The sequence below is a fragment of the Glycine max genome, chromosome 17, assembly GCF_000004515.6.
Source record: "Glycine max cultivar Williams 82 chromosome 17, Glycine_max_v4.0, whole genome shotgun sequence".
NCBI classification, from domain to species: Eukaryota; Viridiplantae; Streptophyta; class Magnoliopsida; order Fabales; family Fabaceae; genus Glycine; species Glycine max.
In genome coordinates this window covers 30,794,962-30,867,050 of record NC_038253.2, presented here as the reverse complement: position 1 = coordinate 30,867,050, position 72,089 = coordinate 30,794,962, and the positions used below count along the sequence as shown (strand labels likewise).

Genomic DNA, 72,089 nt, shown 5'->3' with positions numbered 1-72,089 from the left:
AAAGGGGGAAAGGTAACAAGGAGATGTACACAGCATGGCAATATCCTCAAATAATCACACAGCGAAGGCATACATGACATTTTAGGTTATATGCATGGCAGTGTTTAAAAGGCACGCAACGTGTTTTCTTTGTGCTCCTTTTTTAGGGACCTAAACGGGAGGAACTAAAGGGCTTTTAGTGATAATTTCCAAGGTGGTCATATCTCTCTTGATGGTTTCTAGAGGTATCATCCCCTTCGAAAAACATATTGCGGCAGTAGGGACTACCAGCAACAATATGTTATCAAAGAGAAAAACTCTAGATGAAGGTTCACTGTTATCAAGCAAGTCAGAGACCCAACATGATCACAGATTCACCTCCACTCCTTATGTTCCCACGGACCCGGGTATAGGGCCCCTTTTCAACTCACCGTGTGTACAAAAAGGTGTTGGTGTTTGTGTGCATCAAATGAATAAACATCTATCTCATGCATACATTTTAAAAAAACATACTAAAAGCATAAAAGAGTTATATACAAGGACATAAGGAAATAAAGGAAAACTAACAAAGGAGAAGTCATGGTAAGGAATGCACACTGATCGATTGGCCTAACTCTCTAAAAAAAGTCCCCAGTGGAGTCGCCAACTATTGCAACCTACCCTTCGGCGGGAAGGCGACGCCAGACTCACGGGTGCATCTTCCATGGGAGGAAAATGCACGGAGTCGCCACCAACGTTTATTCGAGGAAAATGTCGGAAAAACTGGAAAGGTGTGGTCTACGAACTTTAATCGTGAAAGGTTCAGGAGTTGTTTTTACGCACGAGGAAGGTATTAGCACCCCACGCATCTGTCACAAGGGACGACAGCCTTTAATCAAGTGTGCAAATATGACTTCAAAATGTTTTATTTTCCTTTTTTATGTCTTTTTTGTGTTTTTTTGTATTTTTTATCTTTTTTGTGGTCGACAAGGGTGTTTCCCTTGCTCCTACGTATTCCTCAATTGCGATGAGGAAATCAGACCTACATAGTTCTTTGAGAACTAAACGTTGGTTAAGTTGTTTTTATCCTTTTTAGCAAGATATATTTTAACCGAACAGAAGGTCATTTAAGGTGTTGGACCATTAAACGATCTTTTGATTTTTGAAAGGAGAGAAACGTTAAGGCATTGGACCATTAACGATCTCTTTGGTTTTTGACAAAAGCGGCAAAGTTACATATTGATTTTATGATTTTGAATGGTCCATGTTAACCAATAAAAGCAAAGAGGACTGTTTTAAGGCGTTGGACCTTTAATGGTATTTAGTGATTTTTGTGGACAAAGCTTAATTTGTGAGTTGATTTTAGCTTTAGTTTCACTTTGGTTATTAGTCAATTCATTCAAGGAAACTTTCAAAGAAAAATGTCCGATTGATTTTTTTTTATTATTTTATTCGAAGATATTTTGATTATTTCATTATTATTTTGCCTTTTTTCGGTTTAAACGAGATTACTGCGTTAACGATCGGTTGGATTTTATTTTAACAGTAATTAAACGATATTACAATTCAAATGATCGGTTAAAATTCATTTTATTTTTTATTAGGTGAGAAAACGGCTTAAATAAATGGTTAAAGCACGTCAAAAGGGGGTACCGAAACCAAACGAAATGAAAATAAAAGTACGCGAAACAAGTGGGGACCACTAAGGGTGCATAGAATGAATTGAAAGATTCGATTTCGAGAACTTACCAGTTGAAGACCGAAGAACGACGAAAAATGAACGAAGAATGATGAAGAATGGTGAAGAATCTTCATGAAATCGCTCACGGAAACGTATTGGAAGCGTTACAGAAGCGCCTCGGCTTTGATTTTTTTCACGAAAACAATTTTCATAACTAATTTCGAGAGAATCCTAAATACCAGAAGGGCTGAACATTTTTGCTCTGCCCTTTTCCCCTATTTATAGGAGAAAAGAGGGAGGTGGTTGCCGCCAAGTTCGCCCAGGCCAGCTGAGTTGCTTCCACCAGAAGGCACCGCCTTTTGTTGGAATCCCTTGGAAGGCCTAAGTGGGTCTGGTTTCTATTTGTACCCCCCTTTTTACTAAATACACCCCCTTTAGTGTTTTTTTGTTGATTCCTTTCCAAAACGTTATGGAACTTCACGGATTACGTAACGACACCTATTTTCTTTCTGGAATGTTGTGAAACTTTACGGATTACGCAACAATGCCCCTTTTTGACTTCCAGAATGTTACGGAACTTTACGGATTGTGCAACAATGCTTCTTTTCGACTTCCAGAATGCCGCGAAACTTTATGGATTATCTAACAATGGATGTTAAGTACCTTGAGGCGGTCAAGCGAAGGTTGCATGCCACCAAATAATGGTCCCCGGACGAAATTAGGGTATGACACCACGTCAATGTGAGTTTTTGGGTTACTCCTTTACTGGAACCAATCCAATAAGATTTGGCATTCCTTCAGGATGTGGCATGGAGAAAGTCAAGGATTTAATCAAGCAAGTTGCACCTATAGGGGTTCCCCCTAATGGAATTCATGGATCACAATTGGTTAGACGATTGTTCTTTCGACAACCAGGTCATTCTAAGTATTCCGAAAATTTGATTGAATATGAGATAACAGAATTGAAAAATGATGAAGACGTGCTAAAGGTGTTAGCGCAATTCAACTATTGAAAACGATTCTGCACAATAGAAATTTTGGCTATTTTTAGCAAACCAGTAATCCAAATAGAAGAAGATATGTATTATGCACAACATATTTCAGATCCTCAATAGTTTTGTTATGTTTGCGTTGTAATTGTAATTTTTAATATGTTTCATTATTGCCGAGTATCATTTTAGTTACTGTAATTTGAGTATTTTGTCTACTTTATAAGACAGATGTGTCATATATTTTTTCGTGGTATTTTTTTTTTACTGAATTTTAATACTACTAACTAATTTTATTATTTGTTAATTATAAGAATATACAAAAATTAACAAAACATAAATTTAACTACACAATTACATATAACATAAATAAAAAATTATACTCTAATTTTATCCAATTTTTATATTTTTCTTTATATGTATATTTTTGTTAATAAAAAATTAATTTTATCAATATTAAAAAATAATTTAGTAATTAAATAATTTTAGAAGTAATTAAAAATATTTTTATATAATATAATATTTAATTTAAATAAAAAAAAGCATACGAACGGAAGTTGGGATGCCCAAACCCGACTCCCCTAAAAGAAACAAAACAGGTACGGGGAAAAATTCTCAAAGTGATTTACTTGAAAATTTGGTGGAGAGAGAAAGTATATATTGATAAAAAAAAAAACACTTCAAATACATTGGTACACAACAACACCACACCTCAACTCAAGGTGTCAACATCTTAGAACTCCACCCAAGTCCTAGAACAACAGCTCAAGCCTTAATCAATGACAATCTCATTAACTTAAGGCATACACAGTTGCTCCCTCACCACAACACCAACACTTCGTCTTGGATTGGAGACTTTTCTATGTTTACAACAAAAGAGATTTTCTATGAAGGTATTGCACAAACACAAATTCTTCCTAGAATGAGGTTTCCACTCATGAATACAAATCTCACTTCTCACAGATTTACAATGTAAGTTCAAGACAAAAGTAAGTCACTCTCAGCAGCAGAGAGGTAGAAACAAATTTTCTCACTTAGAGAAGGCGTTTATCGTTCTTGCTTTAATGAAGTTGCTTTTTTTTTTTTTTTGAACGACAGCTTAAACCTCTTTAAGAAGGCTTTCAACAAACTATCTGTTGGAAGTAGAGACCACCTTGTAGCTTTTTTGCAGAAGTTCAAACTTTGTGCCAGACTGCCAGTTGTGTCATGTTCTGTCAGATCTTAAAAGCCATTATAAACTTTTCATTCTAAAGTACAACTTAGTGAAGCAAATATTAAGAGTTTCTGATATGTTTGTTGAGTGGTAGATCTTTTATCTGTAGCAGTTGCTCTTTAATGAAGATTGATGATGTGACTTTGTAGATGGTTTAGCTTCTTTCTTCTTCACTTCAAAACACAAGTTTCTTTCGCTGCTGGAGCTTCTATGTCATCAAAGTCACGCTAAGGGATGAAAAGCGGGGAAGAAAGATAAAAGGTCATAATGGGAGATTATAGAAGTAAAAAAGTAAGACCTTGGAACTGTAAGAAGAAATGGATCTGGATCCTCTCCATCAGCTTTTTCTCTCCAGCCCTCTCCAACACTAATATTGTCTTTGGATTAATATGATGGTTCAGAGATTAAAAGCGAAAAATTTAAAATTTGCAGATTTGACGCCGTGAAACTGAACCTCTGTGCCTGCATTTAATGCCTAATGACTATGTAAAGAAGCACAAGACTGTTCAAGAAGATAAACAGTCACTGCCAAACAAAGTAAAAACAACATTGTCACCATGTTGTACAACCTCCACCCTCAACTTATATTGAAAAAAATCCAAAAATAAATATTATGATTATTAAGTAAAACAAACTCTATAAAAATAATTCACAATATTAATAAATAATAAGCATATAATTTAATTAATTAATTAATTAATTAATTAATATATAATTTAAAATATGCTAAACACCATGAGCACAACAACAATAAATCTAAAAAAAAAAAAACTTGGAACAACCTCTTTAACTTTAGCCTGACAAGAAGAACAATAGTAGACACCTTTTTTTTTTTTAACTAACTGTCATGATACTTACATGCTTCATAAAACCAGAAATCATCACCGAAGATGGAGTTAATAGTCCCAAGAACAATAAAAATACCTTCCTGTTAAATAATAAATAAGCAAATACAAAAACAAAATATTAAATAGAAAATAAAATGTAGTTACTTTAATTATAATTCTAAAATGTCAAAATAAAATATAACAATTAACCTCTTCAGCTAAATGGAGTTGAAGGATGGTCTTCCTAGGAAACAATTCGAAAAAGTCTTCCTTTGGTGAAACAAATCTCTGGTTGTGTTGGAAAGGAACAGATACCTCAAATCCAAGAGCAACCATCCTATCATAATAATGATTAAAAATCAAATAATTAAATTAAATAAATGTTATATCAGGCATTAAAAACTTCAAAATAAACATTAAAATGAACTATATATATAAATTACCTATTCTTAAAATCAATAACATCACGGGTATGTGGATTCCAAATAAGCCTAGATGTTTTCATGACATTTTGAAGGACATTCTCGCCTATATAAGTTAAGATGAAAAAAAAAAAGATTGATAAAAACAAATATTACAAAAAAATATATAATTCAGTCTATAAAATTACCCTTATAATTCTTCACTTTCATAAACTGGAGCTCAACAGTAGGAAGTTCATTGTCACCAGAAGCAAAAGATCGTTCATCTCATCAACATACACACCAAATAGAGCACGACGTAATTCACCCTTGCATTCAATTTATAATTTTTTTTTAAAAATTAAAAATATAACAAAACAAAAAAAATTATGATAATAAAAAAACACAAACAAAAAAAAAGTAATAATTCTTGTACTGGATCCACAAAATACATGTGGCACCTTACACGACACTCCGAGATAAGTGTCAACCCTCCACATCAGCCATGGAACAAGAATACGGACACTCAATCCTGAGCAGGGCTTCCTAACTGTCACGTTATCTCCAACCTATTAATATTTGAATATATTTGAATTTCTTTATCTTTTGGCAGATAATTAATTATTTACAAAGTCACACATTATCTACAAGATATAATTATCTACTAAGTTTTATCTCTAAGCTACATTTTATCTCTAACATTATCTATAAGCTACCAGCTATTATCTACAAGTCGGTAATTATTTGTAAAGGTTATAACAGTCCCTACAAACAAGGACTCGCATATCCACTACACTCCTATAGATACCAGGTTCTATCAAACCCTCAACACACCACGTATTTGCTCATGCCTTGAGCTTACGCATACTTGCTCTCATACCCATATACTTGCTTTATTCTTCTAACTCATATACTTACTTGACCGTTGAAGTCATTTGTTTTGCAGGTCCCCCTTCTATTCTCCTAACAAAGGCACCTCTCAAAGTCGACATGTAAAGTCTAGGAGCCCACCTTAGCCACGTCTACCCTGACGTGTGCAAGCTACGAATTTTGGTAAGTACAGTTGGCGCCCACCGTGAGGCCACAGTAAAACATACCTCGCAGTCTCTCGTCATATCTCCGGTTTATCCATGGTTAGCACTCGGTCTAGCCTCAAACATGAGACCCTTTTTGAAGGCTCCAACCTACCACCAACAGCTATGACAAGCACGAATACTCTTCAGGAACTCCAAAATCGCATTGCGGAAATGGAGTGATGCCATGAGGAGGAGCTGAGAAAGCTAAAGGCTGACCATGATTAGCTGGAGGCTCGTATCAGATGCCCCTAGGGCGACAAGCACTCTGCTCCCACATTGCATGAGCGCACCCAAGGGGAGTCACAACCCCAACGCACAGTCAACACTCTAGATGACTTAAGTATCTCCCACATGCACCATCTAGTAGGGTGGACTACTCGCTAACATCCTTTTGTCGACCGCATTATGGAAATTGACATACCCTTAGGGTGGAAACCACTCAACTTGGAGCGGTATGATAGGACCACCAATCCAGATGAGCATCTGAATGCCTTCCTGACTCAAGCGAATCTATACACCAATGACGATGTGATCCTATGTCGTGTCTTCCCAACGTCCTTCAAGGGGGCGACATTGACCTAGTACGATAAACTTCCACCAAGATCCATAGATAGCTTCGACACCCTTGTCAAACACCTCTGTGTGTAGTACACAACCATCAGGTCTCATCGCATAACCTCTGCCACCTTGGCCAGTCTGCGATAAGCAGACGACGAGTCTCTCAAAAAATTCATGGACAGATTTGAGCGCATCTCCGGCTAGATATGAAATCTTAACCTAGAGGTAGCATTGCATTCCATGCTCCTTACCCTACTGCCCGACAAGTTCGCAAACAGTCTGTGCAAAAAACCTTGGTATCATGGACAAGTTGTGCGAACGAGCCAAGGGTTACATCTAGATGAAAGAAACGTCCATATTTAGGAACAAAGTCAGATAAGCCAGATAAAGCACGACAAGCGAGCAGGAAGCACTAAGATTGGCTCACACAAGTCGGACAAGAGGCACAAGTCAGACAGGCGTCAGTTTCTCCCAAAAATGTCCAGGTACGAGCGTTACAGACTCCTGACGGCTAATCATACAACCATTCTAGAGGAAGCTTTCAACTTGGAGGTACCCATCAGGCTACCCCCGATAAAACCTCCCAGCCTGGGGTTAAATGCGACTACATACTACATGTACCATCGTGGTATTAGTCATAACATAAAAGATGGTTGAGCCCTAAAAGATAAAGTAGAAGAACTTATACAAGTTGGGTACTTAGCCCAGTTTGTTAAAAGATCGGACAACCACCAAGCAGGAGCAAGACCTGGAGGACACTGAGAGGAGTAGTAGAGGAATCACGATGCAAACAGAAGAAGAGATAGAGCGAAATATCGAGGTAGACAAAGACAGCAATAACGACACGAGCAACAACCTACACAAAAATAGAAACCTGCCCAACAAATCAGAGGTGTAGTCAACACCATTGAGAACAGATTTTCCTATGGGGGACAGTCCAGCATGTCCCAAAAATGCCATCTTCACGCCATTCGAGACATCAACATCAATTTTGTCGATTCACCATTAGAACGAAGTCTCCCTCCTATCACTTTCACGGATAGGGACTTCAAGGTTATCAATCCCATTAACCAGGACAACCTCATAGTTGTCTCCATCGTCATCGCAAACTTCATGGTGCCCAAGGTCCTCATCGACCAGGGAAACTCCATTGATATCCTATATTGGAGAACTTTCCAGAGGCTTGAGGTCTCCCCAGACACTGTCCACCTTCACGTCAGTCCACTCCTTGGCTTTGCAGGCAAGAGAGTAGAGGCTACGTGGACTTAATGACCACTTTCGGTTAAGACCAGCTCTCCAGGAGCTTCACAATAAGATATTTGCTTGTTGATGCAGATACATCATATTTTCCTTTGATTGGCAGGAAGACACTTAACGAGCTTGGAGCCATAGTCTCCACACCGCATCTAAAAATGAAATTCCCCACCTTGACCGAGGAGACTGTAACCGTCAAGGCAAATCAAAAGTAAGCACGACAATGCTATGCAGAGAGTCTGGACATCTACCAAGCAAGCTTGGACAATGAATTTGATATAGATCCACGCGACAACACTTCTAACAAGGGCCCAAAACCCATCAAAGAGCTCGTCAAGCTACAACTCGGACCTAAACCCAAGCAATGTATACAACTCAGTAGGGACCTCACTAGTCATGAGCATCGGTGCATCGTCGACGTGCTATATAGAAACACAGATTTGTTTGCTTGGCAACCATCTGACATAACAAGAATCCATCCCAGCATTATCTGCCGCCACAAGCTTGCCATCTGTCCCCAAGCCAAGCCAGTATCATAGAAAAAAGGAAGATGGGAGAAGAACAATGCAAAGCTGGCAAAGAAGAAGTGGATAAACTCCTCAATGCTAACTTCATAAGAGAAGTCAAGTATTCCACTTGGCTTGGCAACATCGTCATGGTAAAAAAGGCTAGTGACAAATGGGGAATGTGCATCGACTACACAAATCTAAACAAGACATGCCCCAAAGACGCATGCCTTCTACCCAGCATCGACAAGCTAGTCAATGGAGTGTTCGGGTTCCAAGTGCTAAGCTTCCTGGATGTCTATTCTGGGTACAACCAGATTCAAATGTACACTCTAGAAGAGGAGAAAACGACATTCATCATTAAAGATGCCAATTTCTACTACAAGGTCATGCCCTTCAGCCTTAAAAATGCAAGCGCTACATACCAACGATTGATGAACCAAGTCTTTAAACAACAAATCGGATGAAACATTGAGGTATATGCGGACGACATGGTCGTCAAGTCTCAAAGCATAACCCAACATGTGGTGGACCCGAAAGAAGTCTTTGGTGAACTCCACAAATATGACATGCACCTCAACCCTAAAAAATATACTTTTGGGGTAGGCGGAGGCAAGTTCCTCAGCTTCATGATAACTCATTGGGGGATTGAAGCCAACCTCAACAATTAATGCATTGCCATACTAGAGATGTGCAACCCGACCAACCTCCAAGAAGTTCAGAAACTAAATGGTAGGCCAACATCCTTGTCCAGGTTCCTCCCAAAGCTCGTCGAAAAGGCAAAGCTGTTTTATAGACTGCTCAAGAAAACTGAGCCCTTCCTATGGGACAAGACGTGCAAACAAGCCTTCCTGGCTTTCACTAAGACCATAGCCACACTGCTAGTTTTTAGCCAACCTAGGCAGGAGTACCCTTACTCTCGTATCTCTCAATAGCTGATGAAGTCATTAACTTAACCCTCGTACAAGAGGAAGGGAAGCACCAACTCTTTATCTATTTCACCAAACACATACTCCATGACACTGAGAAGCGCTACCAAATGACAGAAAAGGTGGCACTAGCACTCATTACCTCGCCCCTTTGACTTAGGCCTTACTTCCAGAGTCATTAAGTAGTAGTCCAAATGAACTACCCCATCAAATAGGTTTCGCGAAAGCCTGAACTCGCAGGAAGGATGGTGGCCTGGTCTGTAGAACTTTCAGAGTTCGATATCCAGTGTGAACCTCACAGCCCCATGAAGACACAGTTCATGGCAGACTTCCTGGTAGAATTTGTTGGGAATGACAAAACCACCTCAGACTAGTGAAGCCTCAATGCTGACGGTGCGTCCAACATAAAGGGAAGTGGGGCAAGAATCATTCTCGAAGGCCCTAAAAATGTCACTCTAGAGCAAGCTCTCAAGCTCAACTTCAAAGCCTCAAATAACCACACAAAGTATGAGGCACTCATTGCAGGTCTAAAACTAGAAACAAAAGTTAAGGCCAAGAAGCTACGATGCTACACAAACTTACAGCTTGTCCAAGGACATCTTGCTAATAGATTCTAGACCAAGGAAACAGTGTTGTTCAAGTACTACTACATTACCAAAACTCTTATCGACAATTTCGAATACTTCAAAATATAGTACATACCCAAGGAGAACAACACCAAAGCAAACCTGCTCTCCAAGCTAGCTAGCACCAAAAAGGTCGAGCACCTCAATACTATCATCCAAGAGACGCTCCAAACTCCCACCATAGACGCTGAAGAAGTTATGGCCGAAAAAAAGGAGAAACCAGACTAGATGACCCTCTATAGGAATTTCCTAATCTGGGGGGTGTCGTCATCAGACGAGAATGAAGCCCGATTCCTAAAATGGAAGGCCAACTACTACGTCATCCTCGATGGAGAGATATCCAAAAGAGGGTTGATAGCACCCTCGTTAAAATGCCTGAACAACCAACAGGCAGATTATGTCATGAGAGAACTCCTTGAAAGAATTTTCCCTAGACTTTACAAAGAAGTGCAGACGATGCCAAAAGTTTGCAAACATTCCACACACCCCTCCTGACAATCTCCACAGTCTGAGCTCCCCTTGACCTTTTGTCATGTGTGGAATGCACATATTGAGACCACTGCCAAAGGCCCCAGGAGCAATCAAATACTTACTGGTTGCCATCGACTACTTCACCAAGTGGATATAAGCAAGACCAAAAAACGAGAAATTACGGCTAGTGAGGTGAAGAAATTCACCTGGAAACACCTCATATGCAGGTATGGCCTCCCATACACCATTGTCATGGACAACGACACTCAAGTCAAAGCTCATATGCAAGTACGAAGGCTTCCTGACAAGGGTAGGTGTCAAGCACCTTGTCACACTTATCGAACATCCTCAGACCAATGATCAGGCAAAGGCATCTAATAGAGTTATGCTCAAGGTCCTATGCACTAGACTCGACAAGTCTAAGGGTCTATGGAAAGAGGAGCTCCCCAGTATACTCTGGGCCTACCACTGTTCACCTCAGGCAGCAACCAACAAAACTTCTTACCGACTCACATATGGCATAGAGGCCATGATCCCCATTGAAGTCGAGGAACCATCGAAAAGAAGATTGTTGTTCTAGCAACAAAAAAATGAAGAAAATATGAGGGTAGAACTTAAAACCATAGACGAAGTCTCAAAAATGGCAACGATCAAGGAAGAAGTTACCAAACTCCGAGTAGCGAGGAGATACAATAAAAAGTTTCAACCATGAGCCTTTCAACCTGGTGACCTCGTATGGTGAGTCCGAGGAGAAGCCAAAAAAGGTCCCTAAGCAAGAAAGCTTGGTCCCAACTATGAAGGCTCATTCAAGGTTGTTTGGCTTCCGAAAAGTGCATCGGATCACACAAGTAGTATAAAATGGTAAGAACTGAGTATCGAACACTCGGGGAAGTTGTGTTATTTGGTAAGCTATTTCGGCAAATAGGTGTCTGGTGTGTAAAGGTAAGTGTGAATATGAACAGGTGTATAAACTATCTGTGCAAAAAGAAAGAAAATCACGCGAGAGAAATGATGTGTAAAAACAAGTAGAGAACACGTTGGTCTTCCTAATAGGTGCCTGATGCTAAAAAGATATTCTATATCTAACAATGCTCATGTGTTCTTATGGTGTCTCCTGAGATACTAAACACCGATTCCTCATGATAGTTTAGCCTAATCCTGATCAAGCATCATCCGCAGATTCCTCTTGTAAGACTAAACTCAACCAGGACCGCATTAAGACACACATACTCAACTAAATTATCGCACCCCGATTCCTCGTGAAAGCATGACAACTCAGCCCTGCACTATCAAGGACTTTAGAGTCAGACCAGTTTCCACTGTTGAATGACCCTAACAAATCATGCATCTACGTGATCAAGGTAAAAGCATACTGGAATGAAAAGCAGATAGCACAGAGAACACACAAAACATCATTAAATAGATAGAAATATATTTACATCAGGTACCTATAGGGAAGATCCAACAGAGGATTTAGCCTTCCATACTAGGAATACCAGGAAGCCTTCTTAACAACAAAGAGAAGAACAAGATGAAAGATTGCAAAAATACAAGTGGTGAGGATGTCTCCTTCACCTGTAGGATCTCACAATCACTCACAAACTCATCTCAAGCTCTCAAACCGGCTCCTGCTTCAAGCTCTGGTCTCTGCAGATCTTCACACAGCAAAATCTCTCAAAACTCTCTAGAACTTGGACCTTTCTCTCTCTAGAAACCCTAGACATGCAAAGCTCTGAATCCCAATCCAAACTCACTTTTCAAAATCTGATTTCAGGCTTAAATAGGTGGCCTTGTTCATGCTCGTGCACTTAGCGCACTTATGGACCACTTAGCGCACGTTAGTGATTTTTGGCTTAGCGCGCCTTTCTCGCTTAGCGGATGAACTGAAGTGGTTCACTTAGCGAACCTATATAGCTCATCTTCTTCTGGATTCTTCCTCGCACTTAGCCATTGAGTGTTGCGCTTAGCGGATGCTCGCTAAGCCAGCAGATTGGCTTAGCGAGGAGGTGAAAAACAACACTTTGCCAAATTGCCTAATTAACCTGAAATTGAGAGAATTTGATTATTAAACACACAAAATAGATGTATTAAGTATCTATAGTCTATACTTAACAAAAAGTACTTATAATACTACAAAACAACCATAAATTGGGAAAGTTTGATACAATTTACACAAGCTTTATACACAAAATTTAGTCGTTTCCATCGACTAACCAAGGTCACAATAAGCCTAGACAATTGAGCATACATACTACAAGAACTGGATGGTAATGCAATTCCAAGAATATGGAACGCCACGCACTTGAAGTTCCACTTTAGTTGACCAAATGCAGGTACATTCATAGTCGTCGCTCCAAGGATCATCCTTGGAGAACTCGCATTCTAGCATCAAGTCTCTAGTATGTGTCACCCACAACAGGTGACATGTATACAAGAGCACACCACTATGTGTCCAGTACGTGCCACCCACAGCGAGTGACATGTATGCAAGAACACGCCATTAAGTCTCTAGTACGTGTCACCCACAATAAGTGACATGTATGCAAGAGCACACCACTACACCACTAAATCTCCAGTATGTGTCACCCACAATGAGTGACATGTATGCAAGAGCATGCCACTAAGTCTCCTATACTTGTCACCTACAATGGGTGACATGTATGCAAGATCACGCCACTAAGTCTCGAGTATGTGCCACCCACAATGAGTGACACTTATGCAAGAGCACACCACCATGTCTCTAGTACATGTCACTTCATAAGTGTTAGGTATGCAAGATCACGACACCATGTCTCGAGTATGTGCCACTTCATAAGTGTCATGTATGCAAGAGCACGACACCATGTCTCCAGTACGTACCACTCCACTAGTGACACATATGCAATAACATGACACTATGACTCCATTACATGTCACTCCCTGAACGACATGTATGCAAGAGCATGACACACACGCGACACATACAAGGCTCGTCAAACCCAAGCTCCGCGCTTAGTGAGTCTCACAGGTTCATCAAACCCGAGGTCCGTCCTTGGTAAGCCTCTACTAAGCTCTACATGGTTGTCAAAACCCAGGGCAAACACGTCCCCGGTCCAAGGCTCGATAAACCCAAGGTTCACCCTTGGTGAGCCCTTTTTTTTTTGCTAAGTTCCATCCCCACAAGAATGTAAGGTACGCAAGGTCTATCCTTGACCATCATTTTTATTCCTAACTTTTATCTGTGCAGGAATACAAGTCTATCAAAAACCCAAGGTCTGCCCTTGGTATGCACATTTACAAAACCCAAGGTCCACCCTTGGTAAGAACGCCTACAAAACCCAAGGTCCGCTCACTCGCAACAACTACAACGATTGAAGTCCAAGGCCTAGGCTCCATGAAGTCCAAGGTCTAGACTAGTTAGCAAGACCTTCAACCAAGGGCAAACTAAACATGTTACTCATAACCATCAGAGGAGAAACTCCACGAGTTAAGATGACTTACCCCCAAACTAGTTGGTTAGACCTTTAACTAGGTGGAAGTCATACTTACTCCTTATAACCATCAGAGGAGGAACTTTCCAGGTCAAAACAACCTACCACCGGATTGGGTGACAAGATCTTCAATTAGGTGCAACTCAAATTCACTCCTCACAAGCATCAGAGGAGAAGCTCTACAAAGTAAAAGGAAGCACCACCACATGGGTGTCAAGACCTTTAACCAGGTTGAAATCAAACCTGAGATGATTTCATGTCATCTACTTTTTACAAGACCACCAGGATTCTACCTCTACATCAAAAAGGTCTTGCTTCCTGCGCTGTCAAAGATTCCACACTTATCATCATGATGGCCTATTCATACTACCATAAGTACAGAACATTGCATAGACAAAGGTAAACACACAAGATATTCATAAATAATAAAAAATTCATCATCGAAGGCAAGCTTATCCATTGAAGAAAAATTGTCATAATTACAAGGCCCATGTGACCAAATTCCAACAATGAAAAAAAAAGAAAATAAACAAAAGGCAACCTAAACAGTGGCATCATCACCTTGCTCCTCAGCACCCTGCTCCTCCTTTTCGACCTCCTCCTCCGCAACAATCTCTTCTTCATCAAGCAGAACATCATCCTTCACGTCCTTGAAAGGGTCAAAAAGACCCAAGTCAAGGTCCTTGGCGAAGAATCTGGCTTGCCTTATGGCCTTGTTAAAACCCTTTTCATGTTGCTCCATGACCTCCTTATTGTAAACAAGCAGCTCCTCCTCAAGCTCCTTGCTAGCCTCCCTCTCCCTAGCAGCCTGTAGCTGGGACTCCTCAAGCATGGACTTTGACTCCTTCAGTCGGGCCTCAAGATCCACCACCTTTTTGGCAAGCTTGTCTTTCTCTGTCACAATGTCCTCTACCCTGCCAGCCAAGTTTTTTTTCCTTCCTGCAAGTTCTTGCATTGTTTGAATAGCTCATCACCGTCCAACCTGGTTCGTAATAACTTGGCCAACACACGGCCAACTTATAGTTGGTGGTTCGATCTCATAGCCTCAACAAGAGCAATGATGGCACTAGCTACCTTAGAGCGTTCCACTCTCCAGATAGTGCAAGCAGTCACCTTCTATTGGCAACTTCAGCCTCCAAGGATGCCACTTTTTTTAACGCCTCTTAGTGTTGCTGCCCATTTTCTTTAAGAATTGCTAGACTTCACTAAAAAAAGACCTTGGCAGAATCCATAGCATGTTGGAACTTGACTGACCTAATAAGATTTTTATCAAAGGCCGATACAAAGCTAACGGGGGTCCTCTGTTCGGGTTTGTACCCTATGCCCCACAAGGAATCAACATCATTGGCAGTGTAGATGTGATCCAGGGAAACATAGGGTGGGAAGAGGTGGAAGTCGAAGCCAATGCAGTGGAACGAGGGACCCTTGGACCCGAAAAGGAAGGAGGAGGCAGCACATTGGCACTAGTGGTCGCCACATCGACACTCAGTAAAGGTGCAACAACAGTGGATGAGGGCACCATAGCAGAACCAGCCAAACCAACTGGCACACTCACTTCAACAGCAACAAGAGCGACCTCATGAACAAACACAACAGAAGGAAGTGGAGGGGCAAGAGTAACACCAACAATAGCATCAGCAGCATGAGCCTTGATGGCTGATGGAGCCAAAGGCACATCTTGCACACTTGAAGGGCGACCTGAACCGAGCGACAACCCTACAGCCTGCCTCAGGGCATGAAGGCTCAAAGAGGCCCTTGACTTCTTGTGGCCTGACAGCCTAACACCATCATCTCGCTTCCTCTTAGCCAATACAAAGGAAAGGCTTTGGGAGCAATCTCATCACTAACAGGGCCAACCTCAGTAGCAGGTTGACCCCCTTATCCAACAACAGAAGCAGTAATAGATGGTGGCACAACACCACTGCTAGGTCCGACCTTCTTCACGAGAGGCCTCCAAGCAAAGTCACCTATAATACCTGTAAAACAAGCAACAACAACACAACAAGTTTTAGTTCAAGCCTCAATGCAGTACAAATGTAAGAAAGCAAGACACAACAAAACATTTATCGTCCAACGCAGAGAGGGGATCGATCACCGAGGGAAGAGACAAAATGGCCCATGCGTCCAGCGAGGCTGATAGTGGCTCCAAGATGGCCTTGGCCTCCCTCTCCACGAGGGTCAACAGGTCTTCATCAAAAGACTTAAACCTGGTGGGATAAGCCTGCTAGCAGAATGAGAAGCAGAGCTCCCCATCCTTGTTGAGCATCAGTGGCAAACCATCAACCACGACACCCGTGTCGAGGACCTTGAAGAAACGGTCCTTGAAACAGCAAAAAACGTTCGAGTCAAACTCGAACTACTTCTTGGACACGCTGTTCAAGGAGACCCAACCAATTTTTCCCATCAATTTCATCTGGAAGACATACAAAAAGACTAACACATTGGGTTGGATGTTGAAGAAGGGGCACAAAATTTCAAAAGCTCCCACCATTGCCCAACTGTTTGGGTGAAACTAAGAAGGAACCACATTCAAGTGCTTAAGCAGAGCATATTGGGAGATGATCAAGGGAGAACAAGTCTGAAGACCTCAAACAAGCACCTATACATAGAGAAGAAGGGGGAACTACCCGACGTCGCTCGCAAGAAAGGGAAGTCATCACTCCCACAAGCTTGAACGACTATCTTGCAGGAGTCCTCAGGCTTGCCAGCTTTACTTGGCATTGCAGAGCAGTGACACTCACCCCAGAGGTGAGAGATGACTTATACGTTAGAACATCGTCCCCCACCCACTCATAGCCAACAACAGCAAGTGGGGACGATGGCGACCTAGCGCTATGGCTTCGTCACACACAGGGAAATGCCCTAACATCCCCACCACTACCTTTCCTCACTCCCTTAGAAGTAGAAGAGGGAGAATCACATTAACCGGGATAGGCTCCTCGGAAGCAATGGAAATCCACGCCCTCCCACGAAGGTGAGAAGTGCCTCCACCAATACAGCGTGAAGCCTTCACCCTCTTTGAAGAGGATGACTCGCCAACGGAATTGACCTCTCGGTCCATCATGGGTTGCTCAATCGAGCCCCAGAATCGCTGTTACCCATGTTGATGGTGGAATCAGACAAGAATGAATACATTATTTGAGAAAATGAATACCTTAAAGAAGCAAAGAAAATGAACAGAGAAAAATCGCAAGAAGCAAGCAAGGAAGCAAGGAAGTTTCGAGAAAGAAGGCAAAAATTCAAAGTAACGGTGACCCGAAATCAAACGTTCGCTCCATTTAAAAGGGAAACAGACTCTTCGGTAACTAGCGGGAGTGGAAGTGGTGCCCTAAATTTTTGCACACGCCTACAGCAGCAAACAAAACATAATGTTTGTCTTCAATGCACCCTCCAATGGTCAGAAAAGGGAAAAGTTGACAAATCTATAGACTTCCTTTACCTGACACGTCAAACTTACCTTGTAAGATCAAAGACATGTCCATCCCAGACAACTTGACAGAAGCAACCCAAATAGCACTTGGCTTGGGGATTTGACAAGCCAGGTAGACCTACAGTTCTCACACTTGTTGAGGTTACCACACCTGACACCGAACAACATTCTTCCATACTCGGGGGCTTGATAAACTCGTCTCCCTCCTACTTGTCAAGGCTACTACCGCGGACATTAGATAATCTTCAACACTGGACAACCTCTTTTGTCTGCAAGCCAACTCAGAGCTTGGGGGGCTTATGTACTGTCCAGGGTCTAAAAAATACATGTGGCACCTTACACGACACTTCGAGACACATGTCAACCCTCCACGTCAGTCTTGGAACAGGAGCACGAACACTCGACCCTTAGCAGCCAGGCTCCCTAATTGCTAGGTTATCTCCAACCTATTAATATTTGAATATATTTGAATCTCTTTATCTCTTGGAAGGTAGTTAATTATCTACAAAGCCACACATTATCTACAAGGTACATTTATCTACTAGTTTTTATCTCTAAGCTACTTTTTATCTCTAACATCATCTATAAGCTACCATCTATTATTTACAAGTCGGTAATTATTTGCAAAGGCTATAACAGTCCCTACAAACAAGGACTCACATCTCCACTCCACTCCTATAAATGTCAGGTTCCATCGAACCCTCAACACACCACATATTCGCTCACACCTTGAGCTTACACATACTTGCTCTCATACGCATATACTTGCTTTATTCTCCTAACTCATATACTTACTTGAGCGTCAGAGTCCTTTGTTTTGTAGGTCCCCCCTCCTGTCCTCCTAACAAAGGCACCTCTCAAAGCTGATGTGTGAAGTCCGAGAGCCCACCTTAGCCATATCCATCCTAATGTGTGCCAACTCCAGATTTTGGTAAGTACACTTCTCATCAGACAACTTCAACTTAATAAGTCTCGTGGTGACTCCATCTTTGATAGAAACCTTATATTAAGAAATTATAGTCTAAATACCCATAACATCTAAAATACAAATAAAGCTATAAGAAAATTTGATATACGAAGATTAAAACAAATGAAAATTTTTATTAAGCACATTACCATGAAAATAGTTAGGTTCACCATTGGTGTTTTCAATCACATGAGAATTAGAAAAGTGTCAACCCATTCAATGGAGTGCTAACATCATCACAATGGTGAATCACAGTCTTAAGATGAAAAAGCAATTTATACTCATGTCTGGTTGCTCTATAAGAACCATTGTTTTCAACAACTTCAAAGGAGTTGATAGCATTAAACTTCGCTTTCCTTAAAGGATGTTGAAAATTTCCTGAGCATGGACTTCCTAATAGTGGCCTAAATTTTAAAGCCTTGCATGGACTTCCTAATCATGTACAACAAAAGAAAGAATTACAAAATTAACAACCAAAAAAAAAGATTTAAAAAATAGTCAAAAGAAATAATAAGTATAGGAAAAAAAAACCTCACAAAAGAATCAATAAGGACCATTTCCATAGCTAGAGCTTTGTCAGGATGACTCACACGAACCATCTTCCACAAACGAATAACCCTTACTTTAAGCTTACAAATTTGTTTTGCTGGAGAAACATCCCTAACGTTGTCAAACATCTTCCTAAAGTAAGGGAAAAGAAGAAGGAAATGACTGGAAGGTGTGAAAAAATACCAACCTAAACTACCATTTTATAAGTATCTTGTTCATACTCACAACAGGTGCAAAAACGAATACTCGTTCACACTGATCATGCCCCTTCCCCCCCAAAAAAACGTATACGTCAAAATGAAAAGGGAATTATGTCAACTCTATTTACGATTGACTTATGAGTGAATGAAAGCTTGTTGAATGAATGTTGCCAACGTTGAATACTGATTGAATACAGTACGTACATGCTCAGTAAAGCATATGCTGAGGAAGAAAAATGGGAGTGCACAGAGCCAAAAAGAATAAAATCCAAATGTTAGTAGTCAAACCATCTTGTACACAACAAGAAAAGAATCAAAGAACTAGAACTGCAACTGGTTAAAGCCATCTCCAAAAGCAGAAAGAATCTTTTTCATGGAATCTTTGAAAATTGATAATCTGTTTTTATAAAAAATCTAAAAAATGAACAACTACTATACTATTAAAAACATTACGTATTGAACAAAAAAAGAGGGTAGAACCGGATTGTTCCTGTAGATTGAACAATAATAAAGCTCTTGATAGAAAGTTGGGAACTTGGGGTGATGCTAGGTGCACCCAGCATTTTTTGGTAATTCCAGAATTACCCCTGCGTCTTCTTCTTCCTTTTTTAAGTTGTTTTTACTGGTTTGTGGCATTTGCGCTTCACTTTCTGCTCTGTTGGTTTTTGTCGTTGAGTGAGGTGCCGCTTGGGTGGAGGTGAAAGTGTTACCGGTGGGTGGTGGTTGTTGTGGTCGTTGGAGGCACACCAGGCACACGAGTTGGTGTTGTTGGTTTCCCTGAGTGAGTTGATTTGTATGCTTAATTTCAACATACGGATCAAATTGATCCGTAAGGTTTATATGGATCAACTTGATCTGTATGGTTTATATGGATCAAGTTGATCCGTATGGTATATAGATTTTGAAATTTGTAAAAAAAATTATTTGTTTATATGTGTATTTGAAATAATTCGTATATAGATTGATATATGGTTTTTGGTTTTTAATATATATGGTTATGAATTGTAGTGTTTATAAAATGGTATGCAGTAAAAAATCATGTTGAGTTTTATATGATATTATATGTATAGTGCAGTTAGGTGTTGTATGTTTGTCATGTGGAAATTTTTAATTTGTTGTTAAGATGGATGAAGATCAATGAATGTATAACAGTATAATGTCTGAAGAAGTTGATATGGATGATTAAAATGAACAAAAATGTGGTGTGAATGAACAACATGTTGATTGTTTGGATGCGTTCAATACTTCTTAGGTAATAATTTTCATTATTGTTATCAAATTGATAAAATGAATGTCCCTTTGAAGACTAAAATTGTGTGGGTTGCGTTGTAGGTGTTTGCTACCCGAGATGATGTTTTGCAGTGGGCTCGATCAGTTGCTCATGAAAACAGATTTGTGGCGATGATTATGAGGTTAGATATAAACACTGGTATTAAAGGAAGGACATTATTTGTGTTAATTGGTTGTGAAAGGAGTGGTCAGTATAGGTCTAGGAAGAAAGATTTTGTTAGAAGAGATACTGAAAGTATGAAATGTGGGTGTCTCTTCAAGCTTCATGGAAAACTAGTGGTTGGAGGGCAAGGTTGGATGGCGAAGTTGATGTGTGAGAGTCATAATCATGAATTGGCGAAGTCATTAGTTGGACATTTATACGTTGGACGATTGACTAAGGATGAAAAGACAATTATTGCTGATATGACAAAGTCAATGGTCAAACCAAGAAACATTTTGCTAACGTTGAAGGAGCTCAATGTCAATAGTTGTACAATAATCAAACAAATATACAATGCAAGAAGTACATACCGTTCTTCCATTAGAGGAAGTGATACTGAAATGCAACATCTAACGAAGCTTCTTGAACGGGATCAATATATTTAGTGGCATAGATTAAAGGATGAAGATATGGTACGTGATATCTTTTGGTGTCACCCTGATGCAGTGAAGTTATGCAATGCATGTAATTTGGTGTTTTTGATAGATAGTACCTACAAAACAAACAAGTACAAACTCCCACTACTTGACTTTGTTGGAGTGACACCAACGGGGATGACATTCTTTGCTGGTTTTGCATATCTGGAGGGTGAACGTGTTAATAATGTGGTATGGACTTTAGAATGGTTTCGAGGTTTTTTTTTCTAAGACGTGATGCCCTCCCTGGAGTTATTGTGACTGATAGAGACCTAGCATTGATGAATGCAGTGAAAATTGTATTCCCTGAGTGTACAAACTTGTTGTGCAGGTTTCACATCGACAAGAATGTCAAGGCAAAATGTAAATCCCTAATTGGTCAAAAAAATGCTTGGGAGTATGTGATGGATGCCTGGGGAAGTTTGGTTGATTGTCCTTCGGAACATCAGTTCAATGATTGTCTTAAGAAGTTTGAAATTGTTTGTTCACCCGCCAATGTTTGTTGACTATGTTAACGAAACATGGATAATCCCCCATAAGGAAAAATTCAGCCTGGACGAATAAGGTGATGCACTTAGGAAACACAACAACAAACATGTATGAAAAAGTTAAAGTTTTTCTATTAGGGTTGATGAATTTTAATTATTGTATTTGTTTATTGTTTTTTGTGTATTTCAAATGTAGGGTTGAATATGCTTATTAGGCTTTAAAAATAGTATTACAGAATAGCCTTGGAGACTTATGTAGTTTTTGGGATGCCATGAACAACATGATCACGTTGCAACACACTGAAATTAAAGCATCCTTTGAAACAAGTACACATGTGGTTGGACATGTTTTTAAAGTTACCTTATACAAGAGGCTTCTTGGCATGGTTTCAAGGTATGCTTTAAATCAGATTGCTGCTGAGTATGATCGTGTACATTATGCTGACAAGAATCCTTCTCATTATGGTTGTGTCATGAGAACTACACATGGTTTTCCTTGTGCATGTGAGCTATCTAAATATATTCTTGGTAGCATCCCACTAGATTCAATCCATATGTTTTGGAGGAGACTAAGTTTTTCAGACCAAGGGTTATCTGAGCCCCAAGTGACCATAAAGGAAGAGATGGAAACCATATCTAAGCGATTTGAGGAACTTGATGTTTATGGTAAAGTAACTCTAAAGAGTAAACTTCGGGAAATTGCATACCCTAATCAAAACTCTATGTGTCCTCCTCCAGAAAATATCAACACTAAAGGTGCACAGAAGAAACCCATGAACAGAAACCAATGATCAACAAAGTGTGATCCGTCTTATTAGGAGTATATTGATGCTTTACATTCTGTGCAAAATAGTAATTCTTTAGTGAAGCGTAGTGCATCATCTTCTGACTAGCCCATTCCAAGAAGGACCATGCTGATGTTGGATTAATTTCATCCATTTATACATGATTTCATTGACAACATTGTGGATGTCAAAGCTGACGATAACTGTGGATATCGTGCGATTGCTGCTTTATAAGGTATGGGTGAAGATTCTTGGTCCTTGGTGCATAACCATTTGCTTAAGGAACTTGGCAAATGGTAAGATGATTATATCAAGCTCTTTAGTGGCACAGACAGATTCGAAGAATTAAGGAGGTCCCTACTTGTTGATGGGTTATCCATGGTATGCAATTTATGTTTTGCTTTTTAAGAATTAACTTTAAATAAATGTGATGTGTATATTTATTTGATTCAGGTTACTATGGATAAGTGGATGGATATAACCGAGATGAGATATGTCATTACATCAAGATATAATGTAATCCTTGTATCGTTGTCGCTACAACAAAGTATGACGTTCTTTCCTTTTAGAAGTCAACCACCAACAGATTCTTTTGTGCATCGCAAATATGTATCGGTCACGTTTATGATAATTATTTTGTTTACGTAAATTCAAGATAGTCCTATTTTTAAATTTATGCAATCATTTGTGTTATAATAACGTAAAATTGTTTGTGTGTGTACAACAAGTTTATTTAAAAGACCATTGTCCTTTACCGCCTCTAGCATTGTTATGGTCTAGGAATTGTCATCCTCAGGCAAAGTAGTGGTCAACTCCATATATTAGTATAATGCATAAGTACAAAAACTTGGTGATGCTGAAAAGAGACTATGTTGACATAACTGAAGACTGAACATCTAGCTTCTAATGACTTTGTAATGTCCTACATTAATATATAATTATTAGGCTGCATATTCACATAATTGTCAGTAGCTTTGTTACATTAAACTTAATTGTTTAAGGTGTAGAACTTATGAATTTACTGTTACGCCATTAATAGGGTTACCTGATACGTTTAACGGTTACGTAATTTAAAATAATTTGTTAATGTTAACCCTAATATTTAGAGACATAAACATAGACTAAAAATTATAAACCAAAATAAGTTAACATTTACAAAATGTTTGGGAAAACCAAAATGTTGTCAAATACAAGAAAATTATAAACATAGTCCAAATATTAAAATATAAAATGGATGACGTCTATGGCTGATCCGTGCGCTGCCTTCATCACGACCTGACATAAACATTGCCCTCTGCTGTGACACCCCTAACGATCATTAAGCAGTCTTTCATGACCTCGTGTATTTCTGTGCCTGCAGTGACTATCCTTAGGTTAAGCAAACACTCAAACCTTTCTTTGATTGCTTGGCAAGCCTCTTATGACATTGAAAACAACCGATAAAGTATTACATTATTTCAAAATTAAACTAAATGACATTTAATAGAACATTAATGCAACATTATTTACCACTGCATGTCTAGGCTGCTCCACATCAGAAGGGGCATGTGCTGGTGCTGCTGCTGGTGCCACTAGGACCTCAAGGATACGTGGCTCCATATATGTGTCATCCTGCGTCACAGGTGGATGTTTGGCCGGATCAGTAGGCTATGCCGGTGTCATGAATGGATGAGAAATCATGAATAACCACTGCATGTAATCTGATGCACATTGTCCTGACACAACACAAATCTGCCCCACTGCTGCAAGATAGTTAAAGAAATGCATCCACTTGTCAATATCTTCAAATGATAACATTGAACCCGTGGAGGAATGGTCTGAACATATCCAAATTGCCACACCACCCTCTCTGGTCAGTGTCTGACGACAACGGGATCCCATCATATATAACCTGAAAAACATGAAATTAAATCAAAATCTCGCACTACACAGTGATCACCGTAAGGCATCCAGCAAACATCAACAATCGTCAGTCCATCTAGATGTTTCCGATACACCGATGTTGGTAATGACTTTGAAGAAGCCTTTGTAGAAATCCACCGACAGACATGTGGTGACATCTCATCATAGTCTGGATCACTCAAAGACTCAGCAACAGAGGGAAAATGCTCATATATCCAACACTACAAAGATTAGATCAAAATAAAACAAATGTCAAATTAACATATTAAAAACATATTAATAACATTTTCAAAACAATTAAATTATAATAATTGACAATAATTACCTGTAATAGGGTGATGTAACCAGCAAGCTATTGGTTGCCACTCTTACAAGCATTATTCAAATGATCATACATATGAACTAGGGTGGCAGCTCCCCATGCGTAGCTTCCACTCTGACTCAAGTCTTGAAAAGCGTATAAAAAAACAACATGAACATATGTTGCACTAACAAATGCAACAGATAGGCACGAGCTGCAACAATCCAATGTCCAGCTTCACATTTACTCTGATAAATATTTTGTAGCCACGATAGGCATATGTATGCCCCATGACATTGTGCTGTCTCAGCTCTAGCTTCCTCTCCGGAGACTTCAAGTAACTCCACCAACATCAAGACTGCTTCGTCGACATGTAGAGTCTCAAAGTTGTGGAATGCGTCTTTAATAGGAAGATATAAGTTCTCGATCGCCAGTGTCCACTGAACATGCGATCAAATGACTTAATCATGTGGCAACGACTAGCCCTTCAATTTCAGGAGCAGGCCTCCCAAATTTTTGAACTTTCCTTCCACGGGAGGATAACTTCAATTCAGGACGTTCCTACAAAAAAAACTAAATGATTAGACAACTTATAAAAATAATAATTAAAATTGTGACAAATTTAAATAATAACAAATACTTAACAAATAAATTTAATTAAAAATTTTAAATACCTCTCCATTCCTTACGATGACTGCAACATGGTCACCATAGTCAGTCAGCACTAATGGGTCACACGACCCACCTGGAAATCCCTCAGCATCATCAATAGCTTCTTCAGCATGTGTATGTACGTCTTTAGTCACGACAGTATCATCCTCAGTAACAGGGGCAACTTCTTGTTGCCTATGTGCGGATGCTGTAGGCCTTCGTCGCTGGGGAACATCATTTGAATGATGATGATCCTCTCTGCTCAGGGCTCTACCTATAACCCTGCCTAAGGCACGACCTAACCCTCTAGTTCTAACCATAATCTACAAATTTTGACACACATGCATTTTTTGGTCAAATTCAATATTTACTATTAAAATAAACATAAACAACTACAAAATTTATAACTTCAAGTAATATATGACTATTTTTTATTGAAATAAAATAACACCATTTAAAACTATTTCATATCAGCATATATGACTACATAATTAAAACACAAAATTCATAAATAAAATAACAACTACATAATTAAATAATATATGACTATTTTTCATTGAAATAAAATAACATCATTTAAAACTATTTCATAACAGCATATATGACTACATAATTAAAACACAAAATTCATAAATAAAATAACAACTACATAATTAAATAATATATGACTATTTTTCATTGAAATAAAATAAACATAAACAACTACAAAATTCATATATTTACTATTAAAATTTATAACTATTTCATAACACCATGCAATCATACATATTATTTTTTAAAACACAAACAATATCTATTTTTCAAACAAAACTAACAAATAAACTACCTATTTAAAAACATTTTCAAAACATAAATACCTATTTTTAATTTGTTTATTTGAATTAAAAAAGGTCTTTCGGATCAAGTTGATCCGTATGACTCATACAGATCATATAATACTTACGGATCATGTTGATCTGTATGAATATACAAAAAGAAAAATGAAAATGCAGCCATTAACGGAGACGCGAAGCTTACCTCGATGACAACAAAACAGAGTTGCAGGTCCTCAATGCCGACAATGAACCACCCAATGCGCGGCAAACGAACCTCCAAGGAAAGCAAACGACATTGGGAGGAGAAAAAGCTCGAACGTCGTCGTGAAAACAACCAAACGACGCAGGGAAGAGGAACGTACAGAACGCGTGAACAATGTTGGGTGTACAGGTTTTGTATTGTAAGTGAAGAGCATTTTCGCCCATTCACTTAAAATGCTGAGTGTACCTAACAATACCCGGAAACTTGTCTTGTTATAGATAGCCCAACATCACTTCAACTTTTTTTTTTTTTACAAGAACACTTCTACTTTCAAGTTGACCAAATATATGTCAGTTGAATAATAGTATTTTATTCTTTTTTATAAACATGCATAAAAGCATGAATTTTATTTACATTATTATTTAATAGTAAATTTTATCAATTTTTATAATAATTAAAAATTATATTTTGGATAATTTTTAATTATTTTATAGTGTAAAAATAAAACTGTTTGATAAGTTGTTTATGAAAAAGATTAATTTTTATTTAATATGAGTGTAAACCTTTTTAAATTATTAATCAATAAAAACCATTTGACTATTTAAATAATTGAAGTTTAACAAATTTATTATAGATAATGATTTATGATAGAATAAAATATAAAATAAAATATTTTTATAAAATTATAATGAAACTCTTTAAAAATATTAATTCAATTAAAGTGTCATAAATAAATGAAAAAATAATTCATATACTCGTATATATAATATAATATAATAAATTTGTTTACTTATTTCAAAAGTCACATTTACCCTAATTTTTCAATTAATTAGTAATATAAGTTTTTTACACTCACGATCTATAAAAACTAAATTAAATTCTAGATAAATACAATATTCAAAAGCAGCATCATGATGCTTTTGTTGCTTAAGAATATTTTGAAATGTTGATTTTAATCTTTATAATTTAATTTTTATAAAAATTTAATACATGTTCCTATACTTATTAAAAATAATACATAATTTTAGTCTTTTTTTTTATAAAAAATTAAAACATATATTTCTAAATATATAAAACACTTTTTGGGATCTAGACTACGTATTTTTTTATTAGAAACAATTTAATTCAAATTAAATAAGATAATTATAAGTAACAAAATTTTTCCTCTAAGAATATAAATATAAATACACGGTAAAGCATATTGATTTTTTTATAAGAATTAAACAACATTTTGAAATATTATGTGAGAGAAGAGTATACTTCACCCCACAGCATATAAAGTTTTTCACACTCGAAAATTGCAGATGCTGCTCCCTTAAGAAACCGACACCAAACCATAACCGTCACTGGTCCAAACCCCAAACCTAACAATCATTTTTTTATTTATTGATTTATTTATTTAGTCTCTTTTTCGGGTCATAAAAATAAAATCCCACTTCTTTATTATTTTTATTTTTCTCTAAAAAACGAAAAATCGATATGGCTTGATTCGACACTTAAACCAGCGGAGAAAATAACGCTAGCGTTGCGTTTAGATCTGAGAAACGCTGCTACCAACAAAACCACCACCATTCCCCTTTCTCCTTCTTTCTCACACAAAAACAAAGAAACAGAAGAAGAACGATTCGATTTGAATAGCCATAGCCACCGCTCACCTCACCTCAAATGACACACGCTACGACGTCGTTTCAACAACCCTCAACCAAGGTTCTTCTTCTTTCTTCTTTCTTCTCTCCATAAGCTTTCGCTGTATATTTTTTTTATGTATTCATTTATCCAGTTTTTTAATTCATTATTTTCTGCGTTTCGAATCAGAAGGTTAGGTTATGCCTAGTTTGGCCGGTGCGGAAATGGAAATGATTTTTCAACACCTTCACACACAACACAAACACATTTCGTGTGTTTGTGTCTGTTTTTTTTTTTTTTTAATTTAATTTTGGGAGGATATATGCTATAAATCTTTTGATTTTTCTATTTTGTTTTGGATTGCGAAGGAGAGCGTATGATTGTGACTGTGTTGAATTTGATTCTATTCGGTGGTTTTGTTTGGGTTGTTGTGCAGTGTAAGAGGAGGATCTGAGCGATGACCATGACTCGTTTTTGGTGACTGCGGCGGTTACCGTGGGGAGCAAGAACGGGGTGGATCGGAAAATGGACCGGAACAAGAGCCGTACCGATCTGCTCGCTGCTGGCAAGAAAAAGGTATGTGATCTTTGCAATATTAATTTCAATTCTTGCTTTGTTAAGTGCGTGTGTGTTTTTGGAGGAAAATGAAGTGTAGCTGTTGTCTTTCAAGAGCGAGTTTTTTCTTGGATTTTGGTTAGTTCCTATTAGAGAGATAGGGAGTTATTGTCTAGGAATTAGTAAATTGTTGCACATAGAAAGGGTTTATGGATCTAAGTGTGTGGTGTACAGTATACACTGTGCTATAGAGAGGAAAATGTAGATTTGAAAACCAGTGATGAGACTATTAAGTATCAATGGCTTAGAGTTTAATTAAACTGAGACCTATATAATGAATCATGTATGCGTGTGAAGGCTAATTCCTTGATTTACTTGTGAGCATACTTCGTACACTAACTTATTTAGAGGATCCAAGTCCACTTAAGAAAATAGTGCAAGGGACTGTTCTGTACCCTGTAGAATTCACCTGTTCATTTATTTTGGAAGGCTGATGTGTATGCTTGATTGGATATTGATAGAACTGGTATCATAACTGCGAGAAAGAATGAGTTTTTTATTTAATGAAACTAGGGGGAGAAGCCCCCCGGGAACTAATGCACTGCACTGGATCATCTCCTTACACTGCTTTCTCAATTACCAAAAGTCCCCTAAACTGTTTACACTTTACAGTTATTCCTATTTATAGGCAGCTGCTGGTCTGCTGACATAAACCCTTTGCATGCCTAGTCCCCTTCTTTCTAACATAAACCCTTGTATTTCCTTGGCCAATTAACCTAACTAATGGGTGTCCATCAAATTTTTCTTTTTTATTATTATAAGATCAGAAAGCATGTGATTTTATCTTTCTCTTTCTACTTGATTCCTTCACTTTATGGTTTCAAAATATATAGGGTGTACAATTTACTGGTTGCAGTTCTTAATTTTTACTCTTCATGTTTTCATTTTCAGCTCCAACAATTTCGTCAGAAGAAGGACAATAAAGGTGGTAGTAGCCATGCAAAATCATCAAAAAAAGCTGGCAAGCCTCAGCTACCTGACTCTGATTCTGATGCTGCAAGTAGTGCCTCAATTTCAACGGTAACATCTCAAATTACTGATGGAAATGTTGAAGCTGACAGTCACTCCAATATGGTTAATACGGAATCATCAGAGTCACAGTCTATGGCAAACTCATTAGCTCACAACAATATTGATCCATCTGTTGATTCTTCATCCGTGGTCACTACATATGATACAGGCAATGAAACTGTATTGGATTCTAATGCCGAGGTAGCACATCAAGTTCATGGTGTCCGTGAGAATGATTCTGAGTTATCTGCCCAAGATCAAGGGGAAATCGCTCAAGACATTGGTGCTGATGTGCTAGAGGGTGTGTCTTTGAGAACTTCAGATAGCCAGGTTTCTGAAGGTGGAGCAACAAATGATCATGCATCTGTACCTGTTGCCGTTTTGCCCTCACTTGCTTCTGTTACAACTGCAGTGGGGGAGAGTGTTACAGATGAAAGAAAGTGTCAAAAGAGGGAAGAGTTGTTGCTTTTATCTGAGGATATACCCAATACATCTGTGATGCAAACAAGCGAAGATCAGGTAACAGATTTAGGTTGTGCCCTCTCTCTCTCTCTCTCTCCGTACACACACCTTCAATTTAATATTATATTATACCTTTATGTTTAGGTATTTGGATATTAGTTGGGCAGGTTGGGAAAACTAATACATGGATTTGATTTATAATTTATATTCTCATTTGTTGCTGGGTAGGGTCAATGCAGGAAGCTGATGGTTTGGACATGAAGAAATCTTATCAAAGCACTGATGCTGTGATTGATGGTCAAAAGCAGCTTCCTTTGTCTGAGGTTGGTGAGAGTGACCAGTATCTTTCAGGAATTGCTTTGGACAAGACTAGAGTTGAGGAGGCATCTCATGAAGCTGAGCAACTAGGCAAGTCAATTGAATTACTCTCCTCTCACGAGCTGCCAAGGGGAACTAATGAGTTTGATCCAGCCAGACCATTGGATGTCTCCTATGTTTATGATGCAAACTCAATTAATCTCTTGCAGCTGGGTGAAATTATAAAGGGGCTTAATGAAGAAGAGTGTCGGTTTCTGCTCGAGGCAAGAGGAGCAGTCTCTGATTTGAATCCTTTAGCCAGTAGTTCAGTTCTATCAGACAATGACATTTCAGAAGCATTTCAGAGTCTCAAAGAAGAATTGTTCATTGCAAACTTAATGAAAAATATATTTAACACTCAACTAGCTGAACAACTGGAGTTTGATGATCAGCGTCGCCAGTTGGTTGATGAAATATCTCAGCTCCGTGCTTCTCATAATCAAGTTAATGAGAAGAATCAACAACTTACTGAAGAACTTGCTAATTGCCGTGTTGAACTACATGATATTTCTAGCAAGAATGTAGAACTACAAAATCAATTTAATGCTGCCATGGCTGAGGTGGAAGCTCTTTCTGCCAGAGTGGTTGATCTGCAGAATAGTTTTGACGTGTCCCAAAAAGATTCATTGGAATTGTCCACAGAGTTGGCTGACTGCAGAGACTTGATCTCAAGTTTACAGGTGGAAAAGAAGGACATGAATGAAACACTTGATTTGACGATTGCTGAGAAAAATGAACTTGTGGAGGAGAAGGAATTTCATCTATGTGAAAGTAAGAATCTGGCAACTGAATTAGCTGACTTCAAGAGATTGATGGAAGGAGTAAAAGTTGAGAATTCCAACTTAATTGACAGGATCTCTTTGGTGACTGAAGAGAGGAATAAGATTGAAGCAGAAATTGAGCATCTCAGACATGAGATCGATAGGCTGTCATTAGATTTGGTTGAAAATAAAGATTTTGTGGCAAGTCTACAGTCAGAAAATTCCAACTTAAATGGTAACCTTGCATTGTCAGCTGATAAGATTAAAAATCTCGAAGATGAAAATCAAAGACTCTCTTCTCAAATCATTGTCCTAAATGAGCAATTGTCTACAGAAAAGGGGGAACAAATGAGGTTTGAAGGTGACCTTAAAGAAGCCGCAGAGCGCCTGGAACAAATTTCCAAGGAAAATGTGTTTCTCAATGACACTTTGAATAGGCACAAGGCCAAGATAGAAGAAATTGGAAAGGAGCGCAGCCAACTGGTATCTCAATCTAGGGACCTTGGAAATCAAGTTCATGTTGCACGTGAGCATGAAATTGCTATTATTGAAGATTCTCTGTGTATGGATCAGGATCCAGATGAAGTCTTTGATGATTCTCATGGGTTTGTTTCATTGAATGCTTCCTTGGATGAGGTGGAGAAAGTTCTGGTGAAGCTTGAAAAGGCAATCGATGAGTTGCATTCTCAATCAGTATCCTCCAGCAGGTCCGGTGAAAAAGTTTCTTCGCCTGTGGTATCAAAATTGATACAGGCTTTTGAATCAAAAGTACAAGAAGATGAGCATGAGACAGAAACAAGGGATTCCAGTGATGTTCAGTCATCATCAAACTCATTTATGTTAACCAAAAGGCAAATTGGAGATTTGAAAAAATTGCTTTCGAAGTGGAAGCTGGATGTTCAGATTGCGGGTAAATTATTCAAGGGGGAGCGAGATGATCGGAAAACTGGTGATGCGAAGTACAGTGATCTCAAGGACCAGTTTGAACAATTGAAGCAACATTGCTCGGATTTGGAAGCATCCAACATTGAACTTGCAGTTCAATATGAAACTGCAAAGCAACTTCTGGGTGATATTCAAGAAAAGAAATGCCTGCTTGAGGAATTCTATGATGCTTTAAAGCAAGAAGATACCTGTCTCAAAGCTAAAAATAATGAATTTTATGAGAAGCTTGGCTACTGTCAGTCCAAAATTAGTGAATTGCATACTGAAATGAATGATGTGAAACAAATTTCAAATGATATGGCTTCTACTGTTGGCAGTCAACTGGAAAATTTGCAGAAGGAGGTGACAGAGAGGGCAATGCTACTTGAGCATGGCTGGAATATGACTATTGCCCCGATTGTTGAGTTAGTTGGGAAGCTGAAAGAATCAGTTGGTGGAACTTTGTGCACAACTGTTTCTTCTGATGCTCATGGCAACTCGGATATCAGTCATCAGTTAGAAGTTTCAGTTAATGCAGCTGCTGAAATGATTTTTGATCTGCGGAAGAAACTTGAAGCTTCTTATTCGGAACATGAAATAGTGTGCACATCATATAAAGAAATGAATTCAAAATGTGATGATCTGCTTGGGAGGAATGAATTGGCTCTTAGTCTATTGCATAAGATGTACAGTGACCTGAGGAAACTTGTGCATGGTAATGGTGGCACTATGGATGAAGATAAGATAGATTTACAAAGTGAAGCGCTGCCTGATCTTCTGAACTATAATAGCTATCAGCCCATCTTGAAACATCTTGGGAATATATTGGCCGAGAAGCTGGAACTTGAGTCTGTTACCAAGGAGATTAAGTCAGAATTGATGCACAGGGAAACAGAAATGGAAGAATTGAAGATGAAGTGCCTTGGTTTAGATTCTGTTAGTAAGCTAATAGAAGATGTGGCGGGCATGCTGAATGCGGACATTTCAAAGATCGATATAAATAAATCACCCCTTTCTTGCTTAGATTCATTAGTCTCTAGTCTTGTACAGAAAACCAGAGAGGCTGAAATCCAGTATCACACAACTAAAGAAGGATATGGATCTAAGGAGATGGAATTGGCTGAATTGAAGGAAAAAATGCATTATCTAGACACACTTTGTCTTGAGAATGAAAATGAAATCCTTGTTCTGAAGGGAAGCTTACATCAGGCTGAGGAAGCTCTTACTGTTGCTCGTTCTGAATTGCACAAGAAAGCAAATGAACTTGAGCATTCAGAACAGCGGGTGTGCTCCATTCGGGAGAAACTTAGCATAGCTGTTGCCAAGGGGAAAGGGTTGGTTGTACAGCGAGATGGCCTCAAGCAATCCTTGGCAGAGACATCCAGTGAATTGGAGAGATGCTTGCAAGAGTTACAGTTGAAAGATACAAGGCTTCACGAGGTTGAAACGAAACTTAAGACATATGCAGAGGCTGGTGAACGTGTTGAAGCTCTGGAATCTGAGCTTTCTTATATCCGTAATTCATCTAATGCTTTGAGAGAGTCATTTCTTCTTAAAGATTCAATGCTTCAGAGGATAGAGGAAATATTGGAAGACCTAGATCTGCCAGAGCAGTTTCATTCCAGAGATATAATTGAAAAGATTGATTGGTTGGCTAGTTCAGTTTCGGGAAACTCATTGCCAATGAATGATTGGGAACAGAAGGAAGCTGTGGGAGGAGGCTCATACTCTGATGCTGGTTATGTTGTCACGGATTCATGGAAAGATGATAGTCAGCTACAACCAGATTCAGATGATTTTAGAAAAAAAATTGAGGAGTTGCAGAGTAAGTATTATGGGTTGGCTGAGCAAAATGAAATGCTGGAGCAATCATTGATGGAAAGAAACAGCTTAGTTCAGAGATGGGAAGAGCTTGTAAATAGGGTTGAAATGCCTTCACATTTGCAGTCTATGGAGACGGAGGATAAGATTGAATGTATAGGTAGTGCGCTTACTGAGGCTAATCATCATATAGATTCAATGCAGCTGAAGATTGAAAAATATGATAGCTATTGTGGATTGCTAAATGCCGATCTGCAAGAGTCTCAAAGGACAGTGTCTGCTCTTCAAGAAGACCTTAGTGCTCTTACATCTGAAAGAGAGCACCTTTCTGAGAAAATGGAGTCTTTGGTGTATGAGTATGAGAAACTATCATTGCAGACAAGGGAGGCTGAACTTGAGAATGGAAAGCTGCATGATGAAATAACTAGTTTGAAGGATAAATTGGAACACAAAACTGCAATTGAAGAACAAATTTTCACTATTGATTACAAGATCAGAAAGTTGCGAGACTTAATTGGTGATGCCTTGTCGGAATCTGAAACAGAAAATATGGTTTTCGGTAGTGCAAATATTGATTCCTTGGAAGAATTGCTGGGAAAGCTTGTAGAAAAGCTGAACATGGAAAGGAAACTATCAGCACAGACAAGAGAAGCTGAACTTGAGAATCAAAAGTTGCAAACTGAAATTTCTAGTTTGAAGGATAAATTGGAACAGAAAGCTGCAATTGAAGAACAAATTTTCACCATTGATGGTAAAATCAGAAAATTGCAAGACTTAGTTGGTGATGCCTTGTCAGAATCTGAAACAGAAAATTTGGTTTCTTGTAGTGCAAATATTGATTCCTTGGAAGAATTGCTGAGAAAGCTTATAGAAAATCATGCAAAGCTTTCATCAATGAAACCTGCATATGGGGTTGTAGGTGATGGACTCCATTCTCAAAAGGGTGATGCTACAGTTCATGAGGAAAGAAGTATAGATGTACATGATGAGGAGGCAGCAGATATGGATAGATATAAAAGAGATCTGGAGGAGTCTTTAAATGAATTGATACATGTGAAGGAGGAGAGAAATAGATCTTTGGAAAAGCAAATATCTTTATCAGGTGAAGTTGAAGCTCTGACTAAAAGAATTGAGGAATTGCAAGGGCTTCTTAATCAGGAGGAGCAGAAATCAGCTTCTTTTAGTGAGAAATTATCAGGTGAAGTTGAAACTCTGACTAAAAGAAATGAGGAATTGCAAGGGCTTCTTAGTCAGGAGGAGCAGAAATCAGCTTCTGTTAGAGAGAAGTTATCAGGTGAAGTTGAAACTCTGGCTAAAAGAATTGAGGAATTGCAAGGGCTTCTTAATCAGGAGGAGCAGAAATCAGCTTCTGTTAGGGAGAAGTTAAATGTTGCAGTCAGGAAAGGGAAGTCATTGGTGCAACAACGAGACAGTCTAAAGCAAACCATTGAAGAGATGACTGTTGAGATGGAGCACTTGAAATCTGAGATATACAACCGGGAAAACACTCTTGCAGAGCATGAACAGAAGTTGAGACTGTTGTCAACCTACCCAGATAGGTTAGAAGCTCTTGAATCTGACAGTTTGCTTCTGAAGAAACATTTGGAAGAAACTGAGCACCATTTGCAGGAGCATGAATATTCTCTGAAACTGATTTTGAATAAGTTAGATGAAATTGAGGTTGGTGGTGAAGGTCATATAAGTGATCCAGTGAAGAAATTGGAATGGGTTGGGAAGTTATGCTCTGATCTACATAGTGCTGTGGCATCTTTAGAACAAGAATCCAGGAAGTCTAAAAGAGCATCAGAACTACTCTTGGCAGAGTTAAATGAGGTTCAAGAAAGGAATGATAGTTTTCAGGAGGAGCTCGCAAAGGTGAATGCTGAACTTGTGGATCTCAGAAGAGAAAGGGATTCAGCTGAGGCTGCCAAACTGGAAATGTTTGCACATCTTGAAAAATTATCAGCCTTGCATGAGGAGGGAAAAAAGAGCCATTTTTCTGACATCATGGAATTAAAATCTAGTTTGAACCAAGTCTGCAAAAGCTTTGATGAGGTTCAGAATTTACTGTCTAATGCTTTTTTCTTGGATTTGGAATCTTATCGGAAAGTTGAGGCTAGTCTCGAGTCATGTATGAAAGGAAACAATGATAAAAATGTGGTGGATTCATCTGTCACCAAAGAACGTGATGGCATTTTACACTGGTCATCTGCTAATAAGGTATTAATATCACACATATATTCAATTAGTTTCAAATTATATGTTACATCAATTTTTGACATTTTCTGTATTTCTGCTTCATTTGTCTTTCATGTGGTATATTATGATAATGAGAAAGTGAGAATAACTATCATACAATGCTGTTGGCTGGTGTGTGACAACAGATGTTAGTTTAAAATATTGTACTATTATAAATTTTTGAGGTGTGTGGGTGATCTTTAATATTGCTTGATGTTCTATTTGAATATGCTATTGATCTATGATGTATCTGGTTTGCTCTGAATGCATCATATTCTAGGTTGCTCTTTTGTGCTTCCAGATGTTAATAGGATAAGGTTGTGTTCCTGGCATATGTTTGATGTTCTGTGAATGGTTATTTCTTGGAAATTTTCTTTTCTGATTTCCTGATGTATTGAACAGATTTATTCCATCTTTGATATCTTTAGGGTTATTATTTTATGTTATTTTTGTAGTTTCTGTTTCCTCAACCATGATTATACTGCTGTTGCTGATATTTGTAAATGAACACTGACTTTTCAAACTAGAAGAAAACAAATTGAGCTGTAGAAAGTAGAGATATTTGTTGTTTTTGGTTTCCTAGTTTTTGTGCATGTTTATGAGTATCTTGGTGGCATTCTTTCAATCACTTGTATGTTGAATGTAATTTTCTTCACTTATTTTAGCAATGTGAAATATGTTATAATGTGGTTTTAAATTAAGATTAATTGGAAATTTGGGATGTTGTCTTAGAATTAAGTCTAATTAGAATTTGAACATATTTATATTATATGAAATATTACAACTGCAATTCCAACTTAAACTCTCCCTCTCTGTTTTAAGTTCACGAGTCCAATTTTATTCTTTGAAAAAATGTGCCTTCTGGTTTGTCATTTTATAGATTTTTCTTGTAAGGCTTAATTGCACTCCCTGTTATTACTATTTTGTGTAATATGACCTAGTTTCCTTCTTAAATACTTGTGTATTGTGTTCTCCAGAAGAGCTCTGTGTCTGCAGATCCTTGGTCAGATTTTGACAGAATTGACCACTATGATGATAATACTATTGTTGAAATTTCTCGTCTATTTGGGCATCAACTGCAAGAGCTCATGTTGGAGGTCAGTTCTCTTAAGGAAAGAATAAACATGCACTCAAGTTTGACACAGGAACAAGACAAAACTCTATCTAAACTAATGGCAAGTATTCAAAGGGAAATGACTTCCCAAAAAGAGTCGTGTGAAACCATGAAGAAACAAGTAAGTGAGCGAGATGGGGAACTTATTGCATTACGTGGGAACGTTGCCTGCCTTTATGATGCATGCATTAATTTTGTCATTGTACTTGAAAATGAAAAAGCTGAACTGGTTGGAAGGAAGGTTGAATCTGCAGATCTAGGAATTAACTTGGAAACACCTTCATTTGATGATGGCATATCTGAGGAATGCATTAAAACCCTGACAGATAGACTGCTGTTGGCTGCAAAAGGTTTTGCTAGTATAAGAACTGAATTTTTAGATGCCAATCTAAAGGAAATGAAGGCTACTATAACAAATTTTCAGAGAGAGCTTCAGGAGAAGGATGTTCAAAGAGATAGGATTTGCTCAGAACTGGTAAAACAGATCAAGGATGCTGAAGCTGCTGCAAACAGTTACTCTCAAGATCTTCAAGCTTTTAGGCTTCAAGAACATAATCTAAAGAAAGAGGTGGAAGCAATTGAGGCAGAAAGGAAGATACTGGAAAATAGAGTGAATGAACTGCAGGATAGACAAGAAACTGCAGCTGAATTAGAGGAGAAAAAGAGATCTCAAACTGATTTACTGGCTGCCAAAGATCAAGGTGAGCTTTGTCTGATTCCTTCTCTTTTAAGAAGTGATCTTGTAATATTTTTTTTTATAAATGAGAAACTTACAACGTTTCTGGAACTTAATGGTTTATTGCAGAAATCGAAGCACTAATGCATGCACTTGATGAGGAAGAAACGCAGATGGAAGAGTTGACAAATAAGATTGTGGATTTTGAAATGGTTGTTCAACAAAAGAATCAAGAGATTGAGAACCTTGAATCTTCTCGTGGTAAGGTTATGAAAAAGCTTTCCATAACTGTTAGCAAGTTTGATGAGCTTCACCACCTGTCTGCAAGTCTCCTTTCTGAAGTTGAAAAGCTCCAATCCCAGTTGCAAGAAAGAGATACTGAAATTTCTTTCTTGAGGCAAGAGGTTACTAGATGCACTAATGATGTTCTTCTTGCATCACAAATGAGCAACCAGAGTTCTGATGAGATCTTTGAGTTCTTGATGTGGGTTGACACAATTGTGTCTCATGATGGGGTGCATGATATATATCCTGATATGAAGAGCAACAGTAAGGTTCATGAATGCAAAGAAATACTTCATAAGAAGCTTACGTCTTTATTGTCAGAATTGGAGAATCTAAGGGAAGTTGCAGAAAGCAAGGATGCAATGTTGCAAATAGAAAGGAGCAAGGTAGAAGAACTGAGCCACAAAACAGTAACTCTTGAGACATCCTTACATGAGAAAGAATTGCAATTGAATTTGCTTGAAGGTGTGGAAGACACTGGAAAGGGAGCTGGCACAAGCTCAGAAATTGTGGAGGTAAAACCAGCGGTGAGGAAATCAATCATTTATTTAATATTTGATTATTCCCACTAGTACAAGAATCTTATATTAAATCTGGATTAAATAAAATTCATATTCAAATTAGAACTTCAATTGGAATAAAACATGAAATATGTTATTGTGCATTACCTTGTCATGATCAATAACATTCTCATTATATTTGTCAACTTAGAAAAGACAAATATATTCTAGCAATTTGAAAGTTCATTTTTATGGTAGAGTTATCTTGGTTAAGATGTGTACTTTTGATTAAATATGATAATTCATACTTGCTTTTAAAAATAGTAAATAAATAAAACTGAGTAAACGGAAATTAAAGATATTTTCTTTTTGGTCAACATGACATTGATGCAGTTATGGTTGATTTGAATTTGTTTGACTTTTTTTTTATAGATGAATGATTGGTCGCCATCTGGTGCTTTTGTAACACCTCAAGTTCGCAGTTTGCGCAAAGGCAATAGTGATCATGTTGCCATTGCTGTAGATGTAGACCCTGGTAGTACTAGTAGGATAGAAGATGAAGAGGACGACAAAGGTAATTCTGTTTTACCAAACCAGTGTACTGGCTTCTGTTGTTTTCAGCATTGCCTGAAATTTAATTCTGGTTTCCCACTTTTTTGTTGCAGTCCATGGTTTCAAATCCCTCACAACATCCACAATTGTCCCAAGATTTACTAGACCTTTGACTGACTTGATTGATGGCTTGTGGTATGTATATTTTCCCCCCATGTTTTCATGGCTTCAAATTTCTTTTGATTTGACAAATGGTTTTTGCATTTGTATTCTTGCAGGGTTTCTTGTGATCGGACTCTAATGAGACAACCCGTCTTACGGCTTGGAATTATAATTTATTGGGCCATAATGCACGCACTCCTTGCATTTTTTGTTGTTTGAGGGTTGGAGGCACTGATTTGGATTTGTATGATTAAGCCGGCCACAGGAATTGCTGTGCCACCTTTATAGATTGGGGTTACATGATTGACTCCACTGATACTAGAAAAAGGACTCAGTTAAGCTGTACAGTATCTTCCTTCTGCTTGGTTCTTGTTGCAGTGTGAGACAGTTCCCAGTATAATAAAATTAAAGATGCTGCATTGCAGCTGCCAGAGTTACTGGCAGAGCATTGAAGAAAAGATGAGAAAGCAGACTGCTCAATATTTGAAGAGCAATGGATGAAGAGTCTCCGCAAACATCATTCCAGTTGGTGTTGTTTTTTTAATATAAAGATATGCCTTGAACAAGATCAATACTTATCTGTTGGAGGGATAGTTTGTCTTGAAAATCTTGGGACATTCTGGTGAGCTGGATAAATGACCAGTTAGGTATAGAAAAACGTAATTCTTTTGAACTTTGATTAAGGGTTTTTTTTTTTTTTTATCTGCTTAGCCATTAGAAATTTCAGTTGCCATTCTTTGTATTCTCACATCAATCATAGCATCGTTATGAGTATTTTTGGCAGTTTGTCAAGCATTAAAATCTATACATGTAAACTTGGACGAAAACCTAAATTAATATCTAGCCGATTGGTCTATTCAAAAGTAGTGTTATCTTGTTTCTTTCACAGACCATCCGAAACTATGTTGGACCTCTCGGAACTAGCTAAGAAAGTGAGTGAAATTATAGACTAGACTCTGCATCATAGCACATGAAACTTCTTAGAAACATACATGCCACCAACACACTTGTATATTTACCTTTGTTGTTTATTAGTAATTTTCTTCTTTCATACTTGAGAAGGAGTTTAAACATTTTGATCTATATTTTTATGCACTATATAATTGTTGTCAAGTTATTGATCAAGCTTGCTTTGGATGTCACTATTCTTTTTGTTAAGCTGGCAATAGTTCTAAAGTCATGAGCTTCTAATTGCCCTTCTCATTGGTCCATTTATGATTCTCTTTTAATCCAAGATAAACCTACTTTCACTCATTAGATTATATTTGTGAATTGTTAATTTGTAATTGATGCGTTGGGTTAATTTTTGTGATCTGCTGAAGTGTTAACCATGTTTTAAATGGCTAGAAAGTATAAACAGTGCAAATGCTTTGACTTAACGCTTGGTGCTATCTGCGGGATTTTTACTAAAAGGTAAAAAAAATTAATTTTTCCATTTGGAGTTTGATTTTAAATTATTATAAAAAATAAGATAAATCGTGACAAGTGTTGTTAGAAGTTATAACGTCAGTTACGACTTATCATTATTTTACTTTTTTAATTGAAGTTATAAAATTTTTTAAACTTCAATGTAATTTTTTATTTTATTTATGACTTCAAAGTCGTATATTTTTTTTTAATTTATGACTTTGAAGTGATAAGTTATTTTTTTTTTTACTATGAAGTCATATTTTTAATTTTTTTACGTATAAATATTTTTGTTTTAGAATTTTTTTACTTGTATTTTCTTTTTTGTTTTGTTTTCAAATTTTTAAAAAAAATTGTAAATTGTTTTATTTATTTAATTATTAAATAAATATTTTTAGTTTTATATTTTTAACATAATTGTAGTAATTATCCATATAAACAAGTAGACAACTAATATAATTTTTACTTTTTATGTTTCTCTTTAATTTGCATTGTTTATTTTATATTAATATATTTTATTGTTTTTAATTTAATAATTACTTTTATTATTAAATTATTAGATGTTGTTAATAGTAAATTTCTTTATACAAATTAAATAATATTATTTCATAAATTATAAGTTAATATTAGTAACAAAATATTTTAATATTTTTTTAAAATTTTAGTTTTTTAAAGTTTAAGTATTTGAAATAAAACAAATATTAAAGAAAATATTAAATATCATTATGTTAATTTTTTTTATTTTATTTACAAAACAGATCAAATTCAATAAAATTATTTAAATTTTAAATATAAAATATATATTAAATAAAACAATATCAAAAATATATAAAATATTTTAAATAAAAAAATATATAAAAAATATATAAAAAATATTAAATAAAACTTACGACTTTGAAGTCATAAGAAAAAAAAAACTTATAATTTTGAAGTTGTATATAAAATAAAAAATTAAACTGAAGTCGTAAAAAATTTTACTACTCTAGTAAAAAAAAAAAATCATAACAGATGTTATGAATTCTTACTCGAAGGACACCTGTCACGTCTTATTCCATTTTTTATAATAATTTAAAATAGACCCAAATGAAAAAATTGAAATTTGTTTACACCCTTTTATAAAAGTCCTGCTATCTGCATGAATGTCTATGACTTGGTTTGAGCATGTGGCTTCCAAAATTTAAGTTATTTTCCATTTGATGATTTCAATACTTTTCTGAGTCTAGATTGTTTATATCCTGGGGACTTGCACTTATCACGCGGATAAGTCCTTTAAGACAGTGTCATCAGTCATCACACACCACAGGTTGATTTGTTGGTGTTCTTCGACAGCACAACATAATTTAATGTTCTAGAAACACCTACTATTATTAATAGAAATTGAGCCACGCATGTGGGACTTCAACCGTGTCTGGTTTGATAGAAAGCAAATGCACGTTGGTTATGAATATGATGCACATTTCACGAAAGTTTTATCACAAATTAGATCCAATTCTAAGTATTTCCTCTGTTTTAGCAGCCTTGGCTTTCTAGATCATAATCGTGGTTATATACAACTGAAAATCAAGTCCCACTTTACCTATGTAACTATAAGAAGCTGAAACAAAAGTATATTCAATTGTCAATCTCACAGTTTTCATCGATACCAGTTTGTATTTAAAGTTGAGGGTATTTTCTAAACAATCCATCGATTGAACAACTGCAGTGTTTCAAACATACTGCATAAATATCAATCAATGGTAGATGTCAGACAGTCAATTGTTATTAGACCAGAATTTGACGTTTAGGTTTCTATGTGCATTGCTATAGTGTAAACTGAAGTTTAGATTCATTATTCATGTTATTAGACTTTTTTTATTTTATTTTATTTCTAATCGTTTACTGAGCTTCTGTTTTGTTCAAATGGACTATCAGCCTTACCAAGTCAAAAGCAATTTCAGAGGATCACAACATTTTCTATTTATTCTTTTGTAAGGGAGCAAGAGTATGAACTTTGAACTGTTAGATCTCACATTAGACAAATTTATAAATTCTAGTTAATAATAGTAAGGACAAGTGTCAAGAACACATTGAAACGTTAAAGCCTTTTTTATTTCTTCAAGTGAAGTGTTACAATCATTGCAGGTGGAGCACATAGAATTTGAAATGGGAGCAGAAAATGACCAGTGCTGTTGCTTCTTCCTCGAACTCTTTTTCTATGTTGTCTCCTAAAATTATGATGTTTTTTTTAAGCTTTCGAGGTGAGGACACCCGCAGGAACTCCACAACAAGCCATCTTTATGAAGCTTTGTTGCATAAGAAAATTGAAAGCTATATTGACTACCAACTTGAAAAGGGAGATGAAATAACACTCATCCAGGCCATCAAAGATTCTGCATATCTATTTTCATTTTCTCAAAGAACTATGCTTCCTCAAAGTGGTGCTTGGGTGAACTCAACAAGATCTTGGAGTGCAAGAAAATATAAGGACAGATTGTGATACCGGTGTTCTACAACATATATCCATCTCATGTGAGGAAGAAGACTGGGAGTTATGATCAAGCCTTTGCAAAACATGTGGGAGAACCAAGGTGCAACAAATGGAAAGCTGCTCTCACGGAAGCAGCCAATTTAGCTGGATGGGACTCTCAAACTTTTTGGTAAATAAAAACAGAAAGACATTGCAATGTTTTAAATTGAGTCGGCCAAATTTGATTCTAAATTAAGCATACTTTTGTAGTATAACACCTCTCATCATAGTTTGCTTATTCTATTTAAGTCATTGGATTTTCATTCCCTGATTATATTTTTTTTAATTCTTTCTTTACTAAACTACCATATTGATCATAGATTATGTATTATCATTTGTATAGTTCAATTTTCATTTTTTCTTTTGAATTTGTTAGACTTATAACACTATTTATTTCTTTGTTTACCTTTTCATATGCTAGGACTGATTCTGAATTACTTAAGGACATCATTGGGGATGTTTTGAGAAAATTGCCTACCAGATACCCAAACCAAGTTAAAGGATTGGTTGGTATCGAGGAAAATTATAAACAAATTGGATCATTTGTTGGAATTTTTAATAAACCTTATAAAATACCAAATGAGCATCAAAACACATTACGTCAGATTATCAAGAGGTTTTAAGGAATACCTGGATCCATAGAGCTTGATCAACACGCAGCAAAATCTTATAGCGGTCACGAACAATTGGTTTAATGACCTTCCTCAACCAAATCACCTTCTTTCTTATGGGACCTTCGTTTTCTCTTCAGATGGGGAAAGGAGAAATTGTTTCTTGATTTGGTGTATTAGGGACCATAACCATGCCTTATGTTTTAATCTATTAGGGTTTTCATTATCCCCTAATGGGCCAAACTGGTTTCCCCTCATTAAACCCATATCAATTTTCTGTTGGCAGTCTAATGGGCTCATTGAAATAGATCACTTTATATGGAACTCATCTAAATGTGAATAACTAATATAAATGTTATAATATAATATGTAGCTCATATTAATCAATTAGGAATTATAAAATTCCTAACAATCACCTACTTGGGTTTCATATTAAACTTAGACATTTATATCACAAAATTCTTTAGGCGTGCAACCATATGTTATTTACTTTTAGACTCCTCTTATACAATCTGGTACATCTCATATAGCAACAGGAAACCACTGCAGTTTTCATCACAATTCAGCGTGACTAAGCCACAATGATCATCATTGTTACTCATACTCGATGACATAGATCAAATATGGATAAGTGGCATGGAAATTACCTACAGTGTGATCTTAATCATGTTTATTTCCAACTAGTCCAAACTTTATTCTTTATAGAGATCAATCCAAAATGCAATACAATTATTGCACACAAAACAAGCTCAAAATAGAATGATAAACATCAACTTTATTTCTGCAGAAAATCCAAACAATACAAATATCTGGAAAACATAAGATATAAAACATAAATGGGACTCCCATTAAACTAAGGTACTGTTGGATCAAGTGGCATCGGAATAATTAAGAAGGGGGGGTGAATTAATTATTAATGTGTCTTGACTAATTAAAAATTTAACCTTCTTAATGTTACTAGATTCAATTAGGCTTTACTACTAAGTTATGAGGATGTAAAGAACAAAGACAATAACTTAGAAAAAAGTAAAGCGGAAATAAAAGAACACATCGGAAATTAAAGAGTGTAGGGAAGAAGAAGACAAACACAAGATTTATACTGGTTCGGCCACAACCCGTGCCTACGTCCAGTCCCTAAGCAACCAACCGGTTCTTGAGATTTCTTTTCAACCTTGTAAAATCCTTTACAAGCCAAAGATCCAAAAGGGATGTACCCTCCCTTGTTCTCTTTGCAAAACCAAGTGGATGTACCCTCCACTTGAACTGATCTACAAAAGATGTACCCTCTCTTGTTCTCAGTATAACAATCCCCTAGTAGATGTACCCTCTACTTGTACCACAAAGGATGTACCCTCTGATGTGTTGAGACAAAGAATTCTCAGGCGGTTAGTCCTTTGAATCTTTGTAAGGGGAAACAAAAGATATCTCAGGCGGTTAGTCCTTTGAGATCTTTTGTTTAAGGGGAAGGGAAGAATCAAAAGAATTCTTAGGTGGTTAGTCCTTTGAATCTTTTGGAAAAGAGAAGAGAGACACAAAAGAATTTAGGCGGTTAGTCCTTCTATTCTTTTGGCAAAGGGAGAAAAGAGACACAAAAGAATTTAGGCGGTTAGTTCTTCTATTCTTTTGGCAAAGGGAGAAGAGAATGAAAAAGAATAGCACAAGTTTTTTTATCAAAGAACTTTTCTTGAAAGAGAAAGGATTGAACAAAAACTTTTAGAAAGATGAAGAGAAATGAATCAGAAAGATCTGTAAAGAACTTGTTATGAAACTTGTTGAAAGATTGCAAGATTGTTTGATTGTTATGAAATTCATGTCATGGTCACATATTTATAATCTCTTGATGACTCAAGTTAAAGTTTGTGACTCTTGGCAATTTCTTTAAAACTAGTCACCTTTTAAACATTGTGACTTTTTTGAAAACTAGTCACTTAAAAAGTTGTGACTTTTGAAAAAATCTTCAGAAACAAGTCACTTGAAGAATTATGACTTTTGGAAATTTATTTTTCGAAATTAGTCACTAGTAAACGATTACCATTATAGTGTAATCGATTACACATCAAAAGCTGTGACTCTTCATGTTTAAATTTGAAAATCAAAACGTTTAGAAACACTGGTAATCGATTACGAGTATTGTGTAATCGATTACACAAGTTTAAAATGATTTGAAAATGTTTAAACAGAAGTTGTGACTCTTGAAATTTGAAATCTAACGTTTTAAAACACTGGTAATCGATTACATGATTATGGTAATCGATTACAGCTTTGTAAATCAGTTTTGAAAACAATGTTGGCTACTGGTAATCGATTACTACCTTCTGGTAATCGATTACCAGAGAGTAAAACTCTTTGGTAATGATTTTGTGAAAACTTCTTGTGCTACTCAATGTTTTGAAAAACTTTTTAATACTTATCTTGATTAAGTCTGCTCTTGATTCTTGAATCTTGATCTTGATTATCCTTGAATCTTGATTCTTGAAACTTGATTCTTGAAACTTGATTCTTGAATCTTGATTCTTGAATCTTGATTCTTGAAACTTGATTCTTGAATCTTTGGAATTTGCTTAACTCTTGATTCTTTGGCATCATCAAAATAACCTTGGAAGGCATTGCTTCCACAGGTACTGTTAGGAACAACAGCCATATGAGCAGTGTGATCATGAAAAACTCTAGGTACCAAACCTTTAGTAAGTGGGTCAGCTAGCATGGAATCAGTCCCTATATGTTCTATGGAAATCTGCCTATTCTGAACTCTTTCCTTCATAGCCAGAAACTTGATGTCAATGAATTTTGACTTGGTTGTACTCCTATTGTTGTTGGAGTAAAGAATTGTAGAGTTATTGTCACAATAAATTTTCAATGGTCTTTCAATGCCATCGACCACACTCAAACTAGTGACAAAGTTTCGCAGCCATATCCCGTGATTAGATGCCTCAAAACAAGCGATGAACTCTGTAGCCGTGGTTGAAGAAGCTACAAGAGTCTGTTTAGCAGACTTCCAAGAAATAGCTCCTCCAGCCAACATATATATATGTGTCCAGAAGTGGAGTGTTTGCTGTCTTGACATCCAGCAAAATCAGAGTCTGAGTACCCGATGATCTCCAAATTGTCATACTTCTGATAAGTGAGCATGTAGCCTTTTGTTTTCTTCAAGTAACGCATTACGTGTTTCACTGCCTTCCAATGCTGCAATCTAGGATTACTCAAGTATCTGCCCAGAACTCCTATGACAAATGCTATGTTGAGCATACATCAGACTTCTTATTGCTAATGCATAGGGAATCTTCTACATCTCAATTCTTTCAAGGTCATTATTGGGGCATTGTTTGAGATTGAATTTGTCTCCTTTAGCTATTGGGGTATCTCCTGGTTTACTATCTTTCATGCCAAATCTATCAAGTACTTTATTGTTATAGGTCTCTTGTGACAACCTTAGGATACCTTGAGAGCGATCTCGTAGTATCTTAATACCTAACACAAAAGAAACTTCCCCAAGATCTTTCATTTCGGAATTTTTCGTTAGAAATCTCTTGGTCTCCTGCAAGAAGTCTATATCTCTGCTAGCAATTAGTATATCATCGACATATAATACCAAGAATATGTATTTACTGTACAAGCAAGTTTCATGATGAATCAAGATTGATTCAAGGAGTTTTGATGATAACAAAAATGATGACAAAAAGCTCAAAAGTTAAGATCACTTCATGATAACAAATATGATGACATTCAAGATTGAGTTCAAGACTGAGTCAAGAACGCTTCAAGGATCAAAATTTGATTTCAAGAATCAAGATTCAAGAATCATAAAGATCAAGATCCAAGACTATAAGATTCAAGAATCAAGAGAAGACTTAATCAAGATAAGTATTAAAAAGTTTTTCAAAACATTGAGTAGCACAAGAAGTTTTCACAAAATCATTACCAAAGAGTTTTACTCTCTGGTAATTGATTACCAGATTATAGTAATCAATTACCAGTTGTTTTAAAACGTTAAGATTTTCAAAATTCAAAATGAAGAGTCACATTTGTTGATGTGTAATCGATTACACCTTTATGGTAATCGACTACCAGTGACTGATTTTGAAAAATTCATTTCCAAAAGTCATATTTCTTCAAGTGACTTGTTTCTGAAGATTCTTTCAAAAGCCATATCTTTTAAAGTGATTAGTTTTTAAAGGAATTGCCAAGAGTTACAAGTTTTGACTTGAGTCATCAAGAAACTATAAATATGTGACCTTGGCATGAAACATAAGAACAACAATTACATTCATATCAATCATTCTATCTTTCAATCTATCTTTCAACATCTTTTTTCATTTCTTTCAACAGAACTTTCTAGTTTCATTTCTCTTCATCTTTCTAAAAGTTTTTGCTCAAAACTTTTTCTTTCAAGAAAAGTTCTTTGATAAAAAACTTGTGCTATTCATCTTTTTTCATTCTCTTCTCCCTTTGCCAAAAAGAATTCGCCCAGGACTAACCGCTTGAATTCATTTTGTGTCTCTCTTCTCCCTTTTCCAAAAGAACGAAGGACTAACCGCCTGAATTCTTTTGTGTCTCCCTTCTCCCTTGTCAAAGAATTCAAAATGACACAGTCTGAGAATTCTTTTGATTCTTCCCTTTCCCATAAACAAAAGATTTCAAAGGACTAACCGCCTGAGAATTCTTTTGTTTCCCCTTCACAAAGTTTCAAAGGACTAATCGCCTGAGAACTTTGTCTTAACACATTGGAGGGTACATCCTTTGTGGTATAAGTAGAGGGTACATCTACTTGGGTTGTTGACTTAGAACAAGAGAAGGTACATCTCTTGTGGATTAGTTCTAGTGGAGGGTACATCCACTAGGTTGTTCAAAGAGAACAAGGGAGGGTACATCCCTTGTGGATCTTTGCTTGTAAAAGGATTTTTACAAGGTTGAAAAGAAATCTCAAGGACCGCAGGTCGCTTGGGGACTGGATGTAGGCACGGGTTGTTGCCGAACCAGTATAAAACTCTTGTGTGTTTGTCTTCTTCTTCCCTACTCTTTTAATTTCCGCTGTGCATTTTAATTTTCGCTTTTACTTTTGGTTAAGTTTCTTTTCTATTCTTTATTTTCTTAAAACATAGTAAAAGCCTAAGAAGAGTAAATTTTTAATTAGTAAAGGTTTAGGAATAATTAATTCAACCCCCTTTCTTAATTATTCTGAGGCCACTTGATCCAACATTTACTCTCATTAAACTTATGATATACACAATCATCAACTACATTTGCCTTGAAACCGTATGAGGTAATGACTTGATGGAACTTGTAATATCATTAACGGGAAGCTTATTTGAGACCATAGATGGATTTCTTTAGTTTGCATACCATGGACTTTGAGTCACCTAACACAAAGTTTTCTGGTTGCACTATATAAACCGTTTCTTCAATGTCACCATTTAGAAACGTGGTCTTGACATCCATCTGATGTAGCTTTAAGTCAAAATGAGCTACCAGCATCATTATAGTTATAAAAGAATCCTTTGAAGATACTGGAGAAAAGGTTTCTTTATAGTCAATGCTTTCCTTCTGAGTAAAGCCTTTAGCAACTAGACGAGCCTTATATCTCTCGATATTACCCTTTGAATCCTTCTTGGCTTTAAATATCCATTTTCAACCAATAGGTTTCATACCTTCAGGCAATTCGACTAGATCCCAAACTTCATTGTCTTTCATAGACTTCATCTCATCCTTCATGGCGTCAATTCATTTTTTGAGAGTTAGAATTGCGTATAGCTTGACAGAAGTTGATTGGATCATCCTTTATTAAACCAACGTCATCCTCATGTTCTTGGAGAAATATAATATAATCATTTGAGATTGCACTTCTCCTCTCTCTAATGGATCTCCTTAATGACACTTCTTGAGGTTGTTGAGGTTGCTCTAAAGGTATTTGAGGGAAAACCTCATTGTTGTCTTGTTCTGGAAAAATGTTAATAGTTTGAACATTGTCTACTATTACTGAAGTTGTGTCTTGAACAGTAATAGGTACGAGGACTTGATCACTATAAATAACAAGTTCTTCCTCAAAGACGACATTCCTTATGCTCTCTTCCTTCCCAGACTCAACTTCCTCAAGAAATATCGCATTTCCCGTCTTGAAAAAAGATCTTAAGGTGGGATTGTAAAATTTATAGCCCTGAGAGCGTTCAACATAGTCAACAAAATAGCAGCTAATTATTCTTGAGTCCAGCTTTCTTTCATGTGGCCTATATGGTCGTGCCTCAGCCGGACAACCCCAAATGTGCAAATGTTTAATGCTTGACCTTTTACCAGTCCAAAGTTCATAAGGGGTTTTGTTAACTGCTTTACTTGGTACCCTATTAAGGATGTAAACTGCGGTCTTAAGGCTTCTCCCCAAAGTGACTTTGACAAAGAAGAATGACTAATCATACTTCTCACTATATCCTTAAGAGTTCGGTTTCTTCGTTCTGCTACATCATTCATGTTAGGTTTGCCCGACATAGTGTATTGCGGAACAATTTCACACTCTTTGAGGAAAAGTGCAAAAGGTCCTGCACGTTGTTCTCCTGATCCATCATATTTGTCATAGTACTCACCACCACGGTTAGATTTGATGGCCTTAATTTTTTTCCATGTTGAAGTTCAACCTCAACCTTGAAAGTCTTAAAAACGTCTAGGGATTGGGACTTCTCATGTATCAAATATAGGTAACATATCTAGAGTAGTCATCTATGAACGTAATGAAATATTGTTGTCCATTCCAAGAAGTTGTAGGAAAAGGATCACAAATGTTTGTATGCACTAGTTTTAAGATGTCTTTAGCTCTTTCGGCACCTAATTTCCTTATGTTTGTTCGTTTTCCCTTTATGCATTCAACACATACCTCAAAGTCCGATAAATTCAAAGGGTCAAGAATTTCATCCAACACAAGTCTCTAAATTCTCTGTTTAGAGATATGGCCTAAACGCTTATGCCATAAGGTGGCTGAATTCTCATTCAACTTTTGTTTTGTACCACGTGAACTTATTTGCAATATTTCATTATAGGAACTAACAATATCAAGCATGTAAAAATTGTCAATTAAGGAACCAGAACCAACCATATTTAAATTTTGGTAGAGACTAACTTTATTATTTCCAAATGAACAAGAAAATCCAAATTTGTCCAAACTAGAAATAGAAATCAAATTCCATCTAAATGACGGTACAACAAAAGTCTCAAATAAATCCAAATAAAATCCAGTTTTTAACTGTAATCTAAAAGTTCCAATAGCTTCCACTGCATCCTTCTTGCCATCACCCACAAAGATGAACCTTTCATCATCATTTGGCGGTCGACTCCATAGGCAACCCTGCATAGTCATACTTATTGTTAGACAAGTGGCCTCAGATATCTTAAGAAGGGGGGGTTGAATTAAGATATCACAAACTTTTTCTTAAATAAAAATTCTATTTTGATTTTAACCCAAAACCCAAGACTCCTTTCAAAATGAATTCCTAAATAATTATGCAAATTAAACTTACTGAAAAGAAGCAATAAGCAATAATAAATAAAGGAGTTTAAGGGAAGAGAAAATGCAAACTCAAATTTATACTGGTTCGGCCATACCCTTGTGCCTACGCCCAGTCCCCAAGCAACCCGCTTAAGAGTTCCACTATCTTGCAAAAGCCCTTTACAAGTTCTGAACCACACAAGGACAACCCTTCCTTTGTATTCAGATTGCTTTACAATAAGAGACCATCAGTCTCTTAATCCCTTTTCAGAAATAAGATGAAGAGAAGAAGAAATCTCTCTTGAAAGAGATAGATTGAACAATGAAGCACTCAAAATAATTCCTTATTGAATTGCAAGTGTATTGGCCAAGGAATTTTTTTAGAGGATAAGATAATTTTTCTTTTGAGAGGATAAGACCTTTTTTGTTCTGAAAAACTCTGAGCAAATTCGTGTTCCAAGTCACATATAAATAGACCCTTGATGGCCATTAAAAAATCATTTGAACAGATGTGACTCTTGGAAATTGTTTTTTGAAATTCTCCTCTGGTAATCGATTACAAGATTTGTGTAATCGATTACAGGCTTTAAAATTTGAATCAAAATGTTCAATAACTGCTGGTAATCGACTCCCAACCAAGTGTAATCGATTACACATTCTAAAATTTGAATTCAAATTTCTAATGACTGTTATAAATAGTTTCAAATCATTTTGGTCACTGGTAATCGATTACCAGAGAGTAAATTTCTTGAGAAAACATTTTAACTCATATTCTTTGGCCAAACCTCTTGCCGTTTCAACTTGGAATTCACTTCCTAAATCTCTAGAGATCTTCTTGATGATGTATCTTGAATTTCTTGGATTTTTTTCTTGAATTAAACTTGAGAAGCACATGATCATATGGCGTCATCAAAACATCAAAGTCAAAGTCTTTGCTTCTACACTTATGTGAGTAGCAGCACCAGAATCTACCCACCAAGTATCTTTAGGTACAAAAGCCAAATTAATTTTAGAACAAACTAGAGTAAGAAATTTACCTTTCTTCACACGCCATGCAGCATACTTGGGACACTCTTTCTTCATGTGTCACGACTTCTTGCATAAGTAATAGGTAAATTCCTCATCCTTCTTTTGTTTCTTTTGCTGAGAAGTCCCTTTCGCAGCACCCTTAGTTTTCTTCCTTTTCTTATTCTGAGAGGTCGAAGTCAAGTGAGCACTTTCAGTCCTATCTCTCTGCAGCCTCTCCTCTTCTTCCACACAATGAGATATAAGCTCATTGAGGGACCATTTGTCCTTCTGAGTGTTATAGCTCACTTTGAATTTCCCAAAGTGTGTAGAAAGCAAGATCAAAACCAAGTGCACGAGCAGGTCTTCACCAAGCTCTAACTTAAGTGACTTGAGTTCGATGCGAGATTGGACATCTCTATAATGTACTCCCTTATGTTCCCTTTGCCTTTATACTTCATGGAGATGAGTTTAGTCAAAAGGTTACTCATCTCTGCTTTTCATTTTTGGAAAAGTATTGCTCAATTTCCTCAAGAAATTTCTTTGCACTTTGACCCTAAAAAATAGAGCCCCGAAACGCCTCTGGAATAGAGCGCTTCATGATCATAAGGCACATTCGGTTGGACCGATCCCACTTCTCAATTTTTGCCTCATTATAGGTTTCCGGAGTGGAAATGAGTCGTTCCGTCCTCAGTGCCTAGTCCAAATCCATATAGCCAAGAACAATTTTTACGACTTCCTTCCAGACCTTAAAATTTGTCTCATTCAGCATTGGGATAGAATTCACTTGGGCAGTAACATTTGCAGCACTGACAATATTAACTAAAGAGAGAACAAAAACTAATAACATGTTCACAAATAATCAAGCAAGTCATATAAAGTATATATAACAAGACATGCAAATATTTCCCATAACAGATCTATCACAAGATATCCAGCACAACATTAATTCTATTCTTTGGACAGAGAAATTAATTTGTAATTGGTACTCTCAACGCAATGATCAAATATTGACAATTAGTTCTGTCAAATAATAGCCTTTCTTTGGACCGACTATTATTCTCATGAAAAAAAAAACTTTATAATTGTCACATATTTATCATCGCAAGTATGTTATTATTTGGCCAAATTGTGTCTTCCTTTGGGCCGAGCACAATTCGCATAAATAATTCCATACTAACATGTTGGATCAAGTGGCCTCGGAATAATTAAGAAGGGGGGTTGAATTAATTATGAACGTGTCTTGACTAATTAAAAATTTATCCTTCTTAATGTTACTAGATTCAATTAGGCTTTACTACTAAGTTATGAGAAAGTAAAGAACAAAAATAATAGCTTAGACAAAAGTAAAGCGGAAATAAAAGTACACAGCGAAAAGATAAAGAGTGTAGGGAAGAAGAAGACAAACACAAGATTTATACTGGTTCGGCCACAACCCGTGCCTACGTTCAGTCCCCAAGCAACCACCGATTCTTGAGATTTCCAATAACCTTGTAAAATTATTTACAAGCAAAGATCCACAAGGGATGTACCCTCCCTTGTTCTCTTTGAACAACCAAGTGGATGTATCCTCCACTTGAATTGATCCACAAGAGATGTACCCTCTCTTGTTCTCAGTATTACAACCCAAGTAAATGTACCCTCTACTTGTACCACAAAGGATGTACCCTCCAATGTGTTAAAACAAAAAATTCTTAGGCGGTTAGTCCCTTGAATCTTTGTAAGGGGAAACAAAATATATCTCAGACAGTTAGTCATTTGAAATCTTTTGTTTAAAGGGAAGAGGAAGAATCAAAAGAATTCTCAGGCGGTTAGTCCTTTTAATCTTTTGGCAAGAGGGAGAAGGAAGAAACAAAAGAATTCTCAGGCGATTAGTCCTTTGAATCTTTTGACAAGAGAGAGAAGGAATGAAGAAGAAGAATAACACAAGTTTTTGGCCAATGAACTTTTCTTGAATAAAGAAAGTTTTGAACAAAAACTCTTAGAAGAATGCTTTGAATGAATGAAAGAAATCTGAAATTTTTTCACTTTAAAATTCGTGCCATGGTCACATATTTATAGTCATTTGATGACTCAAGTTAAAAGTTTATGACTCTTGGCAATTTCTTCAAAACTAGTCACTTTTAAAAAGTTGTGACTCATTTGAAAACTAGTCACTTTAAAGGTTGTGACTTTTGAAAAAAAATCTTCAGAAACTAGTCACTTTAAGAATTGTGACTTTTGGTAATTTAATTTTCAAAATAAGTCACTGGTAATCGATTACCATTGTAGTGTAATCGATTACACATCAACAGATGTGACTCTTCATGTTTAAATTTGAAAACCAACGTTTAGAAACACTGGTAATCGATTACACAAGTTTGAAATGATTTGAAAAAGTTTTATCACAAGTTATGACTCTTGAAATTTGAAATCTAACATTTTAAAACATTGGTAATCGATTACATGGTTATGGTAATCGATTACATGGTTATGATAATCGATTACAACTTTGTAAATCAGTTTGAAAAGAATGTTGGCTACTGGTAATCGATTACTGCCTTCTGGTAATCGATTACCAGAGAGTAAAAATCTTGGTAAAAGATTTTTCTTTAAAGGAAAAACAGTTGGCAAAAAAATAATAAATTATTCATATAAGACAAAAGACCATTGCCTTATTACTAATTCATATAAACAATATACATACATACATACATACATACATATATATATATATATATATATATATATATATATATATATATATATATATATATATATATATAAATAAATTGTGCCACGTACAAAACATCATGATGATGGCATACATATAGATTCACAAATCGCACACAATGACCTTATATAAAAATATAAGTCCCTGTGGCTTTGTATTCGACGTAAAGAGTTTTTGAAAACTTTATATGTATAAAACAAAAAAACAAAAATTTCTTGCTCACAAAATATATATTGTTCAAGAAAACCGACGCCAGGTACATAGAACCTTTATCCCAAATAGAATAATATGTAAGCACACGCGACACAAACAAAAACAATGTACAAACCCGTAAATCAAATGCAAAGGCCTTTTATTCATTTGAAAAAAAAAAAAAAACTTTACAACCATAACACAGAAAAAGCTTGGAAACCTTAGCAGAGCAACTAGAGAAAAAACTTGACAAATATTAAGAAACCGTTAGAGACGCCGCTATCACTGTCAGACTACATACGTGAGTCCGCTTAGAGGTAAGGGATGAGTTTATCACAATTGGGGTTAAAATGAACATGTGTAGGGATCCTTAGAGGATTAAATTGAGATTTATTTTGGGATATTTATTGAATTATAATTCTTCCTTTTTTATTTTAATTATGACATTGTTGTGTTTGACGGACCAGTTGATGTCTTGATGCGAATTAGTTGATAAAATTGAGTGTTTTTAGTGTTTTCGTGTTTTTGGCCTATGATTTTGATTTCTTGATTTTGATATGATTATGTGAAATTATTTGAGGGGTTTTACTCCCCATGTTGTGAGAAGCATTTTTTGTATAAATTGTTTGTATTTTGGACAAGATTTACTAAATTAGCATGATAAATTGTGATTGAAATTGTGAGTAAGTGACCAATTGAATATGCGATGAATTGTGAGATACATGTGTATTGAGATGTTGTGTGCATTAAGTTATGAGCTATTAATCATACAATCACACGACTGTAAGACCCTTTAAGAGGGACGAGTTAATGCGTGACGAGTATTATGATGGTTACCACTGTGGGAACCCGACGAGCTTAATCACTTTGAGGCACGATGAGATAGAATTATTTTGAGAATAATTGAGGAGTCGTGTGTTTTTTACAGTTCATAAATAGAGTCCACGTGCTAAAATATTTTTTGGGTTGGACCTGAATAAGGAGAGAGAGGCCCTGACAGACTCTTCGGAGTGTAGACCTTGAGGATAAATACACTCGGTTTGAATGTTCCTTGAAGCCTATGCTGATCCCATATGGTTGGAGCGTTCTTGTAAAATAGAGTGACCCTGAATGATATCCCTATGATTTTACCTAGTGAGAGTAACCTGATTTACCAATGTGTGGTCTGTCTTGTCATGTACTCCTAGGCATCCAATGAGGTTTTTCACTAACATAATACCACATTGCATATAAGAATGAGTTTTAGTATATTTGTTGCATAACGCTTGTGTATTGATCGAATTGATTGATTGAGTGATATTGTGTTTTGATCCTTAAATACGTGAATGATGTGAAAATGTGTGAGACGTGTAGTGTTGAGATGTGATGTTATATGATAAGTGGTGGAATGACGTGAGTTGTGTTAAAGTAAGTTGTATTTCATTTATATGATATGTATATATATGTGTTGTCTCATTTCTCTCTATAGTTAGGAATGTGATAATTCATTTTCTATGTGTTGTTTGTGTTTTGATCTTGTGATGATCTCGAACTTTGTGTTCGTGGGAGCAGATAGTTGGGTGGAAGACTTTAAAGAACCTCGTGCTAGAGGACACTGAGACACAATGTTCGGATAGAATGTGACATTGGGACATGATGTTCTGAACATGTTATTTAACTTTATTTTATTCTGCTGCTTAACTTTAATTCTTTTGTAAACTTGAATAGTCTTGTTCTGAGCCAAAAATGTTTCTGATAAGTTTTATTTGGTAACAGTAAAGTGAATGCGAACCTTTTACCCACGTGAATTTGTTTAAGCGATCTGAAAAAAAATTGATTTAATAAAATTCAGATTTTTTATATCCTTTTCTTAATTATATGTATATCGGGGTAGAGAGTGTCAACCAGGAAGTAGGATCATTGTTACAACTAGAAACAAGCAAATACTTAGCCCAATTGATGAAATATATCAGGTCCAAGATTTGAGCTCTGAGCATTCTCTTCAGTTTTTCTGTTTGACTGTTTTTGGAGAAATACAACCTAAAGATGGATATGAAGATCAATCAAGAAGAGCAATTTCCTATTGCAAAGGTATTCCTTTGGCTTTAAAAGTTTTGGGTGTAAGTTTTCGTTCAAGAAGTAAAGAAGCATGAGAAAGTGAATTGAGAAAACTAAAAAAGATTTCAAATATGAAAATTCATAAGGTATTAAAATTAAGTTATGATGGCTTAGACTGTTCTCAAAAGGACATTTTTTAAGACATTGCATGTTTCTTCAAAGGATTGGATAGAGATTGGGTAACAAGTATATTAGAAGCTTATAATTTCTTTGCAGCATCTGGCATAAAAGTCCTTTCAGGCAAAAGCTCTCATAACAATTTTAGGTGCCAATAAGTTAGAAATGCATAACTTGATACAGGAAATGGATTGGGAAATTGTTCATCAATAATCTATCAAAGACCTTGGACGACGAAGTCGATTGTGGAAACTTGAGGAAGTGCAAGATGTATTGAAATATGACATGGTAAATTGGATATTCAACTGCTTTTATTTGATAATATCTATATCTTTTTAGAATGTATCTAGTATGATAGACCTGATCATTATTATTTTAATTTTTGTGTCAGGGAACTGATGCTGTTGAAGGCATAACTTTAGATTTGAGCGAATTAACTTGGGATCTATATTTGAGCTCTAATTCCTTGGCAAAGTTGTCTAACATGAGATTTCTTAAAATCCATGATTGGTGCTGCACTTTCGGATTTAATGTGTACCTTTCAAACGGTCTCGACTCATGGGATGGATTTAGTCTTGAGTCTTTGCCATATAACTTTTGTAGAGATTTCCATGTGTAATAGCAAGCTTAAAAAACTTTGGGATGGGGTTCAGGTATGAATGATATTTTACATTTTTTTTTTTCAATTTGTAAAGGTACAATAGGAGAAGTTATTAGGTAATCTAGGATTATTACATATCTATGGTCCACACTAATTTCTATGTAGCACGAACTCAATTTTCAATTTACCTAAAGAAATTGCATGTCACATAAAGATTAGTGGGGACCATGATGGTTCTAGACCACCCAATAATTTTTCAAACTAGAGAGTCCTAAGTGGCACATGATTATGAATTTAACATTTTCTGAACAATGTGATACAAAATCTTGTGAATTTAAAGCAAATTGACCTTTGTGGCTCCAGACACCTGATTGAGATGTCGAACTTATCTAAGGCAGAAAAACTTGAAAGAGTAGATCTTGGTTATTGAGAAAGCTTGCATCATCTCCATGTTCCTTCAAAATCTCTTCATCTACTGGAACTCAATCGATGTTCATCTCTCAAGGAATTCTCAATGACATCATAGGAAATATATGACGGAGTTGAACTTATCTCACACTGCTATACACGCATTGCCATCATCAATTTGGCGCAATAAGAAACATAGATTTCTTTATTTAAGTGGTTGTAAGAACCTTGACTCTGTTGGCAACAAGTTATTATCAGATGATCAGCATAATGCATCAAATTTATTGTTCTTAAAAGCACTCCTTCACAACATTGGCTACTTAGTGTCTTTAAGAGAGTTAGACCTTCGCGGAACAAGTGTTGAGAGCTTGCCTGCAAACATACAAAACCTTTCAATGTTGACAACACTTTGGCTAGATGATTGCAGGAAACTCATGTCTCTGCCGAAGCTTCCACCATATCTTGAACAGTTGAGAGCCTTTAACTGCACTTTGCTGGAGACAGACACCACTCAACGTTTGGTGTTACAACACATGCTGCAAAGCAGCATACCCTCCTACATGCACAAACAACGTGTATATTCAGGCGGTGGATATTTCATTCTCGCGGGAGACCATGTCACCAATGAGTGTTGGTTACATGCAGCAGAGAGTTCAATAACTATTCCTTGTCTTCATTCTTAAGGGACCGGTCTTGAATGGCTGTGTTTCGTGTTCTATCTTTTGAGGTGGCAGACATGTGGGTTGGAACGACAAGTCTACTGTGCATTGTGCAAATTTAATTTCAGATCTTGTGTTGTTTTTGTATCATGATGTCTGCAAAGTTTACAGAGAGAGTAAAGTTCATAGCAGTAGCGACATGCCATTTAACTTTGAATTTGATTACTATGATGTCAAGGTTGGACGGGATAAACGGAGTATCAAAGGGTGTGGGGTCTTCCCAGTATATTTCTCTACATTGGGGTTGAAATTGGTTAGTAGTAGTAGTAGCAGCAGCAAGGAGGTGGAGCCTCAAATAATGAAAATGAACAGGACTTCATCGGTGTGAAATTTCTTGAAACAAGGCTCCTTATTTGTTGCTTTTATCTTAAATGAAATTAGTCCTTCAAATGTAGAAATTATCAGTTGCTTTTTTCTTAAATGATTAGTCCTTCAAATGTAGAAATTATCAGTTGCAAATACTCATCATTCTAGAAAATTATGCCTAGTGTATAGATGCAAACAATGCATATTTACATCATGTTATTTTGTGGTAAATGGTTAGAGTGGTTTTTTTTTTCTCAAACTACACTTTCTCTTTCCTATCTTTTGTCAAACTACACATGTTTTTTTTTTTAAAATTCAATATACACCATTTTTATGCTATATTGGGAACCCACGAGTCCTTTTTTTAAATTAATTTGTATGTTTAAATTTTTATTTTACTTTAAATTATTAAAATAATATAAATATATTTTTAATTGATTTTAAAAATAATTTTTTAATAAAAAATAATAATATTAAATATAATTACTTATCTTGTATTATTTAATTTATATAACACATTTCGTAGGTGAACATTTTTTTAATTTGAATTTTGTCTAAAATATATTTGCTTTAGTAAAAAGATTACACCTTTTCTCTCCTATCTTTTCTCAAACTACACATATTTTTAAAAAATTTCTCAATATACATTATTTTCATGCTACATTGGGAACCCCGACCACGGGCCTTTTTTTTAAATTAATTTGTATGTTTAAATTTTTATTTTTATTTAAATTATTAAAATAATACAAATATTATATTATATAAATATATTTTTTAATTGATTTTAAAAATACTTTTTTATTAAAATAATTTTTTAATAAGAAAATAATATTATAAAATATAATTACTTATCTTGTATTATTTAATTTATATAAGACATTTTTGTAGGTGAACATTTTTTTAATCTGAATTTTGTCTAATAATATATTTGCTTTAGTAAAAAGATTAAAACTTTTAATATTATTAAATTAATATTTTTTTATTAAAATTTAAAATTTTAATATTATTAAAATATATTTTTTTATTAAAAATTAATGAAAAAATAAAAAAAAATGTGAAATTTTCCGACAACATGTCCATAACAGAAACAATTGTTCCAACATGCCTTTATCTTAAGTTTTTTCTTACCCAAATATAATTGTTTAAGTATTTTATTTATAATATAGTATAATGTTCTTATATAAATAAATTATTAAACAAAAAGTATTATCATTTTTAAAAAAATCTAATGATATAAACAAACAAATTATATTTAGTAACATAATAATATTAAAATTTTTAATTTTTTTATTAAAACAAATATATTATTAGACAAAATTCATATTTTAAAAATATGTTCACCTACAAAATATCTGATATAAATTAAAGAATACAAGATAAGTAATTATATTTAATAATATTATTTTCTTATAAAAAATTATTTTAATAAAAATATTTTTTTAAAATCAATTAAAAATATATTTATATAATATAATATTTGTATTATTTTAATAATTTGAATTAAAATAAAAATTTAAACATACAAATTAATTTTAGAAAAAAAAAAGTTCGTACGAAAGTCAGGGTGGTCAAACCCACTTCCCAGTACAACATGAAAATACTGTATATTGAAAATTTTTTCACAAACATGTGTAATTTGAAAAAAGATAGGAGATAGAATGTATAGTTTGAAAAACAAAAACTCCTCTTTGAATAGAATGGGGATAAAATAAAATAAAATAGGTAGTAGAATAAGATAGGCTTAACCGTATTACAATTGTGGGGTTTTGAGCCGTAAATATAGTTAGCTTTGCCTCATAAGTAGTTAACAGTAAATGAATGTAATTGCATACAATTACCAGTGTGGTTAATAGCATTATGATGTTATTGAAATGTTTTATCTTATTTAACTTTATCTCACAAATACTTAATAGTGTTATGAGATTATTAAAATATTTCACTGTGGTTAACTTTGTCTCACGACTGATTAATATTAGCTACATTGATAAATTATATATACAATCATGTTTATTTACTCCTAACCACCTGTGAAGCAAAATCAATTATATTTATACACCTAACTAATCAAAAGTCTGAATGAATGCTGATTGAACAAACCCCAATGGGATGATAATCATAACTCATCCAAAATTTTGCAAAATGCCAATAATTTTTTGAACATAACTTGTAAACTACAAAACGTATGATATAATAGAATATAGTAACTATATAAATTAAAAAAAGAACAATGAACACATAAACCTATGTTTGAATTCTTACAATCAGCCTTCCACATAAAAATTTAGATACAAAGGTATATGAAAAATGAAATAACTGTAACATCTTCAAGTTTTCTTGTTAGGCTCAAAGACAAACTTGATAATGGAATCTTTGATGGACAATAAATTTGGAAACTCATTTTTGAGCTTGGAAGCATCCATTTCATTGTTACTCCTGGGAGCAACTATTACCTTTGCTTGTTCTTTCAAATCAAAATTTTCCCATTTAAATTGTGGGTCTATGTTATCCCTATACAATTCTAATATCTGATTGTGGCTAATGACTCCTGGGTTGGTGAAGTTCCATATCCCTTTCAAGTTCCTCTTAGCCATTTCAATGGATATGGGTAAGAGTTCATCTAGCACTGTCATGCTATTAGGTATGTTTACCACCTTGTTGTAACGAGAAATCTTTGTGATGAAGTTTCTTGGATTGCTAAGATCTGATGATATTGGCATTCTAACTCTCAATGTGCAGACATTGTCATAATTTTTTAGAAGATCCTCCACCTGCATGTATTTTGCCATATCCTTAAATATGTATAGCAAGAAAATATAAATGCATGATGTGCAACAATTAAACTTTTCCCTTTCTTAATAGATAATTTCTGGTTATGTTCTTGTTTGTTGGCAGACTCTTGTGAAAAAGAAAAAAAGTAAGTCAAAGTATGGTCAAATATAGCAATTTTTTACTTAGAAAATTAATTAGATCAATGGTTGAGGTGGAAAAATAGGCTACATGGTCTAATGCAAGTTATGGGCTATAGTGGGATGGGCCAAAAACCCAGATTCAATTTAGGATTCTAAAATAAAGCCTAAACCCGGTGAAAGTCCTAGTTTTTCAAGCTTTTGGCGGGGTTTTTACATATTAAACTTAAATCAGGCCATGATCGGATCAGACTAAAAATGTCTATTGTTAAAAAACCCTACATTCCATTGGGCAAGTTTAGGTTTGTCTGGCTAGCCCAACCCATTTTATCACCTCTAATCAATGATACTGCTATAGATAAGATAAAGTAGAAGTTTCATAGATATTACCATAGCCTTGGTCTTTGAATAGAAGGAACCAATGAAATTTGGCTTGTCCTCCTCCTTGAACCCAATGCCTGATCCTAGAGGATGCTCTTTATCATACTCAAATATGCAACCAGTTGCAAAATTCATCATATATAAGCTATATTCCCTGCACACATCAGCCAGTGTTAAAATCCCCACTACATTAGTCCTTATAGTTTCAGCCTTGTGTGATTCACACCAATCAACATTAGGCCTTCCTGTAACACCAGCTGCACTCAACACATGGGTTGGCATTACCCTCCTTATATCCTCCATAAGTGATTTCCTATCTTCCAATCTTCCTCTCCCATATTCCCAATCAATTCTCTCTTCATCACAAAGCTTTCCCAACAACCCCCCTATCCAACCTGTCCTCCCATATATCAAAAACTTCAATCTTGATTTTTTTCTACCAACTTCAGTATATGACCTTGCAAGCCTTGAGTATCCATATTGAAAGGACCATTGAGCTTCATCGGAGAGATTGATAGCCGAAAAACGTGGATGTGGATTTAAAGCAGTGGATACATCACCCCACCAATCAGGATTCTTTTTGTACCATTCAATTGTCATCTTAAGTCCTTCCTCCCATGGAGTTCTCTCCTGCCAACCAAGTTTTTTGAGCTTTTGATCATCTAGGAAATATCTCTTATCATTGAATGGCCTATCTTGAACAAACTCAATGACATCTTTAGGATTCAATTTAAAGAGCTTGCATATTTCCTCTGCCACATCTAACACACTCCTTTCTTTCTTAGTGCCGATGTTGTAAACTTGTCCAATCTCTCCTTTGTGAAGTATGACCTCAAAGGCTTCTGCCACATCCCCACAGTGGAGGTAGCTCCTCACATTGGATCCATCTCCATGGATTGGCAATTTCTCACCCTTCATGGCAAGCAGAATGAATTTAGGAACAAGCTTTTCTGGGTACTGGTTGGGACCATAAACATTATTGCCTCTAGAAGTTATAATTGGAAGATCATAAGACCTGTGATAAGCCATGACCAACATTTCTGCACCTGCTTTTGTTGCAGAATAAGGATTGGTTGGCAGAAGCTGAGATGCCTCATGATTTCCAATATCAGCATCCAAGTCGGTTTCACCATAGACTTCATCTGTGCTAACATGAATGAACCTTTTGACACAATTGGTGACCCTGCAGGCTTCAAGAAGCACATGAGTGCCATAGATATTGTTGTAGGTGAATTCCATGGAGTTTCCAAATGAATTGTCCACATGTGTTTGAGCAGCAAAATGCATAATGGTGTCTATTTCCTCTTCTATCAAAATGTGATTCACAATATCAGCAGTGGCTATATCACCTTTGATGAATTTGAATTTTGATGATGAAGAACATGACAACAAATTCTTGAAAGTGGAGCAATAGTCTAATTTATCAAGAGCTACAATCTTGTAGCTAGGGTACCTATCAATTAGCCTGGTAGTGACATGGGAGGCTATAAACCCAGCTGCTCCAGTAATGAGGATATTTTTTGGTTCATACATGGTTGTCTTTGATGACTTTTTTCTTCTTTATTTCTATGATTTGATATATCTACAATGTTCTGTCACTGAACAAAAGAATCAATGATTAATCTCAAGAAAGAAAAGGGAAAAAAGCATAACCTCTTGCACTAGAAATGAATGTGAAAGTAAACATATCAAGTGAAAATTTATAATATAATAACAAATACAGGGTAAGGGGCTAAAAATTATAGACATGAACATGGTATTGACAATGCAAATTGACAATGAACAAAATCACTTATCCATTACTTACATAAGAAATAATACATATCATACTTTGAGAATTATCCTAGAGACACAATTCAGGCAATTAAGATTGGGACAAAAGGAAATTTTTGTTGTAAATGATTGTAATGTCTTGAGGAATAGCAAGAAGCACATAGACTTTTTTACTTACATTAAGTTTTGTGGTTTGGTCATGGGATGGTTGAGAGAAATGGAAGCAATTGGTGTGCAATGTTCAGAAAAGAGGAGAGAGAAAGTAGTAACGTTTGTTGGAGATTCATTGGCTCTCTTGATGTTCCACTAGGGGCTATAACTTAAAAACGTGGACTATGATCCGAAAATTGTTTGAAGCTTAATTTGGTTTTCAATAGGTTACCTCTCACTTGTTGGTGTCCAAGATAATGACCTTAATTTTAGAATTTAAGAGTGTATTTAAAAAATGATTGTGTTAAAAGTGTCTCTCAGTTCTAGTAGCAAAAAAGTAAAACAGAAAACTAACAAATGATTATTTAGGTTCATAAAAAAAACAAATGATTTAGGACGGGAATATGAATGGGTAAGGATTTCAATTGAAGTTTAACTATTTTATATGATTGGTTGCATTAGAGAATACGTCATAAAAATGGTTTACATTTGCTCATTCAGTAATATATAAAATGTATAAAAAAGTATTTGTAAAATATGAAGAAATGGATATTTTAAGAGAAAATAAATTAATGGTGTACTAGTTTGATTGGATGAATTGAATGATTCGGATCGGTCCAAACATGTACATAAATGCAAAGGATGCAAAGTTTACAAGTTATATCTTGTAGTTATGTATTGTTTGTATTTATGTACATATTAAAATGACGAGAAATTTTTTGACAGTGTTATTTCTATATTATAATGCAAGTAACAAAAATACATGTTTAACATAAATTAATCATTATTTTTCGTATAAAAATACATAAATGCAAAGGATGCAAAGTTTACAAGTTATATCTTGTAGTTATGTATTGTTTGTATTTATGTACATGTTAAAATGACGAGAAATTTTTTGACAGTGTTATTTCTATATTATAATGCAAGTAACAATAATACATGTTTAACATAAATTAACCATTATTTTTCATATAAAAATACATATTAAGCAATGATTATGTGATAGCATGTTAAGCGGAAATCTATCTATGATAAACAATTTTAAAATAAGCGTTTATTTAATAAGTAAATAGGATGTACTTCTTAAAATAAAAAAAAATATTCTTTAAGCAGAAACACTTTAGACAAATACACTAGAAAAACAGAAATTTTCTTATTTTATTAAAAATAAGTGTTTTCTTTTTTTCAAGAAATAAGTTTAAACAAAATGATCCAGGTAACAGCATTCACTATTGTCAAGCTATGGTTACATGAAATTACTTTCTATAAATTAAGTTAGATAATAAAGAACTATTTTTTTCTTAGATGTGCTTCTAAAAAAATTACCAAAATAGATAAACTTTAGAATGTTTCACTTTCTGCATCTCTTAATTAGCTGTAATTATTCTAAATTAATGGTATTAATGCTGAATTTTCAGTTTCTAAGCTTCTTAATTAAATGTAACTATTAATAGAATGATATTAATATTGAATTTCAAAATATAATTTAGTTAAGGAAAAGCTAAAAACTAATAAAAAAAAGGAGAAGACATATTGTTGTTGACGTGTACTTGGACTAATAGTCATGTATTACATGAAAGCCATGAATTTATTCAAATGTAAAAAAAGAATTTAAATATATAAGAAAAATAGTTTAAATATATAAAAAGCATGTTAAGAAATATTTTTTAATGTATAATATATTATAATTTAATTATTTTAGATAATATTCTTTTTTTTTTTGTCTGTAAGAATTAAACACGGTATCAAAAAATTTGCAGTAATCACGTACTCTATTTAATCAACTAAATTAGATTCCTTAATTGTAGATAATATTTTAAGTATAATATTTGTATTTTTTTTATTAAGATTTAATATGAATTAATAAACTTTTTAGTAAGGAGGTTGAAGTAGTTCACTAAATACATTATTATAGATTATATTTTTAATGTAACTAACATTTTTTTTATCCTACTCAAGCTCAACAATACTTTAGGTGGATGTGTATCTATTGGGGCAAGTCCAATGGTTAATGAACTTTTTCTCAACAATATTCCGGGGGAGTTGCTACGTGCACCCAACAATATTGTTGGGGCACCCAGCAAACAGTGAATGGGCGAAATTGTCCTTCCGCAAAGATTCTTTCCGGAAGAATCTTCTTCCGGAACCATTCTGGAAGACACTTTTTTTGAAAATTTTTTGGAAGAACCTTCTTTCAGAAGAAGATGGTGTCATTCCGGAAGAACTCCGGAATACATTCCGAAAGAACGTGTTCCAGAATGTTTTCGGAAGAAGGGTCTTTCGGAAGACAACCTTCTTATTCCGGAAGAAGGTTCTTCCAGAAATTAGTTTTTTTTATAAAAAATGTTTTTTCTAATTATTTAATTTTAATAAATAAATTACGTTATAAAATAAATAATATTATTATACATAAATAATTAGTGAACATAATTATGACTAATATTTGTAATTCCTTTTTTACGCGCATGTAAATGTAAATAATAATTTGTGTGACAATTTAGTATAATTTAAATCATAAAAATTAATTAATTCGTATATTTTATAAAAAAATATAAAATATTTATAATGATAACATTTAATTTGTATTACAAAATTTAATATATAATAAAAAAATAATTATAATTTTATAACAACGTCAAGTAAAAATAAATTTCATGTTATAATAATAAGTAAAAATAAAATAATATTTAATGCATATATAATGACGATTTTGCCCCTGTGTAGTTTTCTTTAAATTTATTGCGCTTCCTTTTTTATTTACACCTTTTGATGCAATCCTATCCCGCAAGGGCATTGGGTAGAAGACTCCAAGTAGATTGGGCTAGAGATCCAAGGGAAGGCCCTAGGGTTCTCGTGAGCCTTAGCGTAGATTTCGAGCCCATGGGCTAAGCATGAGCCCGCTTATCTTTGTAAATATTAGAATAGGTTTTTTCTTCGTTTGGGCCTTGTATTTTGGCCATTCTAGTAGTATAGGGTTTTAGCCTTGTATTTCGGGGCATTTTGAGTAGTCTTTGTAGTAAGGACTTTTTTTTTGTATTTTCATGTTTTTTGTCATGGGGGTGAGTTTAGCTATTATAGGGGGTGTGTAGCTAAGCTCTAGCTTCTCATCTCAAGGAGGTGAACTTAGCTATTAGAGAGGTATGTGTAGCTAAGCTCTAGCTTCTTTAGGAATCTTCTTAAGGAAGCTTCTCAAGGAGGTGAGCTTAGTTATGAGAGGGGTGTGTGTAGCTAAACTCTAGCTTCTCAAGGAAGTTTTCTCAAAGAAGCTTCTCAAGAAAGTTTTCTCAAGAAAGCTTCTCAAGGAAGCTACCTAGTTTATAAATAGAAGCATGTGTAACACTTGTTGTAACTTTGATGAATGAGAGTCTTGTGAGACATACTTCAAAGTTCCACTTCTCTCCCTCTTTTATTCCTTCAATTTCGTGCTCCCCCCTCTCTCTTTCTCTCCCTCTTTCTTTTCCTCCATTGAAGCATCCTCTCCAAGCTTCTTATCCAAGGCTCATCTTGGTGGTGAAGCTCCTTCTTCCATGGCTTATTCCTTAATGGATGGCGCCTCCTCTCACCTCTTTTCCTTTGTCTTCCGTTGCACCTCCATGGTGGAAAATCACCATTAAAGGACCCCATTGAAGCTCAAAGATCCAGCCTCCATAGAAGCCCCATAAGCAAGCTTGCATCACCCTTCCATTCCTTCCATTTCACCTGGATCCTTCCTTTTTCATGTTCTTGCTGTTGCTATCCTTTCGTAAAAAAATTTGAAGATTTGGTGGTCCCGTGAAGTAGTAGTTCCGTATTTGAAGATTTGGTGGTCCCGTGAAGCAGGTGTTCCGTATTTGAAGTTTTGTTAGTCGTTGGTCTTCCTATTTCGTCGGAGGTACGCATTTATGGGTATTTTCTGGGTAGCTTTTAGAGAAGATAAACAGTAAAAAGTTATTTCCGGAAGAAATTTTAACTAGAGAAGGAAGTAGTTCTGGAATGAGAATGTTGGATTTCCGGAAGTACTTCTTTCGGAAGTTACTAAGCTCAATTCCGGAAGAAGTAGTTCCGGAAGTGTTTTTTGGAACAACTTCTTCCAGAATTGGCTTCTAGAACCACTTCTTCCGGAATTGAGCTTAGTAACTTCCGGAAGAAGTTCTTCCGGAATGTTACATTATTAACAATTTTTTTTAATTCTATTTCAATATATATATATATATATATATATATATATATATATATATATATTCAATTGTGGATAATTGGTTTAATTAGGTATAATGATTTGGTATAATATTAAATGATTTAGGTAACATAATTGTATTTTGTTGTAGTAGAAAAATGTTTTATTAGTTGTTTATTATAGTGTTAAGTTTAGTTTAAGTAAATAATATAGTTATAAATTTAGAATGTATTTGTATTAGTTGTTAATATGTTTGTTAGTTAATTTGTAGTGAATTTGTGGATGTGGTTACATGATAATTTGAATATAGTTCTGTATGATGTATATGTCCTGTTAATATGTTTGTTAGTTAATATGTACTAAATTTTTTGATGTGGTTATATGATAATTTGTATGTACTTTTGTATGATGCATATGTTCTTAAGATGGACGAAGATCAATGGACATATGATTGTGCGATGTCACAAGAAGTTGATATGGATTATGATTATGATAATGAAGAAGAATGTGGTGTGAATGAACCACATGTTGATTGTTCAAATGCTTTTAATACGTCCCAGGTAATGATGTTGATTAGTTTGAGTCATTTGGTTGAATTGATGTTTTGTATAAAAATTAATATGTTGGGGTTGCGTTGTAGGTATTTGGTACTCGAGATGATGTTTTGCAATGGGCTCGAACAGTTACCCATGAAAATGGATTTGTTGCAGTGATTATGAGGTCTGACACAGATACCGGTAGCAGAGGAAGAAGTTCATTTGTCTAGGAATAAAGAATTCGTTAGAAAAGACACTGGGAGTAGGAAATGTGGTTGTCCCTTCAGGCTTCGTGGGAAACCAGTGCATGGAGGGGAAGGTTGGATGGTGAAGTTGATCTGTGGAATTCACAATCATGAATTGGCCAAGTCCTTAGTTGGACATCCATACGCTGGGCGATTGAGTAAGGATGAAAAGAAAATTATTGCTGATATGACAAAGTCGATGGTAAAACCAAAAAACATCTTGCTAACGTTGAAGGAACACAATGCCAATAGTTGCACCACGATAAAGCAAATTTACAATGCAAGAAGTGCATATCGTTCTTCAATAAGAGGAGCTGACACCGAAATGCAACATCTGATGAAGCTTCTCGAACGTGATCAATACATTCATTGACATAGATTGAAGAATGAAGTTGTGGTGCGTGATCTGTTTTGGTGTCACCCAGATGCAGTAAAGTTATGCAATGCATGCCATCTGGTGTTTTTTTATAGACAGTACCTACAAAACAAACAGGTACAGACTCTCACTACTTGACTTTGTTGGGGTGACACCAACGGCGATGACGTTCTCTGCTGGGTTTGCATATCTGGAGGCTAAGCGTGTTAATAATATTGTATGGGCTTTGGAACGATTTCGAGGCCTATTTTTAAGAAACAATCGCCTCCCTATTGTTATTGTCACTGACAGGGACCTAATACTTATGACCACCATAGTACCCCATCTCAGCTGACCCTGGAATGATGAAATCAGCTCAAAGGCCCTAACCCCCCGATGCTCAGTGTACGGCAACCAGGACACATCTGTGACGGTCAAAGCATCACAACGTGCCCTGTAAGGTGCTCCTGTGATTCCCTTCATGTGCGCCTTCGACGTCAACCACCGGGAAGCACGTAGGGATGTCTCCTGGTATGTATCATCTGTGACGCACTGGTGCACACTAGGGAAGTGCTCATAAATCTAGCACTACACAAAAAATGAGGTTAACATAACATAAAAACATGTTTAAATCATAATCGAACGTAACATATTAAAAAACACAAAATTTACCTGTAATAGAGTCATGTACCCCACAAGCTATCGTGTGGTGGTCCTAGAAACCTCATCTAATTGGTCATACATATGAACCAACGCGGTAACTCCCCAAACATAACCACCACTCTGACCGAGGTCACGAAAAGCTTCTAGGTGAACCACATGAACGTATGTTGCACTCTTATTAGCAAAAAGAGTGCAACCGACTAGATGCAGCAGATAAGCACGAGCTGCTACAATCCACCACCGGGCCTGACATCTCATCTCATAAATGTCTCAAACCCATCCCAGTCGTATGTATGCCCCACGTGTCAGTGTTGTCTCGGCTCTAGCCTCATCGGCAGAAACCTCAAGCAACTCGGTCAGCAAAAATATCGCCTCCTCCGTAGAAAGAGCATGAAAGCTGTGCAGCACGCCAATGATAGGCAAATGGAGGAGTGACGACACATCATCCAATGTGATCGTCAACTCTCCTACTGAAAGGTGGAAGGTGCTAGTCTTGTTGTGCCACCTCTCCACAAATGCGGATATAAGTCCAGGATCGCCAGTAACAACTGAACAATCGATCAGTGTACTTAATCCTGTGGCACCAACCAGTCATTCAATCTCAGGCACTGGTCTTCCAATCAATGTCACCTTCCTCCCATGTGACACCAACTTCAAATCGGGGTGTTCCTGATTTGAAGTACAAATTATACAATTATTAAAAAAAATTAATGACAAACAAATCAACAATGATAAATAATTAACAAATTAAAATACCTGTCCACTCCAAACGGCGTGTGCAACATGGTCCGCAAATGATATCAGCACTGACGGGTCACGTGGCCCACCTGGGAATCCCTCAGCGTTATCAACATGTGACCCCTCAGCACCATCAGCACTCTGTACGTCCGCAGTCATCTCAGGTGCATCCTCAGCCATATCAGGGGCATCCTCAGCAGGAACATCCTGTGTCATCTGATGAACTCGTTGCCTACGGGCTGATGCAGTAGGCCTACGCCTCTCAGGAACATCATCATGGTCATCCTATCTATCTCTGCCTATAACTCTACCTATGGCACGACCTAAACCTCGTGTTCTAGTCATGATCTGCAAATCATGTGGAACACGTATTTTTTTCGGTCAAAACATACACAACTTTCTTTATAAAAATAAAACAAGTTTATTTATAAAAAAAATAAGACTAATTTAAATAACATTATTTGAAAACACACACAAGATAATTTAAAAAAATAAACAACTTCATTTATAAAAAAAACATAACTAATGTAAAAATAATTAATTAGTAAATATCGACAACTTAATTTAAAAAAAATAAACAACTTCATTTATAAAAAAACACAACTAATGTAAAAATAATTAATTAGTAATTACCCACAACTTAATTTAACAAAAAAATAAACAACTTCATTTATAAAAAAAAAACACAACTAATGTAAAAATAATTAATTAGCAAACATCGACAACTTAATTTTTTTAAAAAAATAAACAACTTCATTTATAAAAAATACAACTA

General features: G+C 35.8%; 2 protein-coding genes and 1 long non-coding RNA gene across 7 annotated transcripts; 2 read left to right on the top strand and 1 right to left on the bottom strand.

Annotated features, from left to right (window-relative positions):
- Positions 1 to 3,222: 3,222 nt before the first annotated feature.
- On the top strand, positions 3,223 to 3,989 carry LOC121173801 (uncharacterized). Its single transcript, XR_005889213.1, has 2 exons — positions 3,223 to 3,617; positions 3,727 to 3,989. It is a non-coding gene; the product is annotated as an uncharacterized lncRNA (long non-coding RNA).
- A 23,641-nt stretch (positions 3,990 to 27,630) lies between these two features.
- Positions 27,631 to 40,035, top strand: LOC100790179 (GRIP and coiled-coil domain-containing protein 2). 5 transcript variants are annotated; one of them, XM_006601020.4, is made up of 9 exons: positions 27,631 to 27,864; positions 28,220 to 28,359; positions 29,290 to 29,941; positions 30,100 to 35,954; positions 36,950 to 37,787; positions 37,892 to 38,562; positions 38,980 to 39,121; positions 39,213 to 39,294; positions 39,378 to 40,035. In XM_006601020.4, exons 2-9 carry the CDS (start codon positions 28,309 to 28,311, stop codon positions 39,478 to 39,480), a joined length of 8,394 nt encoding a protein of 2,797 aa, XP_006601083.1. In that variant the 5' UTR covers positions 27,631 to 27,864; positions 28,220 to 28,308; the 3' UTR covers positions 39,481 to 40,035. The 5 variants fall into 5 exon arrangements, with proteins under 5 accessions (XP_006601083.1, XP_006601084.1, XP_006601082.1 ...); XM_006601021.4 differs by having other exon boundaries at positions 27,632 to 27,864; positions 29,290 to 29,928; positions 30,111 to 35,954; positions 37,892 to 38,574; XM_006601019.4 differs by having other exon boundaries at positions 27,632 to 27,864; positions 37,892 to 38,574.
- A 21,670-nt stretch (positions 40,036 to 61,705) lies between these two features.
- On the bottom strand, positions 61,706 to 64,231 carry LOC100789644 (trifunctional UDP-glucose 4,6-dehydratase/UDP-4-keto-6-deoxy-D-glucose 3,5-epimerase/UDP-4-keto-L-rhamnose-reductase RHM1). The gene is made up of 2 exons (XM_041011013.1): positions 62,708 to 64,231; positions 61,706 to 62,179 (listed from the first exon to the last, which is right to left on the bottom strand). The coding sequence occupies exons 1-2, from the start codon at positions 64,229 to 64,231 to the stop codon at positions 61,736 to 61,738; spliced, it is 1,968 nt and encodes a 655-aa protein (XP_040866947.1). The 3' UTR covers positions 61,706 to 61,735.
- Positions 64,232 to 72,089: the final 7,858 nt, after the last annotated feature.

What these genes read in the sequence shown, in the direction of transcription:
- LOC100789644 (XM_041011013.1), bottom strand. Translation starts at nt 64,231, where the DNA reads ATGTATGAACCAAAAAATATCCTCATTACTGGAGCAGCTGGGTTTATA. An exon ending in ATTCAAAGACCAAGGCTATG is followed by an intron (nt 62,180 to 62,707) that starts GTAATATCTATG and finishes AAATACATGCAG; the next exon opens with GTGGAGGATCTTCTAAAAAA.
- LOC100790179 (XM_006601019.4), top strand. Translation starts at nt 28,309, where the DNA reads ATGGACCGGAACAAGAGCCGTACCGATCTGCTCGCTGCTGGCAAGAAA. An exon ending in ACTGGTCATCTGCTAATAAG is followed by an intron (nt 35,955 to 36,949) that starts GTATTAATATCA and finishes TGTGTTCTCCAG; the next exon opens with AAGAGCTCTGTGTCTGCAGA. An exon ending in TTGTGGAGGTAAAACCAGCG is followed by an intron (nt 38,575 to 38,979) that starts GTGAGGAAATCA and finishes TTTTTTTTATAG; the next exon opens with ATGAATGATTGGTCGCCATC.